Source organism: Terrapene carolina, unplaced genomic scaffold, assembly GCF_002925995.2.
Source record: "Terrapene carolina triunguis isolate 2854851 unplaced genomic scaffold, T_m_triunguis-2.0 Scaffold247, whole genome shotgun sequence".
NCBI lineage: Eukaryota > Metazoa > Chordata > Testudines > Emydidae > Terrapene > Terrapene triunguis.
This window is the reverse complement of record NW_020664598.1, coordinates 1,405,649-1,477,737: the sequence shown is the minus strand read 5'-3', so window position 1 is coordinate 1,477,737 and position 72,089 is coordinate 1,405,649. Positions and strand designations below refer to the sequence as shown.

Sequence of the window (72,089 nt, the reverse complement as noted above, 5' to 3'; positions counted from 1 at the left end):
CACACTTTGCCAAATTTCAAGTCCCTGATCCAAAGCATGGGAGCACTACAGCTTTCCAAAGAAAAGGTAACCAAGAATTTTTTTAAAAACTTTGAAAAAAACAAAAAATTTTCTCTAGCCTCATTCTCAGAAAATGTTGAACATTCCAAATTCAGCCTGTGGAAGACACCCAGCATGGAAAATTTCAGCCTGGTTTAAATTTGGCAAAGTTACAGCAACTGAAAACAGTGTCTTATAATGGGAAACATTGAGAAACCTTCATAGGCAATGCTACCAGTCCATAAATAATAATGCAAGCCTTAAGGCTAGGATTTTACGTAATAAGCATACATAGTGAGGAGCTGAAGTAGGGAACTGAACCTTGACAATTTGTCCAGGGCCCACTCATAGAAGAGCATCTTAAACTTGAACATCCACAATAAGCAAAGGGAGAGACACTTAGTTTGTCAACGAAAATGCTTTGTTTCCCCTTCTTTTTTGAGAAAGACGAGGGTAGAATGAGAGAAACAGTTCCCTTTCCCCCTTCAGAAAGTCCTGCCCTCCAATACTTAGGAAAAGCACTATTTTGCACCCTAGAAGTTACTCCACACTCAGGCGCCATTACTGGTGTTCACATACCCACACCAAACTAACACAGATAAGTAGTTGCAGGGTGGACTGATTTAAAATCAAAGCGATTTAAACCACCAATTTTAATCAAGATTTAAAATCAGCAAGCAGGAAACTCTGATTTAAATTGTTGATTTTAATGATGTTTTGCATTTGTAATTTTTAATCTACTAAGGAAATGCTGACACTCATTCGTTGGTAACCACTGAAACATTTTATTGGCACTTAATATAGCCTTTAGCAAAAAGAAACTCTAAGTGTATTGTAACCAGGGAAATAAACTATGTCTATACACATTTAGACAAGCAATTATAAAGCCATGATTAACATGACGACTATGACGAAGAAATGCCCGAAATGACCAATTCCCAACTCTGGGCCTGGCTTATTCAGAGAGCCATTTCCATGTATTAACAAGGACTGTTTTAAATAACCACAGGGTTACATACAGTGTCACCTTGATACCTCAAAAAAAGTAGAGAGAAATAAATAGCATGAACCTGGGGAGTGCAGGGAGATGTGTGTGGGGGGAGGAGGGGAGGGAGGTTAAAAAATCATGCTGTCTTCAGTAGAAACAAACAAAACCTGATGTTGAGAGTAAGCTTGATAAAGAAGACAGTGCATGGTAAAGACAGCCTTCACAACTACTTTTAACTGCCCATTTATTTTCCCTTATCACTATTTGACAGTATTTTTTAACCTTGATTTATTCCAAAAGACTAATTTCTGTGCTGTATGGTAATCCCCATCAATACTAGTCCAACATTTCCAGCAAGGTCTGGGCCTCAAGGCAGCATGAGAAATCTTTGGGCAAGGCATAGTCTTTTAGGACATGTAACTGACAATTTCTCTGTTAAATCTATCCAAGGCAGACTGGTTGTTCTTATACCAACATACCATTCCTTTTACTCACACAACTGTGAGGGGACTTAAGCCCACTTGGAATGTGTGTGAAGGACAAATCAGACAGAGCTATGAACTTCCTGCCTTTTGTGTGTGAATGTTACAACATCCTTAGTGTACTTTCCACATTTAAGTATAAAATAAGGCAACAACTATCGCCTGATGACCAAACGCAGGGACTGAGGGCAACCCCCGAAGCTCTACCCACCCTAGAACAAATAAACAAACGTGGGAAGACTGTTTTACAAAGACCATGTCCCCTGTAATATCATGATAGTTTTCAGTGTTAATCCCAATTGCGGTTGGCATACGCAAACTCCACCATTTAAAAACATGTTCACAAGCCACATGCAGACTTGTTAAAGGGGACAGTTTATAGCATGATTGTTCTGAAGAAAATAATATCCATGTTTCAGAGTAGCAGCCGTGTTAGTCTGTATCCGCAAAAAGAACAGGAGTACTTGTGGCACCTTAGAGACTAACAAATTTATTAATATCCATGTTGCATACTAAAACTGTGCTAGCTAAAAGTAGGTTGCAAAGCTTAACAAGGTGTTTGCAAACTATGCTTGACAACCCATTTCTGAATCTGATTGTAACAAATATTGCTCTGATCGGGGGTAGGGAGAACGTTAATACAGGAACATCCACCAGCACCATTCCTTAAATGAAGTTGAACGCTATTCAGGACCTCTACGATATTAACACCTGTAATTTAGAAACTGTGTAAGTGTAGGAACAAATGTGTTATGAGCTCCTTAAAACCATTTAGAGTGCTTGTGCTGCAGCGTCTAACAGAGTCCAGTCTGCACTAGCCAGTGTGGCAAAAATTTAATTCCATGTTTTGTAAACCATTCACTATACTGCACAGTGAAAGCTCTCAGATACCTGAGGCACATGCCTGTTACAAGAATTGTAGTCACCACACTGAAACTCCACACATTCCAACCAGTAGAGTCTTTCCCCCCAGATGCCCCTGGCATTCTGTAGAGTGTAAGCATCCCAAACTCAAACCAAATATATGACAAGCAGCTGCAAATTCTGTCCAAACCTGTAACGGCAGTGTTCTTCTGAATGACATAGCTGAATGCAGAGCCATTCAAACAATGAGAGAAGAAACCAGGACAGCCTCAGACTTATCAGAACACTTTACATGGCCTCAGGGCAGAGAGATGACTTCTAGTGACAAGACTGGTCAGTGGGTAGAGGCCAAGGATAGGGTGAGGTAATCATCCTCACGTGACTGAAATTAAAAGCTAAACAGGGAGTTCACTTAAAAAAGTGACCAACTTGCATGAAATTCTTAAGTCTGATCTCCTGCCTTTAGGGTTGGAAAAGGCACTCAGATACCATGATTATGGGTCCTAAGACATTCAAGATCATCTCACTGTGAGGTTCACAAATACCATTTGTAATTGTAATAAAGTCCAGGGAAATCTAGAGAGGAACCCCTGGTTTGGAAAAAGTGGACGCAAACTGATAGTCTCTTGCATTTCAGTTCTGCAGCAGTAAGAACATAGAATCTGTCACACTAGAACAGACTGACCATGTATTTAGTCCAGGATTCTCTGTTCCCAAGAACAGAGAATGCCAAATGCATCAGCGAAAAGTGTAAACTCGCATTATGCATTTAAATTGTGCAGTACTATACTGTGTGGAGAAGTCTCTTTTTGACCTCAACTAATAATCAATTTATGCCCTGAAGCACATGGACTGTTAGTCCTAGTAATGGTTGTTTAGTGTAACTGCAGATGCGACATTTATTCCTATAAACATCTACTAGTAAAGAGAAGGGAGTCTTTTATAAGGTAAAGGAACACAAAAGGCTTAACCTCTATTAGAAGGCCATTAGACACTAGTAGTTAGCTCAGCTCTGAGTCAGCAGTGCCTGTCTGCAACTGCAAATGGAATACCCTTTAACAAACACAGGCACCTCCAACATTTCTCTGTCATGTTAAGATCTCTCCTCCACACCCTACCCACCTCTCAATATCTTGGGTTTGGTCAGCTGTCACAGAAGCAGTTCCATTGCACAAGGCATTTTTCCCTAGTCAATTTGTTAAAGCTAAGGAATGTTCAGGCAATCAAATGTCAACCCAACTGGCAGAACAGCTGAGATTTTTGGATCAGTGTTTAAAACAAAAGATATGACTGGAAATATAATCACACCTACATAACAAACAACTAACTACAGTGGTCAATATCTATTAAGTTACCCAACTTCTGTCCTCATCAATGTCACTAAGAACTCCATTTTAAATATCTTCTATAAAGACATTTTTAAAGAACAAATTTATTGATCTAAGGTGCATTAATATATTATGTCACAAACAAAATCATTCATTGCAGAGACTCATGAACCATTAAACAGGGTGTCCTTTTACATTGAGACAGTTTGTAGATAGTTGTATTTATGTAACAGCTTTCATCCTACAGTATCTTATAGACAGAATGGGTGTGTGTATGCATTAGTGTTAAATACACACCCAAATCACTTTGCCCACAAATGAAACACAGCAGCTGTTCAGAAGCACCCAGCAACAAACCACAGCTTTAGGAGTGAAGAATACTCTATACATTTGAAATTATAAGAGGAATTTAAATATTTAGTTACCAACTTGGGAATCTGACCTGTCACCAGGACTAACATTTGTAGTTCTTAGGAAAATATTACAAGTTATCTTTAGTGACCATGACCATCTATGGACACTGGACTTTGTCTTGTCTGAAAGATAGCACCCTCCGGCAACATAATTCCCCCTATCATGCTGGATACTGTTTCAGTATCAACCCTACAGAGAACCATGTAATCAATCACTAACACCATTTCCTGCAGTACCCTTAGTTTCCCCTTGAGGAAAGATGTGGGTGGAGAGGTGCTCCCATTCAAGTACTTTCTAGACCCAACCCTGTTTAACTTGTTTGTGCTAAGTACATGACAGCCCACAGTGATATGGCTACAGACTAAATCCTTAAGCACTACTGTAACTCAAGGAGATGTGCCTCAAGAAATAGAACATAACCTCCATTAGAATATATTCAACTGTGGACATTGTAACCACAGCATAAGGGGAAAGGGCTGGGAAGAATAATTCCCATTGCCTTCCTTCCTGTCCCATCTAAGAGATTTACTTTTGTAGCTAGGGAAAACCCCTCTAGGTGATACAGGTAATTGGGTTAGCCTTCAGGGAAAGGCATTCCCAGTTTTCCTGAGTCACAAAAATGGATAAGCCCAAAAAGCAGAGTACATTGACTTAAATCAACAATTTTAATCATGATTTAAATCAGCAAGCAGGAAACCTTGATTTAAATAACTGATTTTAATCACGTTCTGCATTTGTAGATTTTAGTTGTTTTTTTAAAGAAAGACTGATTATAACTGGTTGGTATCCATTAAAACATGTTGATTTGCAACTAAATAAAACCTTTACACTAAAGTTGGTGCTTCTTTTTGCTAACCAGGAAAATCTAGTGTATCTATACACATTTAAGCTATTACATAGCTTAATTTACATTTATTCAGATTCTTAAATTTTACATTTCATTATCTTAGAAAATGGTGAGTGATGCACATTTTCTTTCTTACTAAATGATTAATTTATTACTTGTGATTTGGGCCAAACTGTACTCGCATTAAATTCAATTCAATTTAAAAATGCATAAAAACATCATTTAAATTTTTGTATTAAATAAAACAACTTTAAATGTGATAGATACATAAAAATGTTTATCAAAAAGTTTATTAAAACGTTTTGTATTTAAAACAAACTGATTTATTCAACAAAGGAAGTATTTATAGTTAGAGAATTGTAAACTGTTTCTGGTTTACGATCCTTCAAGATTTTAAAACTAGTAGATCTCATCTTCACACTTAGATTTTTAATTTATAGATTGGAAGAGGAAAACAAGCTTTCCTAGTTTTCAACATCCAATCAATTTCTTAACTTTGGATAAACTAGTCATTGAACTGAACTAGTCCAATAAACTGAAATAAAGAAAATACTCTCTTGGCACCAGCAAAAAAGGCTACTGCGCTCAGAAGTTCATTTAGCAATTCAACAAACTGGTTCCAGGTACTTAGCTAGTAAGTTCTTCATAACTTTGCAGAAAATTGTATTATTTTTTGTATTTCAATTAAATTATTTTAATAGATAAGCAGCTTAGATATTTAAATATAAGGTTGAAAACCTATGTAATTTTAAATATGTTTTTTAAATAAACCTGTATTTAATTTAAACCAAAAAATCCAATTTTTTCTTAAAACAATTTTTTTATCCATCCTGATGAGAAGTCTCCCTGCCCCAAATTAAGCCCCACAGTTAATTAGGAGTCATTTTCCCCAAATGCTGAGCAATGGCCTCCACAGCCATTTCAAGTTTCCCAATTTGAGATTTGTTGGGTTGCAATTATAAACACATGGTGCCGAATGCTCAACCCTCACTGGCATCAACTGTACCTTGCAGGATCAGGCTCTAGGTGATTTGTGTCCTCACATAAAATCAGGGTTAGCTCATCTGCTGTTTCTGAATTCAGGATCCTTCGCAACTTTAATAAATCTAACTGGCCATTTTAGCCAGTCATGGCAAGAAAGATTTCTCACTGACTGAACACAGGCGAACACGACTCATAGAAGAGTCACCAGCTCCAAGAGGATAGCCTAAAGATGAGATAACACTTCCTTTGCTTTTATCTTTTGGTTTTGCACAACTCTTAATCACCACACAGCATGTGATGGTTATTCTGCCAATTACACAGGCCAATAACCCACAAGCATTCATTGTTAGTCCTCTGGGACTTCAAAAGCCAACACGAGTCATCAATCCTTCTCCTTAGAAGTCAATCTTCTTCTGCTCTGCATCAGTTTCCCATAGTTATACCTGCTCTGGATTACAAACTGTTCATATGAATTATGTATTATAAATGTAAGTGGCACTGTATTCAAAGCATGTGCCATGTCAACTTGGTGTATCTGCTGAAGCCCCGTTTCCAGGAACAAGGACATTACAGAGAACTGTGCCACTTACCATTCTTCCTCTCACTTAGCGGAGGGAGATTGGGGTTTCGGCCACGGTGAAGATTCAGGGTCAACTCGGGCTGCAGGGAGAGCTCCTGCAGCTCATTGGCAACAGCTTCGCTCTGGGGACTTGGCGCCGCAGAAAGCGACACCAACACCGGTTCATCATCATTTTCGCCAGCCCCTCCTCCGTCCAGCCCATTTCCAGCAATGGCGGAAGGGGGCAGGCACACCACACCGGAGAAATCCACTTTGGCTTTCGTGATGGCAACCTGCTGAAGGGACAGAAAACACAAGTTTGGTACTTATACAGTGAACTATCCCACCTCCCTTGCTGACGATGGTATCTCTACATTTAAAACCAATGTTATTTCTTGATCTTTGTTAGAATTCATTTTCAACTGAGTTCAATTCAAACCCAACGCTAGTCATTCAAACCTAGTACACCCACTGGATTAAAAACTCACATGGCATTTTCTTCTCCTCAACACAATCATTGACGAGTCTGCTTGCTAGCCATGCTACTGTGCATGGTCACCCTCCTCTTGCTCTCTACCCATCTTCAAGGTCAGCATCCTCAACCTATTGGTAATTCGAATTCCCACATTTCACAAGCTTGATTCTGCTTACCTTTTCTAATCTTCCAGTTAACCACATTTACTCAGCTTCCCTGCTGATCTCTTTTTAAGGGATCTCCTTGTTTTATAGCAATATATGGTCTTAAAAGGTTAATTATCAACTTGAAATCTAGTCAGTTTTTTAAAAACGAGTAAAGTAATTTCAGGGACTACATGCATGCATTCACCTGCCTGGTTTTACACACACATTTTCACACCTAAAAAGTTGCCATCTTCACCGATTATGCAAAAAATCCATGTAAAACAGTGAAAGTTTACTATGGAGAAAACAATCTTAAAGTGTTGTCAACTACACAGAGTAAACAAACTGAGGAGTTTTCCTCTTTAATCTCTGAGCAATAGTAACATAAAGGACAAGATTAAGAGCCTCAATTATCCAAATAATTAACAGAATCAGATTAAATGTGAATATTTAAAACTCACAGCTGTACTTTCATGCAACTCCCTTTCAAATGACGAACATCCAAGACCCAAGTAGTCGTATATCCAGCTCCACAGACTGGAGCACACTGGATAACTGGCTGGCTTCCATATGAGAATCATCAGTAAAATGGTTACTAACATCAATATTTACATGGTAATTGCAATTATGCTGGACCATTCACATGCAGTTGATGGGGATGGCAGTGTCCTGCTCCTTAGCACTGCTTCTAGCCCTGCACTACTTCGGCTGTGCTTCAATCTGAAGGCTTTTCAGAAGCTAAACTTCCATTTTAAAGAGTTGTGAGCTAGCTATGAAGAAAAGGTAAAGTCAGCAGGAAATCCTGATCTAGTCTAGAAAACCCTCCAAACAGAGTAAAAACCTAAATCTGGTGCAGAACTTTCTATTTTTCTTGATTGAACAGTAACTTTTTTAGTTAAAGATTTCCACAGCCTTCCTCCACTCTTGGCACGTATATCGACCCAAATGGCCAGCACAAACTGTTAACCTGAATCAGTTTGAAATTGGTTCAAACTGTTTTCCCATTCCCCTTTTGTAGGCAAGGCTTCAATTACTTTGCTTCCATTTCCCTTTCATCCCCCATCTCAGAGATGATTAATGTTTGCAGAGCACTTGGAAAACACCAAAGTGCTAAGTGGTAGTACTTTTCTCAGAAGAATGCTCAGTAACTTGTCCACCTCGTCTCTCCCCTATCTTTGGACCAACATGGCTACAACACTGCAAATACAGCACATGCCCTAACAAATATTGAGAACTGGTGGCACGCTGCATACTGAGTTATTTCAGATATGTTGTCATAGATTCATCCCTAGGATCCTAGCTCATGGTCTAATCAAGACAAGCAAGGGGAAGGAGGTGGAAGAAGAAAAGACTACGAAGAAGTCAAAGGAAATCAGTGCTTGTTCTGACAAGACTCTAGTGAAATGAAACAAGTCTGCTGCAATATGAAGTATTTGGTTTTACATCACACTTTAGTCAGAATATGCCTACACCTTCCTAAGTACATTTCCTCTTTAACAGAAACATAAGTGTTATTGCTCATATCCGTTTGAAAGTGAGGGCAAATGTATTACTCTAAATCTGCCTGCACTGTATTTAATTCTTATACAGGGTGTCTCCCTTTTGGGGGGTTCTGTTCCACATTGTGGACCACTTTACAAATGGTAACTGCAAAGGAAAAACAGCAGTCTGACACAAATGCAGCAACCCTGACTCAATGCATCGTGAGTGCCCCAGTCACTCTGCCCCTACAAGTCTCAGAGAAAGCAGATATTTTGTGAATACTAGGATGCAAAGACTGCTGAGATTCAACCATCACCTAGGGAAGAAGCAGGGGTGGTGTTTTGTTAAAAGTTAGTTTTGTTTGACAGAATTTGGTATGGTGCTTCAAATGCTGTATGCGAAAGATGCTGAATCTTGACTTCTGTAGTCAGAAGCTTGATCTTTTCAGTAGGCTTCCGATATTGCAATCTGTCATGCCACATGCACAAGAATGACATTTTAGAGTGAGCTGTAAGTTACACACATTAATATTTAGAAGATAATTAAATATTTAAAATGTTTGTTGTGTTGTCACTCTTTTTAAAAAAAATTAAGAGTATTTTGCACAGAGACAAATATACTATATCACGAAGAAGTGAATTCAGCCAGAAGATTGATGGAGAATCCTTACTTAAAAATAAGGAGCCAATAAGAGTTTTGGGGAATGAGGGTCTTCTGAGATTTTAACCTAATTTCCCTGTCAGTCAAGACTTAGGTCACAACAACTCTCTCTGGAATCAGTCAATGAAGACTGGAGTGTCGGTCATGCGGTTAGCAAAAGAACTGAGAAATAAGAACAGGAGTACTTGTGGTACCTTAAGATAAATTTATTTGATCATAAGCTTTTGTGGGCTAAAACTCACTTCATCGGATGCATGCAGTGGAAAACACAGTAGGAAATATTATATTATATTATATTATATACACACACACACACAGAACATGAAACAATGGGTGTTACCATACACACTATAACGAGAATGATCAGTTAAGGTGAGCTATTACCAGCAGGAGAGGAAAAAAAACTTTTTGTAGTGGTAATCAAAATGGCCCATTTCCAGCAGTCAAAAAAGTTCTCTCTCTCTCCTGCTGGTAATAGCTCACCTTAACTGATCACTCTCGTTATAATGTGTATGATAACACCCATTGTTTCATGTTCTCTGTGTGTGTGTGTGTGTGTATGTGTGTGTGTGTGTATCTTCCTACTGTATTTTCCACTGCATGCATCCGATGAAGTGGGTTTTAGTCCACGAAAGCTTATGCTCAAATAAATTTGTCTCTCTAAGGCCTGGTCTACACTAGGACTTTAATTCGGATTTAGCTGCCTTAATCCGAATTAACCCTTCACCCGTCCACACTACAGAGCCAGTTAATTCGAATTAAAGGGCCCTTTAAATCGATTTCTGTACTCCACCTCGACGAACGGAGTAGAGCCTAAATCGATTTTGTTAATTCGAATTAGGGTTAGTGTGGACGCACACCACCGAATTACTGTGTTTAAGTTAATGGGGTAGTGTGGCCGCACACCACCGAATTAATGTGGTTTAAAACCGAATTAAGGTGCTTAGTGTGGCCGCGCACAATCGAATTTATACAACCTGTTTCCCAAATTCGAATTATGTAAATTCGGATTAATCCTGTAGTGTAGACATACCCTAAGGTGCCACAAGTTCTCCTGACTAACAGCTGCTACTCTGAAACCTGAGAAATAAGACACTCCTCTCCCACCAAGGGTTAATTATGCCCCATTTTCTCCTGGGTTTTGAATGCATCAGACCACTCTAAATTCAAGAGAGACTTAGCCTCTACTATAGGCTACACAAACAAATTTCAAGATTTAGGATCGTTACATAGATATCAATAATATTTTTTGATAAACTTGCTGGAGACTAACATACTGCCAGAGAGAAGTCGACTACTTGCCAGGGAGGTGGGAGAGAGATCAAGTGTTCCTACAGTCTCTCTAGTCAAATACATACACACATTCATTAGAGTCCCAGTGCTGTAGATGCTCAATGCATGTACCTTCCACGGGTTTCAGTGAGAGTTTCACATAGTAGGGAAGGAATTCAGCCCTTAACACTGAATATTTTAATTAATCAAAAAACAGCAATAGCTTCCCCAATACGAAATGCCAGTAAATACTAACAGAAACCCTCCAGGACAAACCAGATTTAAAAATGGGGGGAGGGGAAAAGAGAAAGAAAGAGAAAAACCCACCACATGTTTTCCCAGTCAGTGACAACACTGCTATGAACAGCGTTTCCCATTCTTCTCTCCTTGAAATCTGTTTGCATTTGCAGTGTTGCCAGGGTAATAGCAATTTCAACCAATTTAAGAATTGCTAAGCAACCTGGAGCAGCTAACAGCAACAGCATGCATCTGCAGCTGGGCTATTTTAGGAAGAAGTAGTCACTTTTTAAAAAAAACTTAAGAACACCCTTCTGTTAAATGATTGTGCCAGCTGTGATCAGCCAGCCAAAAGAAGAGGTAATCTTGGAGCAGAGTGGCTTTAAGTGGATCAGGCTTTGAGATGAATGAACAGAGAAGGAAGAGACAGAGTCATGTTGTGCCCAGAGGCATCAGTGCCTCCAGGTCATCACAACTCAGCAGAATAATCCAGGAGAAGGGAAATCTGAAGCAGATGGCAGCATCAGCAATATGTTAAATTGAGATGCTACTAAATACAATCTCGTGTGTGTTCTGCTTATTATCCACAAATATCAGTGTCTAATCATAGTAAATGTACTGGCCTATGGTTACTCAGCTGCTGCACTACAGAGTTCTGAAATGTCCATGTCCCCTTCCCCATTAAAAAAATTGTACTTACATTGATAATTAACTGGCTAATGGCTGTCAAAGCCACAAAGGAGCAAAGAAACTGGTGAAGCTGAAGGCTGCTGGTGCAGAGGAAAGGGTGGACTGAGCCAGAGTCTAAAAGGTTTTGGAAAGATTATACAAATTCCAAAAGCAACTGCCATTCAATATCTGATCACTTAGATTTCTCTAACTACACAGTCTTGTGCCAGATTGTTCAGGACTTCAGATAGTCCTAGTTACAAAGTAAAATGCCAGGAAGTAGTTATAAAACAAAGATCATGTGTGCACTCTATAAGGAAGCACAGGCTTGTTCAGACACCATTGGAATCCCAGCCACAGAAAAACATGATGTTTACACAAAAACACAGAGCAAGAGTATATTATAGGAATTTAACCCGATCAGATTTTCTCCTCAATTCCAAAAATGAGAGACAGAGAAGTAAGGAAATCCTCTTTGGTTAGGAAAGTTGGGTGGGAAGCAACATTTCTGTTCCCACTTGCCTCCCCAATGTGTACTATACACAAATGTCTTCAGTGGAGAGTTTTTCTAAAGACATACTGTGGTATCTTTCAGAGCTAACTGTCCCAGTTCCTGACTGCTTTTTGGTAAAAATACCCTCCCTTGCCCTGAAGCTGCTTGAAGACAGATATATGCATATTCATTTGAGTGAAACCAAATCCTGGTTTCCAAGATTTCTGTTAGCCCTGAAACACTGCTTTCTCCTTCAGATCATTAAACAATTAAATATACAAATTGTCTCCAAGAAAATCCCCTGATGGGACTTTTTGTGGCGGACAACAAATTCCAAATTTTGAACTCAGACATAGCATCCCTTAAGCCAGTGGTCACTAACTGGTCGATCGCAATCGACTGGTCGATCCTAGAGGATCTCCCAGTCGATCGCGATCTCCGGCGGCGCAGCAGGGCTGCCGCTAAGACAGGCTCCCTGCCTGCCCCGGCCCCACACCGCTCCCGGAAGCGGCCAGTGCGCCCTGCGGCAGGGGGGACAAGGGTCTCCCTCCACGCACTGCTCCTGCCCTCAAGCACCGCCCCCGCAGCTCCCATTGGCTCCCTGTGGCCAATAGGAGTTGTGGGGGTGGTGCTTGCAGAGAGGGGCAACGCAAGGAACCCGCACCCCCTCCCGAACCCCAAGCCCCCACCCCAGCTCGGTGAAAGTGAGTGAGGGTGGGGGAGAGCGAGTGACTGAGAAAGGGGGGGAATGGAGTGAGTGGGGCGGGGCTTTGGGGAAGGGGTGGGGTAGATCCTGGGTTGCCCTTAAATTCAAAAAGTGATCTTGGGTGTAAAAAGGTTGGAGACCCTTAAACAAATCAGATACAAGACTATCGTAGAGGGATTGGATAATGCTAATTTGCTAGCTTACCCACTTCTTTCAATACGCCTCCTTCCACTTCACTCCATACTAGCCATACTAAGTCAATGTCAATCCATGGCTTGCCCAGTAAGAGGTTCTCCAGGAATGAAGCATTTCTCAGTCTTTCCTTTTATCTTTGGATATGAAGGAAGCTACCGCCACAAGGGTCTCCAAAAGGATATATTAAGGAAAGTATTCACTATACTCCCACTTAGGTTGCAAGTAGGCAACACATGGAGGCAGGACTATTTTTCCAGTAAATTTAGATCCTGGCTGATTGGCCTGAAGACTGACACCATAGCTGTCTATACTATAGCACAGGCAGTAGTAGTGCAAGCTCCTCACAAACTCTGCATCTTGACAGTGTGCATCAGCTCTGACCTGGGGGAAATCACCTTAAGGTAAATGAGTTCAGCTGTTCCTGCTGAGAATGCCCATGACATGATCCATTAATTAGTGCAATTTTTTTTTTTATTATTATATGTAAATATAAAATTCAAACACTGGTCCTCTGGGAACTGGACTGTGATCAACTCATTTCACAAAAGCAAATGAACCATTTTCAGTTACTATCAATCACAGGCTGGATTAGAACCAGTGACTCCAAGGTGAAAGGTTGTGTTTATCCCATTCCTGATTCCTTGAGTCACCATCCTCCAGGCCTTCATTTAAAAAATCAAAAAAGAACATTCTTGCAACACATGCAGACAGAAAACAGAAAAGTTAAAGGGACAGATGGGTGTGGTGCCACAACTGTATCCTGCCCCAATTACCTTAACGAGTAGGGGACAGGCCATCTTTGAAGATCACCTGAAATCTTTTCACTGTTGCCTTGAGCAAATCTGCCAATATAAGATCCAAAACAAAACATGTTGGGGCCAGCAAGGAAATAGCAAGAAATCTTATCAGACTAAAGGTCTGAACAGCTGTTTGTTAGGGCTTAGAAGAAGGAGCAAGAATGAGCATGTCTGTGTAATTACATCAAAAACAGCATCATCTGTACAATGGCTGATAAATCCATGTAGATAAAGGCAATTCCCCCATTAGCCTTAAAAAACCCACTCTCATCCAGGACCATATTTCTAATGCTCTATAGAAATTTTCCTCAAAAAAAATTCACATTCATTTTACTCAGTCCAGCAGTGATAAAGGTTTAAACAAAAGCTCATAAAAATCATTGTCAATTAACCATTTCTTTCTTGAATTCAGGAATAGCAGGTTCAGAAATACAGACCAGAATCCCAAATATTTTCAAATACATTTCATAATCCAGTGCTTATAAGAGGCTTTCAAACTCTTTGAACATTGGAACGGAAGTCTGGGTGTGCATAAAAACAAAAAAAGACAAAGGACTGGGGTATCAGAAGTGTCACTCGTCACAGTTTTAGGAAACTCATGGTGTGGTATTTACTAAACTAATCCTGCTCAAAAACATGAAAATAACCTCCTTTTCCCATCAAAGTCTGTACTAAAGCCCTGCAGTGGGTGTGGGGGGAAGAATTCCTTCCAATTTCAAGAGCAGCAATCTATTAAGCCTTGAACTGGTAAAGGTCACCAAATGAGCATCTAATCCCATTTATACCCTCCCCAAATATTGTTTGTGTACAATTTACTGTCCACTTTGTGCAATATTCCTTTAAAGGTTTCACCCACAGTATAAAATAATTTCCTCTGGCATTCTAGAGCAACCACTACCATCCAAGAGCAGAGCAAAGGGCCAGTTTTATTTTATTCACATAGGCTAGTGAAGTTGATCCAGCAGTTCAAAAGCCATTAGAGAGTTATTAATACAAGACCTTTATTGTGGAAAGCAGAGGATTTGGAGGAAAACTAATTTACAGGTACTGAAGAGGTATATTCCCTGAAGTGTTTTTTTTTCCCCCCCTCTTATCTGACTAACCCATCTGTGTGGGTCATGAGCAGAGACTGCCTGAAGTTTTCTAGGCCCATTAACCCTCTCCAATCATGAGAATCTCACATGCTCTGAATCCCCAGAAGTTACACCAATCTGAGTTTAACTTCCCTACCTTCCCCCTCAATGGTCCCCAATTTGGAATCCCAGTTTCTTCAATAGGGTTTTCAGCTCTCTGAATACTAACATGACATCCATTTCAATGTCAAGGCCAGCAGATGATACCAAATTATCCAAGATCTTTTACTCCCTTTATTTTCATTGTGACACCTGCCTACATCAACCTATGGATTTCCAGCTGTTGCAAATATCTAGGCAGTTTCATCTGCAGCAATGATCCTGGTATACTTTAGAACAGTGGTGGGCAATCTGTGGCCTGTCAGGGTAATCCGCTGGCGGGCACAGCTGCCCGCATCTCCCAGTGGCCACGGCTCACCGTTCCCAGCCAACAGGAGCTGCGGGACGTGCAGGCCGCCGCTTCCCGCAGCTCCCATTGGCCGGGAACGGCAAACCGCGGCCACTGGGAGCTGTGGGCGGATTACCCTGATGGGCTGTGTGCGTCCCATGGGCTGCCCACCACTGCTTTAGAACATATTAACATTCCACCCAAGATGATTGGTTTGTTAGCCAAAAGTATTAAGGACAGAATAGGCAGGGAAATTTATTCTTCTCATCCCTAAACATGGCCCTATCACTTGAGACCTAAGGCACACTGGTGGAGAATAAACGGGTAATAAATAATGTGGGAGAAGTTTGCACTGGTGTTGCCCATGCTTTACCAGTTCTGCGGTAAAGGATTCAGCCTCCACTACAGTCAAATAGGCCGTCTCTTTTCCCCCCTCCAAAAAAAAAGGAGTAATACTTAACAGAACCAGTACATTGGAGAAATCTAAAACAAACCTTAAGCCTGGCTTTACAGCCTGTCAGTGCTACTAGAATTGAACTAATGCTTTTCTGTCTCTTTGGACTCCATTACAGTAAACTTTTAACAAGTTAGTAACCAAGCTGTAGTCACCTGCATCTGTTACATTTAGCCTATGGCCAAAAATGATTGTTTAACACATAGCTCCTGATACTGAGGTCTACCCTGTATCATCAATTCTTTTGGGCAGGTTTATATCACAATTGCCAGGCCGTAATTGAGTTCTAATATGGCAATTCTTCTGTGTAGACAGCATCGCCTGTTTGTGTATAACAGAACGAGCCAGCCTACCTACCATAAAAGCATTCAGATACAAGCATGGTATAAGAACTTATACAGAACAGTTTCAGTACAGGAAAACATCCCATATGAACATACTGTATTTAACACACTTCTCTGTACTGAGACCAGCAGCTGAGGCAGTATGGGTAGAAACAAGGTTGTTTCTACAATATAATACAAACTGGGCTCTTCAGCAAGATACAAGCCAACTCTGACTTTCTTATGACTAGAAAAATGCTGCTACATGGATGTGTTGGATGTAACTACAACAGCATGTCAACGTCTGTTTACACTTGCAATAGTACTAGTATAGATGTGTCCTATGTTTTTCTCTCTTCTGGGAAGCTGTCAGGTCTCATGTCTATAGGGGTTTCCAAAATTCCATCTTCAGTGGAGTAGGGCAATGACAGTGATAGTGCCAACAAGGCATCGGTAAATTTAAAGATATAGTACAAAAGAGCAAATAGGTTTGAAAACAAAGGTATGAGACTGCCCTCTCCAGAGGGGAAATATGTTTATACATACCTTGCTTACAGTTCCCACAAACAAACACAGTTTGGTTCCATGCCAGCAGCTCCTTCTGATCACTGAAAAGGGGAAAAAAAAACACAAATTCAAGGCTCTTCATACACAAAACAGCCCACATTCTGTTTCAGCATGAGACAGAGTTCCTCCCAGAGGGTTTTTTGTCACTACCTTTAAGTATTTTGGTACACACATTGACAAAAGTAGGATTGAAACAGGTAAATACCACCTACCATTTTGGCACTTGCACCCTTAGCACTGCCAAGGTAGCACTTCTAGTTCAGTTTTGTTGATCTTTCAGTTCCAAGGACCACACTGTCTTGAGACCTCGAGTGCCAACAATATTCAGTACATAAACTGCCCCTCCTCCAACCAGCCCAGCCCTAAACATAGAATGAGGAATCTGGGAGAACATTATGACTAGTTTATTTCTTATGTTACCCATCCAAACAAAAGAGAGGACAAGAAAAGGCAGCATACATGCCATGACTTTGCCAAGATTGCAACAGGAATCTTATATTTCTGCAGACTTTTTCTTGAAACCTTACGTGAGATGTTGAGTTAAACACGTAAGCATTAAAAAACCCCTATTTGTGCTTGGTGCCATAGCCTGAATATGAACATAGGCCAGAAGCACTAACTAAGGTGGACCAGAAACTAAAGATAGTCATTATTTCAGATCCTCCTTACAGCCTGCTATCTTAATGAGAAGACAGTAAGGATGGAAACAGGTTTCCAACCACTAACTGTGGGCTCTCCTCACTCACATCCATCCTCCATACAGATAACTTCCTTAATAAAATGATGAGTAGCCATATGAAGGACTCAGGCTACATCTACACTACAGCCGGGATTGACGCTCTGAGATTGATCCACCAGCGGTCGATTTAGCGGGTCTAATGAAGACCCACCAAATCGACAGCAGATCGCTCTCCAGTCGACCCCTGTACTCTACCCCCGACGAGAAGAGTAAGGTAAGTCAACAGGAGAGTTTCTCCCATCGACCCCCGTGGTGTAGACCCCGCGGTAACTTGACCTAAGGTAAGTCGACTCCAGTTACGTTATTCACGTCACTGGAGTTGCATACCATAGGTCGATTTACCGCGGTAGTGTAGACATAGCCTCAGATACAAAACTTTATTCTGCTTTCTACTCCAAATACATTTCTGTTTATAGTAAGGGCTACAAAAACATCATCGGCACCTCTCTAAAGAGGTGGAGGAAATCACTGCAGTCAGTGGCAGATTATCACATCATCTCTGGAAAAAAACAGCCTCTGCTTCCCACTGTATAGGCTTCAGCCCTGACAGTCCTGGAGCCATTATGAAGTAACAAAGCAACGCTGAAAAATGTAGGGGATGTGCAACAGAAAATATTATGAGCATCAGAAGGGAGGGTAGGGTCAAGAGGACTGAAGAAACACGTGACCCACACTTAGGTGCTTGGACAGTTACGAAACAGGCCCAAACTTAAAAAAACTCACTCCACTGCCTAAAAGCTGAGAAGGGAAAGACATATCCAAGGCAACTGCAAAAATATAAATTTGTTAGAAAGAATTCCACTTCTACCTGGGCAACCATTGTTCTGGAGGCAGCACACTGCAAGGTGGTTAAACTATTACCACACTAATCTAAACTGATGCAAATATTAAACTTGAAGATCTTGCCATTTTAAGATCTTCTGACAGAATTTGAACTGTCACTGTGAAAAACATATTTCTAACCTTCTTCATTTGAACTCAGTATGCTGCAGCACTGTCCAGCCTTGCCAGTCTCCAGCCAAATCAACCAAGATGGCCCCCACTCCTTACTAAATTCAGCTCAGTGAGTTATTAACTTCTAGACCTACTTCTGACCATTTAAATGTCAACACAAAATGCCTGCTTATGAAAATGGACACAGCAGAAGTCAAAACATCTTTTCAGAAAGATTTTGCCAAATTCATGGGATTGTACTTACAACCCGACAAAGGAGGGGGTGGATGTACATGCTTGTCTCACATCCACACTGCACCTCCACCATTGCTAGCACTGGTGAGGCTACGCTGACAAACAGATCTTAATTTTCCTAGGCTAGGCAAGGCTAAAAAATTTATTCTTGAAGACTCAAAACACCTTGGAATGTCTCCTACACACAAAGGTAGAGAATGATGAAAGGTAAAAGTTTAGTCTCTCACTTTGCTGCATAAAAAGCCTTGTTATCTATTGATTTGCTAAAATGATTCTGCTAGACTTCCTTATATTATTTATGGAGATTGTGCCCTAAAAATTGGGTAATGGAAAGCTCTGAAGAACATTCGTGTGTGTGCATTTCCTGAGATTATTTTCGTTTCCAACATATTGTATTGATAACTCTTATTTACTTTAATTTATAACTCCCTACTCTGTTTGCAACCTCCCTTTTTCTTTTACCAGTAGATTGTAAGTCACCTCTAGAGCAACTCCACTCACATGAAAATTGAGAGGAGCTGATGAAGCCTTTCAGCTAAATAACTCCTGCTGGCCTGTCAGTTTTTGGTCACTGGGTAACACTTAACAGAATTATATGGCATGTCCATTTTTGATTTTAAGAGCCTAAAGAGAGGAAGCAATGGAAAGAGATTTTCAATGTCTCAGTCACGGAGCAAAGATTAATCTGATAACTGTTAATTATTGATGGAAAATATTTTAAATTACATTGCCTTTATTGCCTGTCTCTACCAGGACATGATCAAAAAGTAAGTACTTTTCCACTCCTTTTTGCCTTTAACTATAAGAAATCACTGCAGGGAAAATTCTACCACCTAAGTTTTCCTGAAGAAAAAAGTAGTGTTATCATCGCTAAGAAATGCAGAAGTCTCATCTTGCTAATAAACTTCTTCATCCAATGGAAATGTTTATACACCACTGTTTACATGTTCAGGCCAAACTGCTGCTATTCCAGTGATTACAATGGGTTATTTGCCTTCGCTGGTGACTTGGAACTTGGGAGTGGCTGAACAGCATGGAAATTTACCAACTGGCACAAGTCTCTGATCTGAATGTGGCAACTGAGGTTCTGTGCCCAAATTGTTCCTGCAGCCAAACTGCCTTTCAGATTGAACCTATATCTTTTAAAAGCCTTTAAGTGAATTGTACTGGTGATCAGTACCAGATGGACAGTCATAAAACAGTTTCTCTATTTCTCCCCTGAAAAGGTAGAACACAAGGACTCAGTACATACTCCTCCTCCTCTACTTCCAGCCACAAAAGTGCAGGAACCCCAATTTAGGTATGTTTTCACTGCAGAGTTAACTTGAGTTATCTAAACTCAAGTTATTCCTCTTGAATTAGTCCAGTTCAAGTGAGAGCAGACACCTCAAAATAACACTCAAGCTGCTGTGCTCACACTGGCACTGATGTGTGTGGAACAGACTTCTGGGGGCATAGCCCAGGGTTCCATGTACCTGCAGTAAGCTTAGCCACTTTATAAATTCTTTCCCATTGAACTGTGGGAGAATTTGCCAATCCTTTCCGAGCACATAGTGGGGGGAATTGTGGAAAGGCACTGTAGGATTAGTGCCACTTGAGTGGAGCTAGCCTGCATCCACATTTCAGAGCCATCATGTTAGCAACTGACCGATTCTGCTAATTTGAGTTTTAGCCTATACCCCCCCGATTGGTCAGCCAACTGGAGTTGAAAGCACAACTACACTCAGGGTAAGGGTTGTATGTGGATGGGACTCAAGTCAACTTTGCAGTAAAGACAAACACTTAAATGGACCAGCACAGAATTCATTCTTCATCTATCAGTTCTTGAAAAAAGAACAGGAGTACTTGTGGCACCTTAGAGGCTAACAAATTTATTAGAGCATAAGCTTTCGTGGGCTACAGCATCCGAAGAAGTGGGCTGTAGCCCACGAAAGCTTATGCTCTAATAAATTTGTTAGTCTCTAAGGTGCCACAAGTACTCCTGTGCTTTTTGCGGATACAGATTAACACGGCTGCTACTCTGAAACCTATCAGTTCTTGGTCACTCAGACTGTCAACCAGGATGAAAAAAATAATTAAATGAGATTATAGCAATTTGTGATGTGGACTCTTGTCCCACCATGAAACGAACAAAAAAGTAAACCTCATATCACAAAGTATCATGCACAAAACCAAGACTAGCTTTCCAATTTTGATTTCTTCCTCCCCTAAACTAGAAAGTGGTGATGTGGAGCCAGCACATTCAACTTCCTTCTTAGATTGTGAGGAAACGGAGGTCTTTGCATCTCTCCACACCAATCTTTACTGGCAACTGATATTTCAGTTGCATAGCTGCCCCTCCTCACAGCTGCTGTCTTCCCTGCAGCTGTGCAATCCCTACTTTATGAGCAGCCCCAGGCTTGCTGCCCAATTGAACTGTATCTCAGCCCACTAACACTGTAAATTATCACAGCTCAATTCATAAATGAGATAAATTCCCAGCTAATAAACTAGTAAAATCAGCCACAGAGGGTGTGCCACAGAGGTCCATTGGTACTAGTTGGGAAAGGGTTCACTACTCTACGTCACCAACTCACTACAGATAGGGTGACCAGACAGCAAGTGTGAAAAATCGGGATGTGGGTGGGGGGGTAATAGGAGCCTATATAAGAAAAAGACCCAAAAATTGGGACTGTCCCTATAAAATCGGGACATCTGGTCACCCTAACAAAACACTGCTTTCTCAGTAATTACCCAAAAAGTGGCTTGTAAGATATTAAACGAAAGCCAATGACACACTGGCCATTAATATCACTGTGAAATGTACCTACTGACACTATATAAGGAAGTGTATATATACACTGAAATTATGTTTTAAAGTCTATAACAAGGCAGAGTGAACAAACAGGTCTTCTGCCAGACATAAGCATAGCTATTCACCTATCCGTGTCTTTGATGTAAATTAAGCATGGTATAGCCAACACAATGGAGGTCCAATTTGCTCAGGGAGGCAATGGGAAAAATGATTGACGGGAGTATGTGAAACCAACAGGGGGGAGAAGCACACTGAACAAGCAACATAGGAGAAGAGTCTTATCTGGGGGTGCACTTCAACAGGGACATTTCAACGGTTTACTGGACCATATGAGGAAAGAGAAAGGACCCCTTTCTTATCCTTCAATGAGGAAGCCAAAAGGACAGTGCTTTTTGCATTCATGAAAGTTGGATCCTGGTCACGTGGGCTAGTCAGGCTGGGAGGTTGCTTTAGGTGAGAGATTGCTTTAGACAAAGATTTTAGCCTGTCAGAATTAAGTTTAAACTCTAAGAAACGTGTTATTCCTTTTGTTTTACTTGTAATCTGTTGTTCTTACTCTCGATCTCTTAAAAATCTTAATCTTTATACATAAACATATGTGTTTTCATTATAAGTATATCCCAATGCTGTGTTATCATAAAGGACCTAGTCCTGAGTTGTGCCAGTCAAGCTGTGTGTGTGTGTACACTGTCTCTTTGGAGACAGCTTCCCAGATTATTTCTGTGAGTGTCTAGTGATGGGCTGGATACTACAGAAGGGGATGCTTTCAGAGGAGCACGGAGGTCTGCAGAGATCTGGAAGTCAGTGCTTGTCTGTGGCCAGAGGCTGTTAGTTTCAGGGTGCTGAGATACAGCAGGTAAAACTGCTTTGCGTTAAGGGTAGGTGGTGGTGAAGTACCTCAAAACCCTAAGTACCTCTGGGGAGCATCACAGAGAGTAGAGTGTCACTCCCTAACATTCTCTCAGATTTTATGGGTTAAACCAATCATGGGAACTTCTAAATCCTTCTATATCATTTGTCACCCTACACTTGGATGCTATCCCCCACATATTGCCCACTGTTTATTTTTTGAGAACATGGGCTCTCATGCAAATCTAATCCTTACTTGCTGCTTTTATAAACTAAATTAGAAAATGGAGCTGCTGGAGATTGCAAGATTTTAAAAGTGGTGCCACTGAAGAGATTACAATCTGTTACACATCTGTGTAGGCATGAGATTTTATCCCAACATTTCTAAAGAAAACAAACCCTCCTGGTTTGCATTTATATAAAATGGGTTAGAAAAATTAAGGCTATCAATCCGAAGCAAGTCAGCAAATGGTGCAACTAAACCAACCTGAATTCTGGCAGACTGCCAGAATTAGAGTCTTCACCCTCTAATACAGCTACTATTCTCGGTCATATTCTAACATACATAATATACACAGACTATCTTTGGGCCAATGCACTAATAGGGCACAAGGCAAATAGTTATACTCACGCTCACACTGGCTCCTGCTATGGGAAATCTCTCCACTAATACTACATCCTTGGAATTTATTTATTCTTAACAGATTAGGAACTGTTCCTAATATATGACAGAAAATTGACTCCCCTTTGGATTGTGCACAGCAGAGGAAGAAAACACGGGAGACCAAGAGTCATGACAGAAAAGAAACACTTCGTCAATAAGAAAAAGAGTGAACTGTTTATTTGGTGGCCAAAACCATACTAGTATTAGGCCTCAGTCCATAATAATAAAATATTAATACTTTCATAGTGATTTTCATCTTTCAGGCACTTTACAAGCATTAATCTTTAACAGACAATAGGAGAGAAAGAATTCTCCATTTAAGGAAACTGAGAATTAGAGGTTAAATAATTTGCCCAATTCCATAAAGGTGGTTAGTGACAGAGCCAGGAGCAGAAGTCTGGAGCACCTGGCTCCCAGTCCTATGTTCAATTCACACCTATATTCACCTTATCAAAAATTCACAAAATCACCACATTGGTGGTTTACTTAAGTCTGGTTTGCCAACAGAGCTGACTTTGGGCTACCAAATACATGCTACACATCCAGATTACAAAGTGATGCATTCCTTATCCTGCTCTTTGCCTGGCCAAGAAGAGAAGCCAAATGCATGCGACTTCTATATGCAGTTCAAAACAATCCCCTCATATGTTTTGTTTCCTCCCTCTGATTAATTAATTGTGCACCTGAGGTCCCCTGCCAAAAGGGTTTTCATGGACCACAATTATTTGAATGATATGGGACTGGAATCTACATGCCTTTCCTATTAAGAAAGGAGGACCAAACTGAAAGAGAAGGCTTGCCTACGAACAAGACTAAACGAAACAAGACTAGAATTCCACCCGAGAGGCAGCACATAACAGTACTTTACAAACAGACCAAAAAGAAACCCCCCAATTAGCAACTCATAATTCAGTTTCTAAGCTTTAAAGAGCATATTAATTTTTAATAAATTAATTCCATTCTTAATTTTTAAAAGATTTATATAAAAAATTAACAAATTAATCTGACAATGCCTGAAACTACAGAGGTGGTGTAATGATAGATGAAACACAGAAGAGAGCCAGACAGAAAAGAGCATTATACAGATTATATCCATTACTTCTGATTTCTTAAATATAAAACTGAACCTAGGATACAAAATAGAAGATAACGTTTCCAAAGACAAACTAAGTGATCAAAACATAAGTTTGTCTCAAAACAGAAATTGATATGGATCAATAATGGGGCTGAAGAGGATGAACTACTGTTACTGCCATTTGTTTCTCACTGCCAAAAACATGACATCATGGCAGAAGGAAGGCTCCCCTATAAAGAATGCATGTCATTTATTTCCTTCAAGGACACACTGCTAATCCAACCTGCACTTAAAAATCTCAAGAGCATCAACAGACCAGCACCTCAGCCAGGAGGCTGAAAATTAAAACTATTCTCATCCCACTCCCAATCATTTTCCCTAAAGGAGCTGCACTCCAAAGGGGGAGGGGAATGGGGGACGGGGGAAGGGGACAGGCAATGTACATATGTAATTAACCATATGTTCTCTTCCTGAAGTGCAGAATGGTACTAGCTGAAGGTAGCCAGAAAAGAAAATTCACCAAAGTGGCTGGCTGAGCAGACAATCATCCATTTCATATGCCAGTTTTAGTTTACAGTTTCAGATCAGATATACTCATCAATGCACTTCAGCAGTGAGTTCAGCATGAAACGATTACATTTCACTTGCCTGGAGCAAGGATTTGGTAGTTCCAGACTGATGAACAAATTAATTTTCCTATCATATAGCATTACCTCCTCTTCAATCTCCCATGAAAAGAGCTGAATGTCACCCCAACTCTGCTAAAAAAAATCCTATGTATTACACAGTATTCTTCCTTTAAAGACTTACTAAACACTAGATCTAGTTACAAGTAAATCGCCAAAAACAATGAGGAGCCCTTGTGGCTCCTTAGAGACTAAAATGTATTTGGGCATAAGCTTTCGTGGGCTAAAACCCACTTCATCAGATGCATGGAGTGAAAAATACAGTAAGCAGAATATATATTCTAGAACATGAAAAGATGGGAGTTGCCTTACCAAGTGGGGAGTCAGTGCTAATGAGCCAATTCAATTAAGGTGGAAGTGACCTATTCTCAATAGTTGTCAAGAAGGGGTGAACACCAAGGGGGGGGGGGGGATTACTTTTGTAGTGCTAATGAGGCCAATGCAATCAAGGTGGCCCAAGTAAATCACCAGTATGTTTCATAAGGCATCTTACACATAATAGTGAATTATTAGGAATGGAGCAGCTTGACAGCATGAGAGGCAGAAGACTCATCAAAGTTGTTATACCTTGTATTTGGGTATATTTGGGTAGAAAGCCTATATGAAACCACTTCAAACACATCAGATTCACTAAAGTAAACTAGAGATACATTTTTAACAGGTATAATGAAACCTTCTTATAGTGAAGCAATTTCTCCCCTTCTCTCCCTCACCCCAGAATTTCAATTTAAGGAGCATGGAATTCCTCTCCAGAAAGAGATGGGGCAGCAGAGTGGATATCCAGGCTATGAGCTGCCTCTCATTCTGGTCCCCCTGGCCAGGAGAGAGTGTGCTGGCCCGTAAATTACAGGGCTTTGCTGATGCTTAAAGCCAGCCCCGGCGAAGGGTCACTGCAACTCTAACTGCAACTTGTATAATTTTTCAAAACACTGAACAATGTGGAAATGTTGTTTTCCTATATTCACATACTTTAAAGGCCAGACAGGACGATTATGATTGTCTACTCTGACATCTCGCACAACACAGGCCACAGAATTTCAACCAGTTTTGCGTCACTATAGATTTACTAGATACAATTTAATTTTAAGCAGGTTCCACTGTATTTCTAAAAACATTTTAGGCATTTGTTTAATATAGTGAAACTTGTCTGAATCAACCACTCAAGGGACTGATAAATCCTTAACTTATTGGAGGTAATTTTCTATTATAGGTGCAGAAGAGTTGTACTCAGGGTACCAGTGAATATTCTGGGGTAGTCTCTTGATTGAATATTCTCATAAAGGTGGTCTCTTGTATAGGTGTTACTACAGAACAATTCTCAAATATTTTCATAGTGTGGACCACTTATTAAGATAGAGCCCCTCTGTTGCACACCTCCTCTCCCAACCACCCAATTCCAAACCGTCCCTGTAAAATTTAGAGACTGATGTAATGAAAACAATGTTAGTATAGTATTAATGAGACAGGATGGAAAAACTCCCTTTAATGAATGGGAACAGTGGCTGAGTTACATTTCCCACCCCCCACTCTATATTTGGGCTGCTTATTTCCTCTATCTGGATGTAGGACTTCACTTTTATTGGGGCCAGTCACCTTTTGTTGGTTACAGCTCCCATGACTCTAATCTCCATAACTGACTGTAATCTGCTTCGGTTTTCCTGTACATCTATTATCCCTGCAATTAAGGGTAATCTGCAATATGATCAGAGATCAATGGTAAGAGAAATCAAGAAGTCATATTTTCCTTGAAAAGCAAGGATACTCTAACTGGTGGAAGATGCAACATTCCTGTTAGGATTTAGGGATACAAGGGTCTGTGCAAAATACAGATTTTTATGGAATGAACACAAGCAAAATGCACTAAGAGCCAAAGCATCCCCCTGCTTTACAATCAAAAGCAAGTACCAATCTTTGAATCCAAGGATCTCCTGTTACTTCATATTTAAGGGGAGAAGCTGCCATATCACTGTTATCATGATACTTTCAGACAACACTCACCCACACACACTTTCTGAATACCATTTCTTTCTGTGTGTCATATTTGACAAACTGTTTATTGTCCTCTAAAAAAAGGTGTTACCAACTTTCCCAGATGATTAAAAAAAAAAAGTGATTGGTCCAAGCTGAACTGATATTAATGCAACTACTGATTCAACCCACTAGAGCAGAGGCAGATTATTTACATATATTTTATTTGCTGCAGGAAAACTGTTGCAAAGGCAGCAATAATTAGCAATTAAAATGTCATTTTTTTCCTGACAATTCAGATGCCATAAATATTATGAAAGGGAATGGAAGGAGGAGGATGGGGCCTTTTCTCAGCAAGTTACTAACGACAGAGATACCAAGTTTTCCTTTTTCTCCCAAGACTATGTGGCATTTATTTTCAAATGTGATCAAGTTTTTCCTCCTCCTTTCAGCAGGAGTGTGTAAAGAACAGAAACAGGAGTTTAGAGTCAACATGCAGTTACACTGCTATTTTCTATCTTCACTTTGGTGTCCTAGACCACAAGTGGTAGCTAATATAATTCCAGACAGTAAGAACCTTAAACTATTCCTTAATCAGCAGGAATGAGATACTATTATTATGGATTCCATTCTGCCACTCCCTCAAGTGCACTGGACCTGAAGCACTCCTACAACATGAATTATAACAATGCTTTAACAAATGGTCCATTTCCCTTATCAATGCTTTAGATACAAGAAAGAAGATACACTTTGGAACTGATGCTGCAGAGTTCATTTATGCATATTTCTGAAGGTCAACACACCTTTCAGAATTACTCAGTTAAGAAACTGCACTTTATAGAAGTTAAAAGATATAATAGCAAGGTAAGCTTATTATAAAGGTGAAATACAAAGGTACAATAAAGGTTGAGTTTATCTCATGTGTAAATCCTGCCAAAAGCCATGCTTGGGGGGAGGGGGAGAAGGAGCTAGCCAAAAATATTTTAATTTAACATTTTTAAGTTCTTTCCTCAGCATCCTCTAATCCTGTCACTTTCTTGTTCACTGAAGACAGTTCTGAAAGCATCATTCTGTGACATCACAGGTACCAGAAATCTTATTGCAATGATGCATTCAGGGACATCTTCACAAACCAAAAGTGACATGCACATTTCAAAGCGAAAACAATTAAGGCTTAGCTAAAATTTATTTCTTAATGTTCCCTTCAGCATGCTTAGTGGAGATAATAAGTACACACATTTGAGTTTAGTTAGCTTTGCAATTTAAATTTTGTGTTATGGTCCTTAGCAAAGTACACAGTAAAAGTCCCCCATGTTCCGCAGGAACTTCCTCATCAAAATCTTATGGTGCACTGAATATCTGTTGGCTCACATAAAGACAAAATGCTTTGTAAAAGATCTATATAATAGTTTTAAACGGAAGCACTTTGCAACCCTTCAAAACACATTTCTTGTTGAGCACAGGCTGAGATGCAAATGCAAATGCCCTGCTACTTAAGCTATACAAGCATGATGAAGGAAAGGAAAGGCTGTAAACACAAGCAAATCCAAAACCACTAGCCCAGCCCACTCAAGGTTTAGCATAGATAGAAACAGGTGGGGAAGGATAGCTCAGTCGTTTGAGCATTGGCCTGCTAAACCCAGGGTTGTGAGCTCAATCCTTGAGGGGACTATTTAGGGATCTGGGGCAAAAATCTGTCTGGGGATTGGTCCTGCTTTGAGCAGGGGGTTGGACTAGATCAGGGGTCCCCAACGCCGTGCCCACGGGCACCATGGTGGGCACTGGATGACTAGCCGCCGAGGAGTGTGGCCACCAGACAAGCAGCTGCCGAAATCAGCAGCATTTCGGCAGCAACACTTCCTGGCGGCACTTCAGCAGCTGCGTGTCCAGCGGCCACGCTCCTCAGCAGCTAGTCGTCCAGCACCCGCCACACGGAAAGGTTGGGGACCACTGGACTAGATGATCTCCTGAGGTCCCTTCCAACCCTGATATTCTATGATTCTATGACCATGTCAGCTAAAAGTTTGCATGGTGCAGTAGGGAACACATACACAGATGTAAGGCACAAAGGTCTTTGCTATATGTTTTGCTCACAAACATGATTTGCAATACTTGTTGCACCACCAGTATACACTAATGCAAAAAATCAGTTTTCACATGTGATCACTCTGCCTACATCAGGACATACAAGTATTGCTCATGCAAGGTTCTAGGGTTACCCAGGTGAAGAACTGGAGTCTCCTAGGTAGCTCCTGATCCACTATGGTGTTCGAGTTATTTTAAATATGCATTACCCACATAGCGAAAATCCAAGGCCTCAGCTAGGGACAGGGTACACATCACTGAGAAAACTAACCCAATGCAGGTGCAGACAGCATGGGGACTTTCTGATGCACACACCATAATATAAACACAGCCCCCAGGACTGTAAATAATATGAGGAAACAATTGCTAAATATTAAGTGGGGGTACATAGGAGGAAAGGGAAAGATACAGCAGGTCATTACAGGAGGGGTTAGGAGCAGTGGGGGAATTCAGCACTTCAGGTGTCTCAGGGAGGGAATTCTGCAGCACGCTGGAAGAGGACTCACCGGGGGTGACGTATTTGACGGATAGACTCATAGGCTGATGAGGTGTTTTATTAGAGCAGAGAGGCAGGAGGAGAAAATGAGGTGTCTCAACTTGGGGGGGGGGGCTCACGAGGATGAGGTAGTGAGAGATGAGATATTACTGGGGGGGCGGAAGAGGCGTCTCACAGATGAAGTGTCTCTCTGGGGGGGGCTCATAAGGGAATGGGGGGTCTCGCTGGGGCCGTGACTGAGGAGGGGAGAACGAGGGGTCTCAACGGGGGGGGGGAGAGGGAGGGCAACAAAGCATGTCACTGGGAGGGCTCCTGGAGGGGCCTCTCGCTGGGGTGGGGGCGGGGTGTCTCCCAGGGGAGCTCGGGGGTGTCTCCCAGGGGCAGTGAGTGCGGAGGGGAAGGCGCCGCAGATAGCGAGCAGGGACCCGGTCCCTGGGGGAGGGGGGCGGGACGCAGAACCATCCGCGGCGCTAACAGGCGGGGAGCGGGCCCCAGTGTCTCCGAGGAGGGCGGATCCCTCCCCCTACATGGAGGGACCCTGCAGCGAAGGGGGGGGGGGTCTCGGTTCTCTCAGAGGCCTGAACCTCACACTCACCTGGTCACGGCTCCATCCCGGCTTCAGCATCGCCTCGTCCCCTTCCGGAGCCGCCCACCCTGCCGCCGCCCCCCGAGAATAAACTTCCCCGAACTGGTGGTAACCCTGCCTCGCCGCCGCCGGCTCCTCAGCCACGGAAACTGTCCCGCCCCACCCGCGCCTTGGCTAGATGATTGACGGCTCGTGTTGCCAATCGGCATGCGCAGAGGTAGTTGAGTGTCACGAACGCCAACCAGTGACTGTCGAGCGGCCTGGGAAGCTAACGGACATGAATGGGAAGGGCAAGAGGGGATGGGGCGGAACTACTTGTGACTGGCTTACAACGCAGCCAATTAGAAGATAGAATTCATGTCCTCGGCAGTAGACGAGGTTAGAGTGTTTAGCCCTCTGAGGAACGGAGATGTCTGGACTCTTAAAGGGATAGTACCCAGTGGGCCTCAAACTTCCCTCGAACTCCCTCAGTGTGTGCATGGGAGGCAGGGCACCTTCCGTGGGCGGCCTTACCAAAGGGAGGGCGGCACGATCAGTGCGGCAATGGAAATCTCGTTTCACCGACACTGTGCCCCACCCCCACACCGCAGGCCCAAAAAAGAGACGTCCCAAAATACTGGGTCAGCAACTTAGTATAAATCTGTGCGGGGAGCCCAGGACTAGGACAGCAAGGGAGCTGCAGGGCAAGAGCGAGGGGCACTGGCAGGGCTGGGCAGGGAGCCCAGGACTAGGACAGCAAGGGAGCTGCAGGGCAAGAGCGAGGGGCACTGGCAGGGCTGGGCAGGGAGCCCAGGACGGGGACAGCAAGGGAGCTGCAGGGCAGGGTGAGGATCCAGCTTTCCACCATTCTGTAGAAAGCATTTTTTCAGCTGTCAAGTTTAGACTTGGCAACATTCAAATTATTTTTAATAATTTCTATTTAAAATATCAATTTTATTTTTAAGCTTTTTTATTTTTATCCATTTAAATTTTCACAGTTGCAGGAATTTACAGGAGGGGGGTCAGACAATAATTATTCAATTACAGTAGAAATTGAGATTCAAAAAGCTAAAGCTTTATAACCTAGCACACAAGTTGTCAACATCATGTCAAAATATACAAAATAAATACAGATGCTGTCCGGGTTACGCAAACCCTACTTACGCAAATCCGCACTTGCAGAAAAAGTTCCGTACGTTCCGTAAACTAGATTTTTTTTATTATTATTTTTATTTATTTATTTTTGCGTAATGGTCGGGTATATGTTCCTGATTTACGCAAAATTTGAGTTACGCAAGGCATTCCGGAACAAAATGCTTGCATAAGTCAGTGAGCGTCTGTAGCCTTAAATCAAACTCTGCTAAGTTCAAAAGCGGTGTTTTTCTTCTTTGCCTATTAGTAAATTACAATCATCATCTGTGGAAATACTGTTTCATTATTTGTTGTGTTTGGTGAAATCGACATTTATCAATAAAAATGGAATCTTTCCAAACCTAACCATATTGTATTGCAGACAGTCTATGACCTCTAGTGGTTAAAATTTACAACTCTGTCTCAGATACAGCTACCAAGAAAAAAGAATGAGGAGTACTTGTGGCACCTTAGAGACTAACAAATTTATTTGAGCATAAGCTTTGTTGCAAGGATAGGTTCCTAGGTTAGTGTTTTTGTTGTGTGGTGTGTGGTTGCTGGTGAGTATTTGCTTCAGGTTGGGGGGCTGTCTGTAAGCGAGGACTGGCATGTCTCCCAAGATCTGTGAGAGTGAGGGATCGTCCTTCAGGATAGGTTGTAGATCCTTGATGATGCGCTGGGGAGGTTTTAGTTGGGGGCTGAAGGTGATGGCTAGTTGCGTTCTGTTACTTTCTTTGTTGGGCCTGTCCTGTAGTAGGTGACTTCTGGGTACTCTTCTGGCTTTGTCAATCTGTTTCTTCACTTCAGTAGGTGGGTATTGTAGTTGTAAGAATCCTTGATAGAGATCTTGTAGGTGTTTGTCTCTGTTTGAGGGGTTGGAGCAAATGCGGTTGTATCTTAGAGCTTGGCTGTAGACAATGGATCGTGTGGTGTGGTCTGGATGAAAGCTGGAGGCATGTAGGTAAGTATAGCGGTCAGTAGGTTTCTGGTATAGGGTGGTGTTTATGTGACCATCGCTTATTAGCACTGTAGTGTCCAGGAAGTGGATCTCTTGTGTGGACTGGTCCAGGCTGAGGTTGATGGTGGGATGGAAATTGATGAAATCATGGTGGAATTCCTCAAGGGCTTCTTTTCCATGGGTCCAGATGATGATGATGTCATCAATGTAGCGCAAGTAGAGTCCCCGCCTACAGACAGCCCCCCAAGCTGAAGCAAATACTCACCAGCAACCACACACCACCCAACAAAAAAACTAACCCAGGAACCTATCCTTGCAACAAAGCCCGTTGCCAACTCTGTCCACATATCTATTTAAGGGACACCATCATAGTACCTAATCACATCAGCCACACTATCAGAGGCTTGTTCACCTGCACATCTACCAATGTGATATATGCTGTCGTGTGCCAGCAATGCCCCTCTGCGATGTACATTGGCCAAACCGAACAGTCGCTACGCAAAAGAATAAATGGACACAAATCAGACGTCAAGAATTATAACATTCAAAAACCAGTTGGAGAGCACGTCAACCTCCCTGGTCACTCGATTACAGACCTCAAAGTCGCAATACTCCAATAAAAAAAATTCAAAAACAGACTCCAACGAGAAACTGCAGAATTGGAATTAATTTGCAAACTGGACACCATTAAATTAGGCTTGAATAAAGACTGGGAGTGGATGGGTCATTACACAAAGTAAAACCTATTTCCCCAGGCTAATTTTTTCCCCTACTGTTACTCACACCTTCTTGTCAACTGTTGGAAACGGGCCATCCTGATTATCACTACAAAAGTTTTTTTTCTCCTGCTGATAGCCTACCTTAACTGATTACTCTCGTTATAGTTAGTATGGCAACACCAATTTTTTCATGTCCTCTGTGTATATATATTTTCCTACTGTATTTTCCACTGCATGCATCCGATTAAGTGGGTTTTAGCCCACGAAAGCTTATGCTCAAATAAATTTGTTAGTCTCTAAGGTGCCACAAGTACTCCTTGTTCTTTTTGCTGATACAGACTAACACGGCTACCACTCTGAAACCAGCTACCAAGAAAGGAGACCTAAAGCATAATGAGTTGCTGAGACAAAGGGTATGTTTGCCCTGTAAACTTCAGATAACAGAACAAGAAGCAATAGTCTCAAGTTGCGGGGGGGGGAGGTCTAGGTTGGATATTAGGAAACACTATTTCACTAGGAGGGTGGTGAAGCACTGGAATGGGTTACCTAGGGAGATTGTGGATCCATCCTTAGAAGTTTTTAAGGCCCGGCTTGACAAAGCCCTGGCTGGGATGATTTAGTTGGTGTTGGTCCTGCTTTGAGCAGGGGATTGGACTAGATGACCTCCTGAGGTCTCTTCCAACCCTAATATTCTATGATTCTAATGCAGAGTAACAGCATTTTACTTTAGTAAGAGTCATTTGAACTACTTATACCTATTACTGGATTCTAAATTAACTAAAGAACCTGGCAGGGGTGAAAGTAACTTACAGGACTTACCGGTACTGCCGGAGTCCTGAGGGGGCGTGGCCTCATCGGGAAGAGGCGTGGCTGGGAGCCCCCGGGGCTCAGGGGCAAATTAAAGGGCCCGGGGCTCCGGGCGCCGCAGAGCTCCGGGCCCTTTAAATCCCCCCTGCAGCTCCGGCAGCTGGGCTGGGGCCAGGATTTAAAGTGCTCAGAGCTCCCCGCTGGCCCCAGCCCAGCCACCAGAGCTGCGGGGGGGATTTAAAGGGCTCTGAGCAGTGGCGGGGAGCTCCGAGCCCTTTAAATCCCGGCCCCAGCCTGGGCGCCAAGCTGCAGGCGGGGTTTAAAGGGCTCTGGGCTCCCCGCCGCGGAAGCCGGTGCAGTCCGGCATGACGTCCTGGCTCAGCTCAAGGAAAACTTCTGCTCCGTGTGAAGTGGTGGTCAAGAAATCAAACAAAATGCTATGATGCATAAAGAATGGGATAGACTATAATACAGGGAATATTATAAAACCATTATACAAATAATTGGGACATCTGGAATACTGTGTTCAGTTTTGGTCATCCTATCTCAAAAAAGATATTGTAGAGGCAGAGTCGGGGTCCAGAAACTAGGAATGCAAATGCTTATTTTCATGGAATATCTTTCATATGATGAGACACTGAAAAGTATTGGGACTGTTTACCTGAGAGATTAAACAAATAAAATGGGCTATGAAGCGGGTATAAAATAATTAATGGTATAAAGAAGGTAAATTGGGCATTCCTATTTACCTTTTCATAATACAGGAGTGAGGGGACACTATACAAATGAAAGGTAACAAATATACAAATAATAGAAGAAAACATTTACACAATGCAAAATTAACCCATGGAGCTCATTGTAATTAATATAATAATAAAAAAGTGGGAGTATTCACAAGAATTGTAGCCTGATGCTACACAAACTTTACCTTACCCGAAGCCCAATCCTGACGCACCCAATTTCTTTGCTGAGGATCCAGTTTAGCTTTAGCTATGCAAATAATCCTGACAAAGTAATTCCAGTCTTGAATCCTGTAACAAGGTTAGCTCCCTCAGTTAATTTAGTGAAAGGAGAAAAGTTTAATGGGTTGAAATATACCCAAGGATGAAAGTATTCTCAGGGAGTTTAAGGTTTAATGACAGGTTAGGAATAATACTTACTTTCCTGTCTTCCCATCTATTCTAAAAATTACACTGGGGCACTCAGAGCAGAGTTTCCAAGAGGAGGGAAGGTGATGATGTCCTGTTTTCCTTCATCTCATCATATAGTGATAATATTCTTTCTGTTCCACTAGTATCTCTGGGGGATGTTAAACAGATGCTATTAAAATTAGATATTTTAAAATCAGCAATTCCCGATAACTTCCATCCAACAGTCTTAAAAGAGCTGGCTGAAGAACTCACTGGATCATTAATGTTGATTTTCAATAAGTCTTGGAGCACTGGGAAAGTTCCAGAAGACTGGAAGAAAATTATGTTGTGCCAATTTTTAAAAAGGGTAAATGGGATGACCCAGGTAATTATAGGCCTGTCAGCCTGACACAGATCCTGGGCAAGATAATGGAGCAGCTGATACGGGACTCAATTAATGAAGAATTAAAGGAAGGTAGGTAATTAATGCAAATCAATAGATCTCAAACTAACTTGATATTTTTTTTTGGTGAATTTACCTTTATCAACCCAAAATTGTAATAGTGTTGACATAATATACTTAAGCTTCTGTAAGGCATTTGACTTGATACCACACAACATTTTGATTACAAAACTAGAACAATATAAAATTAACATGGCACACGTTAAATGTATCCCACAGGGATCAATTCTTGGCCCTATGCTATTAAACATTTTTGTCAATGACCTGGAAAAAAACAAATAATCACTGATGAAACTTACAGATGACACAAAAATTGGGAGAGTAATAAATAGTGAAGAAGACAGGTCACTGATTCAGAGAGATCTGGATCAAGTAGAAAACTGGACAAAGCAAACAATAACATGAACAAAGAATGTAGGCCATATTTACAGGAGGGGTGATTCTATCCTGGGAAGCAGTGACTCTAAAAAAAGATTTGGGGGTCTGTCACAGGGCACAGTGGCCCCGCACTGGTACCGCAGGGGTTAACCCTTCCTTCCTAGCAGAGGAAGCCACGTCCCTGGGGCTCTGCTGGGCATGCTCCAACTGGAGAACAGGTATAAAAGCCTGCAGAGCTGCTCAGTCTGGGCTGACTGCTGGAGGGAAAGGAGGCATACTGCCAGCTCCTCAGGAGGGACAGCCTGCACTCCAGGATCTGGAGGCCAGCCAAGCCGGGATGTGCCCTGATGCCCAGATGGAGTATGTCACAGAAGGGGAACAGACCAGAGGTCAAGACCCCTTAAAATGGAGGACCTGGAGGTTATGGTAGGAAGTGATCCAGGGGAACTTTAGAGGAAAAAGGTGTTAAAGCTGCCCAGAAGCTTGGTGTATTTTGGGTGGATCCCTGCCAAGCTGGTGGCAAGGGGAACTTGCCACTACCAGAGCCCTGGGTCAGGACCAGTGGAGAGGGTGGGCCTGGGTCCCCTTACCCCTGACATGGGAATCATCTGGACTCTGGCAACACTTCCTGGATGTTTGAGGTGAGTTACCTGGACTCTGGCTGCTAGGCTGAACTACCCTGCTTGTGAGGGGGATTGTATGGACTCTGGCCATTGGGCTGCACTGCTCTGATGCTGGGAGTGATTTATATGGACTCTGGCTGTTAGGGCACACTAACCTGACCATGGGGTGATTGTGTGAAGGGAGGCTATTAGGCTGCATCAGACTGCCCACAGAGAAGCGAGCATGTGAACTTGGGAGTGGTGAGGTCCTGACACCCCAGTCCCCCCTGCCCCAAAGGGGTGGTGCGGTGCCAGGCCTGCCACAGGGTCATAGCAGATAATCAGCTGAACATGAGCTCTAAGTGTGATGTTGTGTCCAAAACAACTAATGAGATCCTGGGAAGAATAAACAGGGGAAACTCAAGTAAGAGTAGAGAAGTTATTTTCCTGTATATTTGGTGCTGGTGCAACTGCTGATGGAATACTGTGTCCAGTTCTAGTGTCAACAATTCAAGATAGGATGTTGATTAAACTGGAGCGGTTTCAGAGAAGAGTCACAAGAATAATTAAAAGATTAGAAAACATCCCTTATATAATGATAGCCTCAATCTATTTAGCTTAACAAAGAGATGTATCTACATGAGGAACAAACAGTTAACAATGGGCTCTTCTGTCTAGCCGAGAAAGGTATAATATGATCTAATGACTGGAAGATGAAGCTAGACAAATTCAGACTGGAAATAAGGCATCAAATTTGAATGGTCAGAGTAATTAACCATTGGAACCACTTACCAAGGGTTGTGGTGGATTCTCCTTGACTGACAAATTGCAAATCAAGATTGGATGTTTCTCTAATAGATCTGCTCTCGTAATTATTTTGGGTAAATTCTCTGGCCTGGGTTATACAGGAAGTCAGACTAGATTATCATAATTGTCCCTTCTAGTCTTGGAATCTACAAATCACCAGGGTTTTTAACAACATTTCACCAGTAGGTCTCAAAGCAATTTGCAAAGGAGACTAAATATTGTATCCATTTTATAGATGAGGACAAGGAAAGGCAAATTGACCCTCCCAAGATCACGTGGCACATCAGTGGCAGAGATGGAACTAAAGCCAGATCTTCTAATTACCAGTCCAGTGTCCTGTCCCTTAGGCCACATTACTCCTTGCTTACAGGAACAAGCACTCTTTGAGTGTTGAAGAGAAGGGGATTTTTACCTTTGTTTTTGACCTTTGCTCATGATAGTAAGATGGGAAAACTACCTTATTATGGGTGACTTGGGACAGTGAAGGTTTTTTAACGTTTATGTATGCTGCCAGAGCACTGGATGAACATATTGTATAAAATGAAAACAACATGGTTCTACCACTTCACCCAGTTACTGAGATGCAACATCCCTGTTATTCAAGCTGTGAGCCTTTACTGGGCAGAGATGGCTAATTATATCTCATTGTGGCCCAGATCATCCCCCTTTCTGGTAAAAGCTGTTTAACCAGAAGACGTTTTAATGGAGGATATCTATGAGGATTCCTGCACTGGGATACACCTGCATCATTCCATCAGGAGGACAGGCTCCAAAACTGGTGAATTACAAATGTACTGCAGGAAGTCAAAGCCATCCCCTCAGATTCTCTGTACTTCTCCTACTGAGGCTCTGCTCCCTTGGCAGTGGCTTCCTTAGGGGACAGGTCCTCAAAAAGAATTGTTAGTCTCTGGAACTGACTTAACTTTTCTAGTGAAATTGCACTGGTCTGAAGTGTGTGTGTGTGTGTGTGTGTGTTTTCTACCATGACTCCATTCCTTCCCTGCAGGCCAACCCAAGCCCCCCTTCCATGTGGAGGAGGATAGAGCCACATATGAAGGACTCCATGTATTGATCTGTGGGAGGATGATCTGGCCCTATATGTTTTTGTGATCTGGAGCAGTGACCACCAGGGTGAAGGCTGAGGCCAAATAATTCAGAATGCTTAAGGCAGATTTGAGTCCATCTGGTCAGAGGAGAAATACATTAGTCCCAGATCCACAAAAGTATCAAGGTGCTTACCTCCTATTGAAACCTTATTGGGTATGTCTATACATCATTTTGGAGCAAGCCTCCCAGCCCAGGATGACAGACTTGGTCTAGCAGGGCTTGTGGGAGTGCTCTAAAAATAGTTGTATAGACAGTACATTGAAGTTGCAGCAAGGGCTGGAGCTAGGCAAGCTGCAACTTGTGGTCTCTGTATGGCTATTTTTAGAGCACTAGCAGGAGTCTGTCATCCCCAGCTAAGAAGCTTGCTCCAAAATGCTTGTTAGACATATCCACTGACTAACTAGAAACAGTCATCTGGACAGGTCTGGTTGCCCCTCCAAAACTGTATTTTATATATATATGATATGCACAAAATAAAAAACAAAACAAAGATATCTGCACTGCTGATCCAAAGATTAGACCTTTCACTTGGGTATACCATTTGAATCTGTACTGGATTATTTGTGTCTGATTTAGACTATAAGATATTGTTGTCAGGGATTGTGTTCTTACATGTTTGTACAGTATCAAGCATATTGGGGCTGCTCAGTGAATAACAGTATACATTACTTCACTATTAATAAAAACGAAGTGCAAAAACTGATGTGAAAGTAACATTAAGCCTGAGAAATAAAGAACACAAAAGTCAGGATATTCAAAAGTTAGTGTCTGATGCAATTTTAATTTGACCACACTGCTGATGTTAACTATCATTTCTATACTTCCAGAGAGATAGATATATATATATATATGGCACTTGACAGATATACAAGGGAAAGTGCCTGCCCTGAGGAGCCTAGTCTTCATTAGGTGTAATACAAACAAGAGTGAGGAAGGTGTGACATTACACTCTATATGATTTTATGAAAGGATGCTGATTATGAATATAATGTAACTGGAATATGCTTCATGCAAAAGGTCTCTTGTAAGGTATCCTTACAAAGTTTATATTCTACTGGGTGTGGTCATCCTATTTGTATAAATGTATCATTCTTGTATCTGAAACTAGAAATATAAGTCTGAGGGCCTATTTTAATTATTCAAAGTGTGGGCCATTAATGATGGTTTGGAATCTTGATGGCTCCCATTAACCAGGCCCATTGTCTGTAGATGGCTCTGTTTTACTTGTGAGACTTCCTGTATATGTGTGTGCTGGCAAGTGGGTAATGAAGTCTTACAGTGACATGTGATCACGTCACCTAAACTGGAATCCATCTTTAACCTGGTGCTTTTCTATTGAGAAGGGGAGGGAGGTGGGAAGCCAGAGGGACAAAGGATTCCTGCCTTATGCAAAAGATTATATATATATATATATATATAAAGTGGGTGGAACAGAGAAAAGGGGGAGCCATCATGAGAAATCCCCTAGCTACCACCTGAGCTGGAACAAGGGCTGTACCAGGGGAAAGGATTGTGTCCAGACTAGAAGGTGTCCAGTCTGTGAAAGAAACTTATTGAAACATCTCTGAGGGTGAGATTTTCTCTGTATTCAGTTTTATTACTGTATTAGGCTTAGATTTGCATGTTTTATTTTATTTTACTTGGTAATTCACTTTGTTCTGTCTGTTACTACTTGGAACCACTTAAATCCTACTTTCTGTATTTAATCAAATCACTTTTTACTTACTAATTAATCCAGAGTATGCATTAATACCGGGGGGGGGGAAGGGGGACAAACAGCTGTGCATATCTCTCTATCAGTGTTATAGAGGGCGAACAATTTATGAGTTTACCCTGTATACGCTTTATACAGGGTAGAACGGATTTATTTGGGGTTTAGACCCCATTGGGAATTGGGCATCTGAGTGTTAAAGACAGGAACACTTCTGTAAGCTGCTTTCAGTTAAGTCTGCAGCTTTGGGGCACGTGGTTCAAACCTTTGGGTCTGTGTTGGAGCAGACTGGTGTATTTGGCTCAACAAGACAGGGTACTGGATTCCCAGGCTGGCAGAGGGAAAGCAAGGGCAGAAGTAGTCTTGGCACATCAGTTGGCAGTTCCCAAGGGGGTTTCTGTGATCCAACCCGTCACAGAAGGGATGATACATACAAATCATATGGGGTGGGGGGTGCATATGCATATATATGAATGTACAGTCTGACTTACCAGGAGATATCACAAGTGAGTGTGGCCAAACTATAGGAGATAAGAGAGGTGGTTAATGCATTTACAGATACTGGTATGTACACATCTTAGTCCCAAATTATGTTAAAGCTTTTTCCTCTGACCTAGCCATCATTAGCTGGCTGATTTCCTGTAGTCAAAGCAGAAGTATGTCTTGAGGAGGAGAGGGTCGTGACCTAATGAACTAGTTCAAAGGAGAATGTTCCAAGCATAAGGGGCAACTGGTTTTCTTTGCTCACTGAGGACTTTAGAGCTAAAGCCAAGTTTGGAGTTTCTGGCTTCAGCTGTTAGGTGAACACCAATGTTTCAGTTAATGTAAGCTTTTCTGGGCAGGCACCATGTTTTCCTGTGTGTTTGAACAGACGACAGCATAGTAGGGTCCTGAGCTTGAAGCTTCTGGGTGCTACTACAACACAAATAGGAAAAATGGGTTGTTTTGTTCACTTGCTTTTAACATTGACATAACTCAAGCAGCTCAAATCAATTCAGCTCAAACCTTCAAAAAATCACCTTTGGGCAGAGACCAAGCCTGGGGAATTTGTTTTAGAAAGCTGAGTGCCTGAAAAAGCATGGTTCATCCGTAAAGTACAGCATAGGCTTACTCACTACAGTTTTTACTACCAGTAAACATATAAGCTATTTAAGAAATACTGTGGTTAGTGAATTTTTTACTCCTGCCCCTAGATGGCGCCAAACTCATATAGTCTAGTTGTGTGGGCTTCCTGATGCCTGAACAAAGGCCTAGTGAATTCTAGACTGAGGAAAACAGGATTTTTCTTTTGCTGTAATATCTGGCTTTCAGGAAATATTTCCTTCTCATTAGTCCAATACCCTAATGTTGTCTCTTGGCTTCTTATTCTGCTCTCTCTATCCAATGGCAATAGGGAGGGCAAGGGGATGGTCCCATTCTGTTACTGACGTCCCCCCACAAGCTTGAGGAGAAGTTTTTCGGATGATATAAAGATTGCCTGCCTTGATAAACATGTGTTAAATCTAACCCTTGTTGCCACTATATCTTGCAACTCAGTAGTATGGTTCCAGTGGATAGGGCACTAGACTAGGACTTGAGAGCTGAGTTCTAGTCTTCTCTCTGCCACTTACCATAGTGTGGCAAGTTTTTACATCTAAGAGATATAAGAATACTTATCTTCCTTTGCTTTGAGATCTCTCTTTGTTCTGTGTTTGTACAGCACCTAGCACAATGGGGTCCTGGTCCGGCTCCCAGGCGCTATGCTAATACAAATAACTAAATAAATAATAATGTGCTGAACTGTTACCATTCTTGCAGGATTTCTGAAACTCCTATGTGCTGTTAAGAGCTAGGAGTTACATTTTTCAGGCTTAAGAGAGCAAAAGGGAAGGATCCCTCCCCTTCTCTTTGAGCACCTTCTGCCCATGAAACCATGCACACAAAACTGGTAACCCTAGGCATGGGATAGGGTGTGGGCTCCAGGAGGGATTTTGGATGCGAGAGGGGGCTCAGGGCTGGGGGAGGGGGTTGGGGTGCAGGAGGGGGTGAAGGGGGTGGGCTCTGGGCAATACTCACCTCGGGCAGCTCCCCGCAAGCAGCGACATGTCCCTTAGCGCACAGCCACCTATCCATGCCTCCACCTAGGAGCCATGGATAGGTGGCTCTGCGTGCTGCCTCTGCCCACAGGCACCACCCCCGCAGCTCCCATTGGCCACAGTTCCTGGCCAATGGGAGCTGCAGAGCTGGCTCTCAGGGTGGGGCAGGGGCAGCGCATAGAGCCTCCATGGCTGCCCCTACACCTAAGAGCTGGAGGGACATACCAGCCACTTCCTGGGAGCTGTGCAGAGCCGGATAGGGATCCTGCCAGCCCTGTACCAACCAGACTTTTAATGGCCTGGTCAGCAGTGCTGACCAGAGCCACCAGGGTCCCTTTTTTTGACCAGGCGTTCTGGTCAAAAACCAGACACCTGGCAACGCTACCTGTGAATACATTCCAGAATAACATTTGCCTTCTGCACAAGTGTCATATTGTTCACTCCTATTCAATTTGTGATCCACTATGGTATAACCTCTAGATGCTTTTCTGCAGTACTGCTGCTTAGCCAGTTATTCCCCTCTTTTTATTTGTGCATTTAATTTTTTCGTCCTAAGTGCTTACTTTACACTTGTTTTTATTCAAGTTAACCTTATTGATTTCAGGCCAATTCTCCAATTTAACAAGATCATTGACAGTGATCACACTGCACTTGCCACCTATATATTTCCTATTGCAGTTCACGTTGATGGTCATTAACTTTAGAGCTTACATCCTTTATGGCAGTTAAAATTGTTGAAGCTGCAACTGAACACTTCAGCCTAGATTCTGCTCTCAGTTTACATTGGTGTAAATCTGTCAGGGGAACAACTCCCATTTACACCAGTATGACAGAGCAGACTCTAGTCCTCCATGTTTAGGGGCAGAGCCAGGGGCAACTCTATGTATTTTGCCACCCCAAGCATGGCAGTGAGGCGGCTTTCGGCGGCGTGCCTGCGGGAGGTCTGCTGGTAACGCGGATTTGGCAGCATGCCTGCGGGAGGTCCACTGGTCCCGTGCCTTCGGCGTAACCGCCGCCAAATTGCTGCCGAAACCGTGGGACCGGTGGACCTCCCGCAGGCATGCTGCCGAAGGCAGCCTGACTGCCGCCCTCACCGCGACCGGCAGGCCGCCCCCCGCTTGGAGCGCTGGTGCCTGGAGCTGCCCCTGGGCAGAGCTCTCTCAATTGAGGGAGCCCATCTTTGAATCCCCTCCCATTAGCAATCTGACAGAGCCTGAGTCTAGCAACCTTCAGAGCAGCCTGAGAGACATTTATTTTTCTTCAGCACTTGGCTGACTGTTCTGGTTTTTCAATCCATTTTTTTTATTCTTTGTAGTTGCAACCCCACGCTGCTATGGCAATGCACACTCTAAAAATTAGTAAGTAAATACTTTTCCTTTGTAGAACCCAGTGTTGCAGTGAGTAAAAAGCTGTTGTCAGAAACTGTTCAGCTAAAGAGACCGAGTCCCAAACACCTGGTGAACCTTTCTCTGAAGGTAGGCAGGTGAAGGTTAGCTTCTCTGGCTGGCCAGCACCTCCACAGATGAAGCAATACTAGCAAATGCAAGTTGCAGTCTTGGTATATCTGACAGGCAGGGAAAAGGTTAATTTATATCTCCTGCATTTTACTGTATCTAGGTGATGCCCGTGGAAACTGATGGAGAAGGAGGGAGAGAAAGTAGTTTGTACCAAATGTGAGCAGTGAAGCAGCAAGGCTGGGAGAGACGCCCTCCTTTGGAATCAGAGGCTGTGTTACAAGAAACTGCTAGCACAGAGCCTGCAGTAATCTGCATGAGACCACAGGAGTGATCAGCTGGGGAAGAGTGAGATGTAGCCATGGATCTGCTGCCTCTAGAACTGAATATCTGCAACAGCTCTGAACCTGGAGTCCCTCTGACTTCCACCAGTGAGTATAGCTTTCTACCCTAGGGAGGCAGGGGTGTGGTGAGGGGTTGAATGGGTGATTTAAATTCACCTTTTAACCAAACTGCTTGAAAAACCTGAAGGAGAGCTCTCTAAGCTCTAAAGCTTGTGTCTCTAACCAACAGAAGTTGGTCCAATAAAAGATATTACCTCACCCACCTTGTCTCTCTAAAACTTATGTAGGTTACTAGAGGTACAGAAGCCAAATGAACTGAAACCTGCCAGTAACCAGCTCAAGGGAGGGTGAAGGGTAAAATGGGATGAATATTAGGAAACAAGTGTTTTGAAGCAATAAATAGATATTAGAAATCTGGGAACAAAAATCTGAGGATGTGTAGAAGGTGCACAACGGCCCACAATGCCACCCAGTGGTCAGACAGGTCATCTCCCCATTGAAAACACCTGCCCTTCAGCACTCCCGCCCCAAGGGTGTCCAGCCTTCCCCTTCAGTACAGGGATTTGGGGGGCTGGGCCCTTGAGCACTGAAGGTCTATTCCAGCAGGCCTCTTACCTTAGGTGAAAGCTCTGGTGTTGTAATATCCTCTGGGCCTGCCCCGTCTGCAAGGCTCCAGTTCAGGACCCAATGGTGGACAGCTACACTTGACACTTAGGGTTCTAAGCCACTGTCCCCCAGACCACCTCCTACCCATCTCCTTTACCTTCCCAGAATAACGCTATGGCTACATTAGGGTTGCCAACTATCTAATCGCACAAACTCAAGCACCCTTGCCCTGCCTCCTACCCCACCTATTCCCCAAGGTCACACCCCTGCCCTGCCCCTTCTCACTCCATCCGTCCTCCCTCTATCACTCGCTTTCCCCCCACCCTCACTCACTTTCACCGGGTTGGGGCAGAGGGTTGGGGTGCAGGCTCTGGGCTGGGGCCAACAGGTTCAAAGTGTGGGAGGGGGCTCTGGGCTGAGCCTGGGGCAGGAGGTTGGGGTGCAGGCTCTGCAAGGGAGTTTGGGTGTGGGAGGGGGCTCATGGCTGGGGCCAGGGGGTGGGGTGCAGGCTGCAGGCTCTGGCCAGTCAGTGCTTACCTCAGGTGCCTCCCGGAAGCAGCCGGCATGTCCTTGCGGCTCCTAGGCTCAGGGGCAGCCAGGTGGTTCTGCATGCTTTTCTGTTGCTGTAGGAATACCACCTCCCCAAGCAATGCTAGCTAAGAGGTAGGTTTGGCATAACTATGCCACTTAGGATGTGGATTTTCACACCTGAGCACAGTAGCTATCTCACCCTAAATCTTAAGTGTAGAGTTGGCCTTAGACACAGAAATGCTCCACCCACAAAATAATAAACCCACCTGCTACCAGGGGCAGCTCTGTTTTTTGCCGCCCCAAGCACAGCAGTCAGGTGGCCTTCAGCGGTACGCCTGCGGGCAGTCCGCTGGTCACGCGGATTCGGCGGCATGTCTGCGGGTGATCTGCTGGTGCCTTTGGCGTGCCCGCCGCCGAATTGCCGCCGAAGCCACGGGACCAGCGGACCTCCCGCAGGCATGCCGCTGAAGGCTGCCTGACTGCCGCCCTCACAGCAACTGGCAGGCCACCCCAGGCACGCGCTTGCTGCGCTGGGGCCTGGAGCCGCCCCTGCCTGCTACCATCCTGGGGAAGAGAGGAAAGAATGAAGAAGCAGGAACAAGATTAATCTTTAAATAATATAGCCCTAACAGGAGAGAGCCTGCAGACAGCACCCAAGAAATCAATTATTTCCCACTGTTTCTGTTCCACCAATTGTGAGAGTACTAGTTTGGTAGGCTCCTGTCATTTTAACCACCATGTCATCTACCCTGTTTGGAACAGGCCTAGATGAGAGGTTTTGCAATGCTAGTAGCAGCTGGTACCTTGTCTACACAAGAACTTCCACTATCACTGCTACTGATGGAGCTGCACCAGTGTTACAACTGTGGGGAATTTAAAGAAAAATACCCTGTTTCTGGTATGTTGGAGCTGATTTGCACTGTCCATTGCTACAAAGCAGTACTAAACTGAGCATATCAAGCCAGTTGAAGATTTCCCAAGAGTAAAGGAATTCTTGGGTGACAGAGTTCCTACAGAGCTGCCTAAGGTATTCTTCTCCCCCCCCCACACTCCGCCCCCCAGCTATTGGTGTCAGGGGCATTGCTGGGGGAAACGGAGTGTAGCCAAGCTCCTTTATACTTTCTGATCTCCAGCTGCCATTGGTAGCCAATTTATCAGAGAACAGCCTGTGGGCTTTTAACATATACCAGGGACCAGACAGAGATGACCCCTAAGCCATTGTTGCAACTCCCTTCAGTGCTTGCAGGGAGGGCTCCTTAGCATATCATAGGATCAGGGCTAAAAGTACAATGTAAAACAAAAAAACCCGTAAGTTCTGTATCAAGCTGTTTTCTCAAGAAAGGAGTAAAATACACCCTCACCTAGCATATTGGTGTATAGTTCCTGCATTTCAGGGTCAGAAGATCTGCTCTTGGCAGCATTGGGGACTCAGCATCTACGTGGATCTATCACTCAGGCATCCTGGCTTGCAGAGGGGCAACTAAATATGCAATAGCTCAGGCCTCCTGGGTGTGGACTGGGCCAATAAACAGGCTGAGGCCTCTTGGCCTAGGGATTAGCACTCATCTAACCCTAAATGCAGGGCCAAGGCCAGGGGGTCCCAGCCCAGGGCCCTTTAAGCAACAGGTGATCCCATCACTGGGCTGGCAGGGAAACACGAAGTCACTGCCTTGCCTCCAAGCAACACAAGACCAATGTCTCATTTCCCTGGATTGCCTCCTATCAGCATCTGGTTGGATTGCTCCGCAGCTGCTGGGGCCTGATTCCCAGTCTCCCTGACGAGCAGCTCACTCTCCACTTTCTCTGTGGGTTTCTCAGCCTGCCTGGTCAGTGGCTTGCCTTTGGAGCCCTGCACAGATACAAACTTATACCCATGGATGCAGATATAAATCGGTATCCACGGAACCGCAGGGCTCTCCCAGGAACCGGAGCAGAACGTGGGGCCGCCTCTCCCAAGAGCCAGCACCCCACACCAGCAGCTCCTCTGGCACAGCTGTATCACCCCCAGCCCTGCCCACTAGGGCACACACCAGGCTGACCAGCAGCTGTCCTAGTCATGCTCTTGTGTTCAAGCAGCATGCACGCCCCCAGACAGGAGACACAGCTGTGTGGAAGGGACAGGGGTGGGGCTGGAGGCAGAACAGCCATACCAGAGGAGCTGCTGGCACAGGCCACTGACTCCTGGGAGCAGCGGCCCCATGTTCTGCTCCTTTCACTGCTGCAGTTCCCAGGAGAGCCCTGCAGTTCCACAGATACAAATTTATATCCACGGATATAAATTTGTATCTGCACAGGGCTCTACTTGCCTTGTCTCCAGGCTTGTTCAGGAGAGACATTGCCTGCCACAGCCGGTCATGGGCTCCACGGGTGGTTCAGCTCCCTGGGAAGGACATCTGGCTCTTTCCCTGGTCTCCCCTCAACTGAGGGGCAGGTTCCTGCCCTTATATTTCCTGCCCCGCCCCTGCACTTCCTGCCAGGGGGAAAGGGCAGGGTTAGCTGAGCCCAACAGGGTGAGTTAACACCCACTGTGCAAGAATGAAGTTGAGTCTGGTCACTGAATCTCAAAGATACTGCAGAAATGGAGAGGGTCCAGAGATGGGTTGTAAAAACAATAAAGGCACGGAGAGATTTCCATGTTGAAACTGAAAAGACTAGAACTGTTTTAGAGAAGAGATTAATAAAAGAGAAAATAATAAAGGTACAGAAAATAAGATAGAGTACAGAGTGGGTAAATTGGATGCTGCTTATTACTCCCTCTTCAACACAACAACAAAAGGGGCATTTACACAACTAAAAAGAGATGTTTTTATACAATACACTGTTATGTTGTGGCAATGAGTTTCACAAGTTATCACTGAGGCCAAGAGCTTATTGTGATTTGAAATAGGATTAGACTTCGTTTAAAACAGATAAGGAGAACATCTGCAGTTATATTAACTAGGATAATAAAGTATAAGGGATAAAATCCTACACGCTTCAGGGTATAAGTTAATCATAAAATGTCTGGATTCAGAAACCCTTTCTTGAAGGGTAAATTATTCCATAATTGTGCATTATGGGTTTTCTTTAATCTTCCCTTGAAGAATCTCTTATTGCTCTCTATTAGAGATAGGATACTAGACTCCAGGGACTACTGGCTTGATCTGGTTTGGCAATTCCTGTGTTCCTGTTGAGGTGTATTGGTAGAGCTGTGTGGCCCAGAACTGGAATAACAAAGGCTGCTGCAAGTCTCACCCATTGGCAGAGTTTGTGTGGAACAGCAGAGAGTGTGATAGGGCTAGTCTGGAGGTGCATTGGCAGAGCCATTTTTCCAGCATCAAATTCTGTCACAAAGGTAAATGACAAGTCCACCTGTTAATGTTTCCTTTGTTTTCAGAGTGGCCACGACTGCAGAGCATTTCTTATACCAGCATCATCATGCCCTCTGTGTTTGGCATCATCTATCTCTTTGGCATTGCTGGCAACTCTATGGTCATCTTTACAGTGGTGAAAAAATCCAAGTTCCATTGGTGCCACAATGTCCCAGACATCTTCATCATCAATCTCTCGGTAGTGGACCTCCTTTTCCTCTTGGGCATGCCATTCATGATCCACCAACTCAGGGGGAATGGAATCTGGCACTTTGGTGAGACCATATGCGCACTCATCACTGCCATGGATGCCAACAGCCAGTTCACCAGCACTTATATTCTTACTGCTATGTCCATAGACCGATATTTGGCCACGGTTCACCCCATTTCCTCTTCAAGCTTCAGGAAGCCCTTTGTCACTACCTTGGTGATCTGCCTCCTCTGGGGATTCTCATTCATCAGCATTACTCCAGTATGGCTCTATGCCAGGCTCATCCCATTCCCTGGTGGTACTGTGGGCTGCGGCATCCGCCTCCCCAATCCAGAGACTGACCTGTACTGGTTCACTTTGTACCAATTCTTCCTGGCTTTCGCTCTTCCCTTTGTAGTTATTGTTGCCGCATATGCACAGATACTTCGACACATGAAGTCTTCTGTAGCCCCAGCTAGCCAACGCAGTGTCCAGTTGAGAAGAGTGACACGGATTGCCATTGCTATATGCCTGGTCTTCTTTATCTGTTGGTCACCATATCACTTGCTACAGTTGATACAGCTGTCTATCAGTCACCCAAGTCTTATCTTCTATTACACATATACTGCAGCCATCAGCCTAGGCTACGCGAACAGTTGCCTCAACCCCTTTGTGTACATTGCGAAAAGTTTCACACAGCACAAACACCTGGTTCTCTCTGTCAAGCCAATGGCACAGGAGTAGCACAAGTTCATTCCGCCATTACCAGATAGCTGATACCTGACCTAAAAGGGATAGAGAATATGGGGATGGGCACCTCAAGTCCAGAAAGACTTTGAACAGCTAGAGAATATTCCAAGAACACCAACAACAAAAAGATGAAGAGCTTGATGCACAAGAAAAGATTAAAATAATTTAATATAAAACTTGACTGAACAACAACTACAGAGGGGAAGAGGATGACTACCTAGAAAATTGAAGGATGTAAACACCATGGAAGAAGGATTGATTGAAATAGTATTAGGGATATAACTCGGAGTAACTGAGTGAATCTAAGGCCTGGTCTACACTAGGCTTTTATGTCGAATTTAGCGCCGTTATATCGAATTAACCCTGCACCCGTCCACACCACGAAGCTATTTAGTTCGACATAGAGCTCTCTTTAAATCGATTTCTGTAAACCTCCCCAACGAGAGGAGTAGCGCTAAATTTGACATGGCCATGTCGAATTAGGCTAGGTGTGGATGGAATTCGACGGTAATAGCTCCGGGAGCTATCCCACAGTGCACCACTCTGACGCTCTGGACAGCAGTCCGAGCTCGGATGCTCTGACCAGCCACACCCCGGGAAAATTTGAATTCCTTTTCCTGTCTGGGCAGTTTGAATCGCAGTTTCTGTTTTGACACCGTGGCGAGCTCAGCAGCAGTGGCAACGATGCAGAGCTCTCCAGCAGAGATGGCCGTGCAATCTCAGACTAGAAAGAGGGCCCCAGCATGGACTGATCGGGAAGTCTTGGATCTCATCGCTGTGTGGGGAGATGAGTCCGTGCTTTCCGAGCTGCGCTCCAAAAGACGGAATGCAAAGACCTATGAGAAGATCTCTAAAGCCATGGCAGAGAGAGGATACAGCCGGGATGCAACGCAGTGCCGCGTGAAAATCAAGGAGCTGAGACAAGGCTACCAGAAGACCAAAGAGGCAAATGGACGCTCCGGATCCCAGCCCCACACATCCCGTTTCTACGAGGCACTGCATTCCATCCTAGGTGCGGCCGCCACCACTACCCCACCCCTGACCGTGGACTCTGAGGATGGGATATTGTCCGCGGCCGGTTCCTCAGCGGACGGGGAAGAGGAGGAAGGAGATGAGGAGGACGAGGCAGTCGACAGCGCTGATTTGCCCGACAGCCAGGAGCTCTTCATCACCCTCACAGAGATCCCCTACCAACCCTCCCCAGCCGTTATCCCAGACACAGATTCAGGGGAAGGATCAAGCAGTAAGTGTTTTAAATATCTAAACATTTATTTATAACATAACTGGCATATTTAAAATATTAACAATAGGTAAAGTGCTTTAAAACATGTAAACAGGAAAGTCCAACAAAACGGGAATCTGTGCAAAGTGTATCATGATTAGTCTGTCTTTGGGCGCTTCAATATATAGTCTATTTTCAAAAAATTTCACAATGTCCGCTTCATGATTATAATGCCCAAAACGCTGCACTCTTCTGTCCCTCCAAGGGCACCTAACCCAAAAACTGGTCAATGTATCCGGGGATAGAGGCGACATCCTCCGGGGAGAACTCCTCATAGGTCTCCTGCAGGTGTTTTTCAAGCCTCATGAGCAGGTTCCTGGGCAGGGAGAGCTTGTTAGGCCCCCCGTGGTATGAGACGTTTCCCTGCCACAACGCCAGCAGGTACTCGGGGATCATGGCCTTGCAGAGCATTGCAGCAAATGGCCCCGGTTTCTGCAGGCTGTCACGAAGCATCCGCTCCTTCTGGCTCTCAGACCTTCAGGAGGGTGATGTCTGGCATGACTCCCTGCTGTGAATTAGGTAGGGGAAAGTTAGTATTGGGACTGCTTGCCTGTCCCTTTACAGAACTGCAACCGCCGGTTTACAGCCACGCGGTTTACAGCCGCGAGGGGGTGGGACAGGGCCAGAGTTCATGCTTGCAGGATTGCTGCCAGCAGAGACTCGCATTGCTTTCTATGCGAAAGGAGGCCAGTGCCACTCTTAAAGTTTTAAGCAGCCACAAGTCTACGGCTTACCATGTTTGACAGCTAGACAAAGTCCGGTGTCCTGCCCTGCTCCTCAGCTCGCCACAGCAAGACCGCAGGCACTGTAGGCGAGGGCCGAAAATTCGACCTTGTCCTCAGTGCGCGTGTGATAGGTGCTCTGCATGGTCTTGTTGAAAGACTATGTTCTCTGTTCACAGATACATTGATCTGTCTCAGGAATTCACTCCCTTTTTCCAATTCCCACAGCCACATCTGCCCAGAGGCTAGCGCACATTAGGAGGAGGAAGAAGAGGACACGGGAAGACATGTTTGCTGAACTAATGGCATGCTCCCGAGCACAGGCAGCCCAGCAGACACAGTGGAGGGAGAACTTGTCCCAAATGCACCGGGCAAACATGGAACGGGAGGAGAGGTGGCGACAGGAGGACAGGCAGGATACTCAAACGCTGCTTGGACTAATGAGGGAGCAAACGGACACGCTCCGCCGCCTTGTGGATGTTCTGCAGGACTGGAGGCAGGAGGAGAGAGCCCCGCTGCAGTCTCTCTCTAACTGCCCTGCCCCGCCACCAAGTCCCATACCCCCCTCACCCAAAGTCCAAACACGGAGGGGCGGAAGGGGCCGTGAAAAATTTCACTCCACCCCTGCGGACTGCTCTACCACTAGAAGGCTCTCATTCCCCAAAATTTGAAAAGTCCTTTCCTACCCGCCTCACACAAGACCCCGTCCAAGTTTCACCCCCCCGTTCCATGTGCGGTTGTTAATAAAAAATACGTTTTTGTTCATTATTGTTTCCATCCTCTTCTTTTAGATGAGAGTCTGTCTGAAGGGGGGGGAAGGGGCTTGGTAATTGGACAGGACAGTCACCTTTAGCAGGGGGCAGGTCCAGCAGCAGGGCACATGTGCAGTGACTAGTTATCCTGGTCAATCTGGGAGGTGGCTTTCATGTTCTGTGTGGTGGGGGGGGGTGGTGTTGCTCTGTGACTTGGTGGCGGGGGAGGGCAGTTACAGATCTTATGCAGCGGTCCTTACCCTGGATCACAGAGCCGCGCAGCAGGGGATCTGTAACCCTCCTCCCCCTGCAAGACAGTCACATAGCCGACTGTGACGTTATTGACATAAACTGGGACCATATAGATCATTGGTGCAACCAAGGTCCTGTAGTGGCACCCAAATCTTGTATAAAGGGGGTCAAATGGGGTGTCTAAGACAAGGTTATGGTTTAATGGTTATGATTATGCTGTCTATATGTGTGTATCAGTTTTGTAGTTGAAGTTATGAATATTGGCTATATACTGTCTGTATGGCAAACTTATGCTATGCTTCTGGGTGACATCCCAGACAGGCTGGGATTAGCTCTGCCTAGCCTGCTTGATGGCCCATTAAGGACCATCAGCTATACAATGGACCCATTGAGAGAAGGCCAATATGCCTTCAGACTCAGCAAAGTATGCAGGGACTGGCCCATGTGACTCCAAGCTCCATTTTGCTGTAATTTTCCACAGTAAGAACAAAGAGGTGTTCTTACACCTGGAAAAGACTATATAAGGCTGATGCCTCATCTCCATTTGGTCTTCAATCCTGCTTCTTACCTCTGGAGAAACTTTGCTACAAGCTGAAGCTTTGAACAAAGGACTGAGGACCCATCCCAGCGGGGGATGTATTCCAGAGACTTGATTTGAACCTGCAGTTTATTCTATCGCTGCTGCAAGCCTGAACCAAGAACTTTGCCATTACTGTATGTAATTGATTCCATTTAACCAATTCCAACTCTCATCTCTATCTTTTTCCCTTTATGAATAAACCTTTAGATTTTAGATTCTAAAGGATTGGCAACAGCGTGATTTGTGGGAAAGATCTGAGTTGTATATTGACCTGGGTCTGGGGCTTGGTCCTTTGGGATTGAGAGAACCTTTTTTGTATATATTGGGATATTGGTTTTCATAACCATTTGTCCCCATAACGAGTGGCACTGGTGGTGATACTGGGAAACTGGAGTGTCTAGGAGATTGCTTGTGAGACTTGCGGTTAGCCAGTGGGGTGAGACCGAAGTCCTCTTAGTCTGGCTGGTTTGGTTTGCCTTAGAGGTGGAAAAACCCCAGCCTAGGGCTGTAACTGCCCTGTTTGAGCAATTTGTCCTGAGTTGGCACTCTCAGTTGGGTTCCGCCAGAACCACATCGTCACACCGACACATACACGCAGTCCCCCCCAGGAGGGCTGGCAGGCTCCGTTGAAACAACCAGTCCACCACCGCGGAGCCTGTCATTCCTGGAGTTTAGAAGCATCATTTGCATCACAACACTAAACCCGCCCCCCGCCACAGTCTGCGTCCCAGGTTTAAAACATTCCCGCGAAAACAGTAATAAAGACAACGGTGTCCATTAACAAAACAGAACAGATTTTATTTTTTGGGAAGGGGGTGAAGGGGGTATGTAACTGGAGAGGATAGTCGACGGCAACTGGGTAAAGAAACGGGGGCAAGTTCAGCTTCTGTGTCCACAAACTTAAAAGTCACTGGGTACCCTGCTCAGCCTTGAAACTGGCTTTCAAAGCCTCCTGTATGCACAGCGCGTCCCGCTGGGCTCTTCTAATCGCCCGGCTGTCTGGCTGGGCGTAATCAGCAGCCAGGCTATTTGCCTCAACCTCCCACCCCAACATAAAGGTCTCCCCCTTGCTCTCACAGAGATTGTGGAGCACACAGCAAGCTGCAATAACGATGGGGATATTGGTTTCGCTGAGATCACAGCGAGTCAGTAAGCTTCTCCATCTCCCCTTGAGACGGCCAAAAGCACACTCCACCACCATTCTGCACTTGCTCAGCCGGTAGTTGAAGAGTTCTTGTGCAGTGTCCAGGGCCCCAGTATAGGGCTTCATGAGCCAGGGCATTAGCGGGTAGGCTGGGTCCCCAAGGATCACTGTAGGCATCTCCACATCCCCAACAGTTATCTTGTGGTCCGGGAAGTAAATACCTTCCTGCAGCCGTCTAAACAGACCAGAGTTCCTGAACACGCGAGCGTCATGAACCTTGCCCGGCCATCCGACGTAGATGTTTGTAAACCGTCCCCGATGGTCCACCAGTGCTTGCAGCACCATTGAAAAGTAGCCCTTTCTATTGATGTACTGGCTGGCCTGGTGGCCCGGTCCCAGGATAGGGATGTGAGTCCCATCTATAGCCCCACCGCAGTTTGGGAATCCCATCGCAGCGAAGCCATCTATGATGGCCTGCGCGTTTCCCAGGGTCACTACCTTTGACAGCAGTACCTTGACGATTGCCTTGGCTACTTGCAGGACAACAACCCCCACGGTAGATTTGCCCACGCCAAAGTGGTTTGCGACTGACCGGTAGCTGTCCGGCGTTGCAAGCTTCCAGAGGGCTATGGCCACTCGCTTCTGGACAGTCAGGGCTGCTCGCATGCGGGTGTCCTTGCGCTTCAGGGCAGGGGACAGCAACTCACAAAGTTCGAGGAAAGTCCCCTTCCGCATGCGAAAGTTTCGCAGCCACTGGGATTCATCCCAGACCTGAAGCACTATGCGGTCCCACCAGTCCGTGCTTGTTTCCCGGGCCCAGAATCGCCGTTCAACAAAATCCACATGCCCCATTGCCACAGTGATGTCCTGGGCGCTGGGGCTCGTGGTTTCTGACAGCTCTGTGCTACTCTCCGACTTCAGGCCCTCACGGCGGTGCCGTAGCCTCGTCGCCTGATTTCTCTGCATCTGCCTCAGGGAAAGGTGTATGATAAGCTGCGAGGTGTTGAGAATGGCCACAACTGCAGCGATGGTCGCAGCGGGATCCATGATCGCAGTGCTGTGGCGTCCGCGCTGTCACTGATCAAAAAGTGCGCGAACTGATTTCCCGCCGGCGCTTTCAGGGAGGGAGGGAGGGAGGGCGGTAGTGACTGACGGATGACGACAGTTACCCAAAAGCACCCTCGCCACATTTTTTTACCCAGAAGGCATTGGCGGATCGACCCAGAATTCCAATGGGCGGCGGGGACTGCGGGAACTGTGGGATAGCTGCCCACAGTGCACTGCTTCCAATGTCGACGCTTTCCCTGGTAGTGTGGACTGACAAAGTCGAATTACTGTCCTTAGTGTAGACACATACGTTCAACTTTCTAATATCGATTGCACATATTCGATTTAACTAAAATTGAACTACTCTCGTAGTGTAGACATACCCTGAGTAAAGGAAAATTTTAGCTGGATATAGGAAACAAATATAACTTTAACCCTCCCCCCCCCAACCACTCTCCCACCCCCCCCAAAACCCAGAAACACATTGTGACGTTGTGCAGTCTATATGGTTTTATAAAAATATGATAATTTAGTGAATATAATGTAACTGGGATATGCTTCATGCAAAAGGTCTCTTGTAAGGTATCATTACAAAGCTTATAATCTACTGAGTGTGATCATCCTATTTGTATAAATGTACCACTCTTATATCTGAAACGAGGAATATGAAATATAACTCTGAGGGCCTATTGTAATTATGCAAAGTGTGGGCCATTAATGATGGTTTGGAATTTTGATGACTCCAATTAACCAGGACCATTGTCTGCAGATGGCTGTGTTTTACCTGTGAGTCTTCCTATATACCTATGTGCTGGCAAGTGGGTAATGAAGTCTTGCAGTGACATGTGATCATGTCACCTGAACTGGAATCCATCTTTAACCTGGTACTTTTCCAGTGGGGGTGTGTGGAAACCCAGAGGGACAAAGGGTTCCCGCCTTATGCAAAAGATATAGATAGATATACACATACAGGGGTGGAACAGAACAAAGGGGAGACAGGAGCCATCATGAAGAATCCCCTAGCTACCACCTGAGCTGGAACAAGAGCTGTACCAGGGGAAAGAATTGTGCCCAGTCTGAGAAAAAAACTTACTGAAGCATCTCTGAGGGTGAGATTATCTGTATTCAGTTTGATTAGACATAGATTTGCGCATTTTATTTTATTTTGCTTGGTGACTTTGTTCTGTCTGTTACTACTTGGAACCACTTAAATCCTACTTTCTGTATTTAATAAAATCACTTTTTACTTATTAATTAACTCAGAGGATGTATTAATACCTGGTGGAGCAAACAACTGTGCATATCTCTCTATCAGTGTTATAGAGGGCGAACAAATTGAGTTTACCCTGCATAAGCTTTATACAGGGTAAAACGGATTTATTTGGGTTTAGACCCCACTGGGAGTTGGGCATCTGAGTGCTAAAGACAAGCACACTTCTGTGAGTTGTTTTCAGGTAAATGTGCAGCTTTGGGGCAAGTAATTCAGACCCTCGGTCTTTGTTGGAGCAGATGGGAGTGTCTCGCTCAGCAAGACAGGGTGCTGGAGTCCTGAGCTGGCAGGGAAAACAGCAGCAGAGGTAGTCTTGGCACATCAGGTGGCAGCTCCCAGGGGGTTTCTGTGATCCAACCCGTCACACGCATCAAACTAAAAAAAGGTAAATGAACCCCATACCCCAACTAAAATTTTTGCCCCAAAGAGGGAGAAGGGGCAGTTACTCCATTAAGTCCAGTAGGGACTTCATTATTGCTATCAATTTTATTTGAAAGGTACTCAGATACCACTGTGGGTGGCAGTATTACATTTAAAATAGATCTCCTGTCAGTGATCGCCATTTGACTGGAATAATCTCCCAAGGGGACCTCGATGGGGCATAGGCGCCAATTCTGTGGGTGCTTTCCATGGAAAAAAAATAGTGGGTGATTAGCACCCACCAGCAGCCAACTCCTCCCCTCCCCCCACAGCGCCTCCCATCTGCCAGTGGCCCTGTTGATCAGTACCTCCCCCTCCTTCCCAGCGTCTCCCACCCACCGCGATAAACTGTTTTGTGGTGTGCAGGAGGCTCTGGGGGGGAATGGGGAGGAGAAGGGATGGGGCATACCTGGGGGAGGGAGTGGAACTGGGTGGGAAGAGCTGGGGCAGAACGGGGGTGGGAAGGGGCAGGGGTGGGGGCTTGGGGAACGAGGTTGGGGGGCAGGTCCAGGAGAAGAGCTGGGCGTTGAGCACCCCAGGGCCCGGAGGAAACCAGTGTCTGTGCAATGGAGCATACAAACTGCACACTTGCCAGGAATGAGCTGCTGTGGTCTCAATCAGCCCCACCCCAGCATACCTGCAGTAGGTGGCAGGTTTCGAGGGAGAGGTTAAAAGGGGAGAGCACAGCTCAGTAGAGGGCTGACTCACAAGTAAAGCAGACCTTCAGCTCTCACTATGTGAGACAGATCTGGCTGGGAGGGAGGGGCTGTTTAAGAGACGGGTGCCTGTCACCATAGTATGCCTGAGGGAAAGCAAGCCTGATGCAGGACTATAGTTGTGATGTCCTAGCTATGATGTGCTTGAGGGTCTACAGCCAGTCAGAACATCTCTGAAGGGAAGGTAGGCCTGACATGTGAATGTCATACAAGCTTGCTACCAATGACTTCCCTGTGGCTGCAAAGGCAGGCAGTAATAGATGGTGCCCTGCCTAACGGGGTGATAGCCAAATAAAACCCCTCTGGTTTCTTTACTCTTGAATGGCGACTTGGTAGTGATTTGGCCTGAGCCCAGGAGTGGCCTGAGTCAGTGTGCAATAGAAGCCCCACAGGAACTAAACAACACACTGGAGTATATACTGTACTGAGTAATCTTTCACTGGTCAGCAAGCATGGAGGATGAACTACATCATGTTTTTTTCATTTCTAACGTCTGTTATTATGTAACAGGTACTTCTGCCAATTCTGGAGATAATTAATTTTGGCACCAGTGAATTGTTTTCTCCTGCTCCAGAATTGATTAGCTCTTTCTGTCCTCCTTCCCCAGAGGAACATGGCTTGAAGAGACAATTGTCAGCCCCTTTAATCACAGAGAAAAAGCTGGCAGGCAGAGGACAGTATGGCATGGAAGAAAAGTCTGAACTGGAGACTACTGTAGTAGTTTCTTAACAAGCAATTGCCTCCTACTCAGAAGTTGGGTATACTTTCTCCACTGGGATGTGTGATGGCATCCCCGGGATGCAGCCTGGGACTGTGGGACCGCTGTGCCCCCTGAACTCTCTCCAGTCTGGGCTGTCTCTCACAATGCCTTGCTAGTGACCAGCAGCAAACCCCTCCAGGTGCTGTTATCACTCAGCACAACCGCATGTGGAGCCCCACGCCCAGCTAGATTGCATGAATGCTCCCAGAGCCACTCATATATCACACAGAGAAAGCCACCAGAGCCAAATCCCACCAGCTCCCAGCACTGTACCTCAGGAATATATCATCTTGCACTACTCAAGATGAGCAATACAGATTTATTAATTGGTTCACCACTTCATCAATGGAAAATGAATATACATCAGCCTTTGCAAAACCTGAGCAGATTTGCCACACACTTCATACAAACTCACCGGTAAAGATAAACAGTAAAATAAATTTATTGACTACAAAAGATAGATTTTAAGTGATAGGCAAAAAGTCAAAGTTAGTTACCAAAAGAAATAAAATATAAGCACACACAGTCTAAACTCTCAACCCTATTAGACTGGGCAACATCTAGATTAAGCAGTTTTTCTCACCCCACTGGATATTGCAGTTCATAGTGTTACACCCCAAAGCCCTCTCCCTCAGGGAGTTCCCTGGGAAGGCAAATTAGCATTGTATATTGCTAACGCTGTTGCTAGCATTGCAAAGCATTTTGGGGAGGGTCAAAGGTGTGTGAGTGGGGAGTGGAAGATTCCTTTGCAGGTTGTGAGAGGCCAAGAGGGGGAAAGAGGAAGAGAGCAGAGAACGGGTTAACTTGGTACCTTAGCTAGCTCTGTGTGAGAATAAGACGCTTGCCCCGGCCCAAGGTCCTGGGGTCAAAAAATTAGCAGCTGCCCAGCCATGAGAAGAGAAGAACTAAGTTGAGCAGAGTTGCAGAAATAACAGCAAGAACAGTAAGAGCAAATGAGACATAGAGCTGCAGAACTGCAATATCCAGTGGGGTGAGAAAAACTGCTTAATGTAGATGCTGCCCAGTCTAATAGGGTTGAGAGTTTAGACTCTGAAGTTTGATCTATGTTTATAGTATGCTAATCTGTGTTTTCTCTAAGCTGTGCGGCCGCATGGCTGCCCAAGAGTCAATCAAGTGCCGTGAACTTGATTAGCAGAGCCATGCACATCTAGCGACGTGTGTTCAGATGTCCCTCCCACCCGTTGCTCTGCAGCCGTGTTGCTCCTACCCTCTGCCTTGGAGCCCCTGACCAGCTGCTCCTGGGACCCTCCTGCTTGCTGTGCAGAGCAGAGGGAGATGGGGGGGCACTGATTTCAGGGTGTCCCCTCCACCCATGTACCCCAGGGATCAGGGGTTTGGGGTCCAGGCTGCCTCAGGGCTACGGAAGGGAGAGAGGACTCCTCCCAGCTCTCTCTCCCCGCAGCAGTACCTGGGCTCGCGGGGGGGAGAGGTGCCTCTCCCCACCATGGCTGCTCTGGGGCTAGGGCCGTGGGATAGGTGCCTCTCCCCCGTACACGGCAGGTCTGGGCCAGACTGGGTTGGGGCCGGGGGAGGGGTGCCTCTCTCCCAGCCGCAGTAGGTCTGGGCTGGGGCTGGATGCCATCTGCTGTCTTATTATATTACTGCAGCTTAACTGTACTGGTTCTTGCCTATGTAGACAGAAACATGTTAGACTTTGTCTATGATAGGCAAACATTTCTCACCTTTGCTAACATCAGCACAGCTCTACTGGTGATATTAATGGAAAAGTGCTAGCGTCAGCAAGAGTCCTATGTGTTTAGATCTATTTATGTCATCCAGACTCACTCTGAGCAGGGCTGGATGATACAGTGGTAAAAATACCAGGCCACTGTCTACACTGGAACTTCCACTGCTGGTGGGACTGCAGCTGTGGGAAATTGTAAGAAAAGCTCAATGTAGGTAAGCCTGAGAGGAATAAGGGCACATACATAAGCCATGTTTAAGGTGAGTAGTAGTTCAGCTGATTGTGACTGGATGGATTACATTGTCTGTAGTTAGATAACAAAGAAACCCTGAATGTTATCAGAATTCCCAGAAAATAGTGCTAGAAAAATAAATCCTGGGCCTCTGCTTGATGGTGTTTATTTTTGTGTCTACATAGAAGTTCTCTGCACATGTAGGAGGCATCTGAGAGGTTCATGCAAGCAGTAACTTACTTAGCTCTGCCTGGGGGTGTTTTCTGTGTTTCCATGTGACCTCCGTCAGAAAAAAAAAAAAAAGAGAGAGAATTTTGTGCTCATTTTTTCATCTCGATGATAAATAAAAATGACCTGAAAAGGGTCCTTTTCCCCGCCCATGGGATTTTTTTTTCCTGCATGTCCTTTTACAGCAGAAATTCAGGCCTTATCAAGCTTGTTTTTCTTGGAAGATTCTTCAAACAAATGGAGAAATAGTAGGCTCACAGATAGCTACAAATGAAACCCGATGGAGAAGGGAACTGACTTTTATTCAGATCACTTGAAACTCTTCTAATTTGTTTGCTTTTGATACAATTGTTTCATTCAAAACATTAGAAACATTTGGGAGAAACAAACTGATGGTTTAAAAAAATGTCCTGAAGGAAGGAATTTATTGTATGAGATTTTACTAATAGGCCCACTTTGTTCTCTAATACAGAAACTCCTAAAAATTGATGCCAGCCTTATTATGAGCTAAACCAAGGGCTTCTTTTAACTGAAAGTCATAGTTCCCTGTGCCAATTACAGCCCTACCAATTTTACAGAGCTTCAGTACTTCCCATCATACTCTTACTTGACCACTAATTTTTATTCCCCTGCAGTTTAAACTCTACTTGGTTATTCAGAGAGCTAGATTGGTTGTACGTGTTTAAAAAGAAGCTTATATCCTGTGTGTGCTGCTTAAACAAGAGCACTTCAGTGGCTGTCTATTGTTAGTAAATACTAATTTTTGTATATGTTTAGCATGTAAAAGAATTATAAGTTTACCAAAATCCTTTTTATGTTATGTATCCATATATTTAGTGCCCTATATCAATGGAAACTAAAAAGTTCTTTGTCCATCAATTGAATCTAATGGATGAAAGGAAAATGAACTCAATGGAATGTGTGTAATCTTTTACTCCTGCCTTTGACCTTAATTTTACTAATATAGTCCAGGTGTCCAGGGAAGAGACCTCTGACCAATGAAAAATGTCTGCACAAGTATGTTATAAACAAAACTGGGTGATGGATCAGTGATACTTGTTGTAGATAGGTTCTGTAATAGATGAAATAATGGCCCACTAAAAGATGTTTTTAACTCATTAAGAACTGTCAGTTGTCACAGCTGTTAGTAATAATGACTGGATTAGAGAATCCCATTTGCTTGTCAATCAGGTAAATTGAGGACCATAAGAGATTCCATTAGTAATTAGGAAAACAGAACACATGCTAAAACTAATCATGGGAAAGTATTTTCCATCCAAAAAGGAGTTTTCTTTGTTTCATACCTATAAAATGATAGAGGGTTTGGAAGAGACAAAGTGGGTGAGATAATATCATTTTTTGGGACCAACTTCTGTTGGTGAGACAAATAAGCTTTCGAGCCACACAGAGCTCTTCTTCAGGACTGGGCAAGGTACTCCTAGCATTACAGCTAAATACAAGATGAAACAGTTTGTTTAGCATAAGTAGTTACCACGCTGGTGTTGTTCGTCCGTCGAGTTTGAAGATGACCATGACATCACTGGTTGGTTTGGTTTCTGTGAACACATGAGTGGCTGATCAGGCCAATTTGAGCTTTGAATGGTCTGTGGCACACAGAACAAGAGATGCCGCTATGGGTTACTTGATTAACAGCAGACATGTTGCTGTTGTGAGATTTACGCTGCTGGTGCTCTGCTCTGCCTCAGCAGTTCTCCTCTGCTCATAGACTGTAGCTCCAGTATGGATGAGGCTTTGCCAGGTAGAATGATCATGAGCGAGGTCTTCTCAAAACTCTGGGTCAATGTTGAAATGCCACAAGTATAACTTGAGGGACTCCTTGAAACGTTTCTTCTGGTCTCCCTGAGAACGCCTTCCCACCGTTAGCTCGCAGTAAAAGATTTTTGGCAGTCGCTCATCTGACATTCTGGTGACATGGCCTGCCCATCTCGCTATGAATTCATCAGAGTATGGATGCTTGGAATATCTGCCCGTATGAGAACCTCAGTACCCGGAACCTTGTCTTGCCATCATATCCTCACCAGTTTCCTCAGGCAGCCCCTATGAAAGTGATTCCGCTTCACAGCATGGTGTCTGTACACCATCCAGGTTTCACATGCATACATCAAAGTTGGCAACATGATGGCTTTGTAGACCTTCAGTTTTGTTTGTTGACTAATGCCTCTACCCTCCCACACATTTGCACAAAGTCTGCTAAAGGCCATACTTGCTTTAGCAATTCTGGCTTTGGTTCACCCATGCATGATGAAACAGATTGTTTAGCATAAGCAGGGCCGCCGAGAGTGGGTTCGGGCCCCGGTGAAAAATTTTTTTCGGACTCCCCCCAGCAAGGGCGGACCGGCTAAACAGGGCTGACGAGGGGGCGGGAAGCCGGGCCCTGGGCCCCCTTCCGGACCGCCGGGCCCTGGTAATTTGTACTGGCTTCCTCCTGCTCTCGTTGGCCCTGAGCATAAGTAGTTAGCACATATTGTAAGGGACCATTCAAAGTAGACAGGTTTCAGAGGGGTAGCCATGTTAGTCTGTATCATTCTCTAAGGTGCCACAAGGACTCCTCCTTGTTTTTATTCAAAGTAGAGTGGACAATTAACACCTATGCAGTCACAGGACAAAAAGAGGGGGTTAGCGGGTTACAGATTGTTGTAATAAACTATAAATCCAGTGTTTAGAAGTTATTGTGGGGAATGCAGGCTGAGAGAGGTCATCTCTTTACCTTACATTCACACCTTTGGTGTATCTATTCTTTTGTATTCTATATAGTGCTGTATTAATCAAAGATTAATAATCTTTGTCAAGTAACAGGCTCAAATGGAATTATTTAATCTCAAATTGTTATTAAATTCAAACACACAACAGTATGCACAAACATTTGCTGAATACCATGCAAAATTGATGCTAAATATCAAACAATAGGGAAAACTCCTACAATAGAGATGGAAGTAAGTGGCACAGTAGAAACAAACGTACAAACTTCAGTGATGGAAAGGAACAGTAAATTGAGCCTTAAGCACAATATGTTCCTCTTAAAGTTAATTTAGTGCTCAAGAAAAATGCTGTATTGACAACCCCTGGAGGCTGTCGCATTTTATCCACAGAATACAGCATTTGAAACAGTGCCTTTAGTTTACCTCCTGCATACATGCTTTGTTTTGTGTGGGACCATCTCTATGGGGTACAAATGGAGTTCAGTCTCCATTACACTAACAATCTTTGGCTTCTCTATCGAGATTGCCAACTTGGGTGTCAAGTACTGCCAAGTGTGGGGGTGGCTTTTATTATGTGGACACTTGTCTCTTAGGAACTGAAATGCAGTACCTTTCCTCTCCCCTACAACTAATTTCACATCAGGCCACCAAACAGCCTTCAAATTGTAATGACTTGGTCGCTCCTGACCTGGGATTACATTTGAGTTTCTGCATTTTTAACTAGATCAGTACAGCTCTGGAAAAAACATTTGTTAGTTGGCTGACTTTTTGATGCAATAACTTTTGAATGTGGCATCCAATCAATTCCAAAATCTCAGGGAATGTTCTAGGCATCAGTGGCCAAAACCTTATTGATTATTGGGGACATTTGGAACATTGGAAGGGGAAAGGGGAACACATGCTGCCATCTGTTCAGTGGTACTCATTAACATCTTGCAACATAACAATAGCCCAGCTTATCCTCCCAACAGAGTTCAACATGAGAAATAATTGCTCTCTGCTGGGAGTTGTGAGGTAGATACAGTGCCAGCAGAGGTGATATGTGGGGGGGCATGCAGGGTCAAGTGCCCCCCCACCCCGATTAGAGGGAGTAACCAGAGGAAGAGGGGAAAGAAGGAGGTTTCATTCATCCCTTCCTAATATCCTACCTCCTCAAAGCCTGCTCCAGGTGAGGGAGGGAGTTCAAGGAGGCATTGCCAGAAGATGGGTGAGTGTAGCAGGGGTTACCATTGGTTGTGGACAGATATGGGGAGGAAAGTGAGAAGTCATATTTGAGGAGCATAGGGAATGCATGGGCTAGTGAACAGAAAGAGATGAAATTAAGAATGGAGGCAAGTAGGGTAACATGTCATGATGCTGACATTGTCTCCTCATGAGTCACAAAATACCGACTCAGCCCCTCTTTTTGGGAGATCCTTTCACTTTCTCTCTCATGCATACACACAGTGTTGAGTTTCTGATTTAACATGAATTTGCCAACCCAGGGGAAGCCATGGGAAATGCAGTTGCTATGCCAACCATCTGCCTTCTGAATTACCTTGTTGAAATGGTTTCAAATTGTATTCTATGCAGTGTCAAAGCAGCATGATTCCCTCCAGCTCATCTTTAGGGGGGCAATAAAGGAGCTGAAAGACTGTCAGATCCTTGGTATCTGAATCTCTGTCCAAGGAAACAAAGAAGGAAGATTTCAGAGAGAATCTGTTACTCAGCACCACAAGTGGAGTCTCCAGATGATACCAACACTAGGTTCACAGGGACAATCACTTTTACGGACAGGGTTCTGGTAATGTGTCAACCCACACAGAGGTTCTTGATCATAGTGATCTCATATTTGTATAGTGTGGGCCTTGTGATGCAGTGGGTTACTATGTTCACCTTTGACCTCCTGCCACACGAGTTACCCAGCACATACATGGAAAGGAGTAAGAGTTGGATGGGGAAATAGTCTCTCAGTTCAATCTCCCATTTGCACACTTCACAGAATCAATATACAATTGCCAATCTCTGTTCAGCTTAGTCCCAGGACTGGAATAGGCAGCAACAGAATTGGATGAGTTTGAATTAGTTGATAGAAGATGTTGACAGGTCAGGGGGCATTGAATCAGGCAGTGTTCAAGTGTTTGCCTACACTCTTCACATACATGTGGGGTCATTCCTCAGCTTCCACTTGGTCACATTGTCACCAGTCTTTGCCATCCCAGCTCTCGTTCGATTTAGAGTATGCCAGTGTTTGTCCATGTGCGGGGTGGTTACCTGCTCCTGCCCTGAGGGGTTTAAAACAGCCCTGGAGGAGGGCTGTGGGAGGAGAAAAGCAGCGAGGCTGATTGGGGGAAACAGCCTAAGCTGGAGGACATGCCCCAAACAGACTCAGCTGGCCCTATAAAGGTCAGGGCAGCCAGGAGTTCAGAAGGCTCTCTCTGGTCTGAGAGGGAGCAGGGCCTAGCTGCCTAGCAGAAAGGATACGAGGAGTGAAACAGGGCAGGGGAAAGGCAGGGGAGCTCCTGGCTAGCAACTCCCCAGGCTGCAAGGCCTGGTTTAAGGCCTAAAAAGGTACTGGGTGGTAGAGGAAGGCAGCAGGTCCGAACCCCCTTGCCTGTGATGAGTGGCTTATACTGCAGTCTGCCCCAGGGAGTGGGGCTAGATGGTGACTGGCAGTAGCCCAGACTGAGGCGAGCTGGGGTTAGTGGGTGGGGGTTCCCCAGGGTGGGAGACCCAGAACCTGAGAGTGTGGGGGTACTGCCAGGGGGGCAGTAACCCAGAGAAAGGTGCACCGGGGTCTGTGAGGGGCACGGGGGCCAGCAGCGAGCAGGACACTGGCCTGCAGAGGGCGCTCCAGGCTGGAAGAGAGCTAATTCCCAGGACACCAGCAGGAGGCGCCACAGGGGTGAGTCCCGCACGGCTACAGTCCACTACACCCAGGTGTAGCGAAGTGTAGAAAGTAGACTAGACAGGCCACAACCAGAAACTAGGAAGATTATTTGTACTGCTGGGACAGTTACACCAGTGATCTCCACCAGTGGAGACCTGGAAATGGAGACTTCTCAGTAGATAGCCTGGCTTGAAACAAGTGTAATCCAAATGACGGTTGCAACATCTGTGCATCATTGGGAACACTTGTATGAGGACAGATGGTGTGTTATAGGTGTCCTAGGGGGCTCCCATAGTGATTAACGTTGCGTTTTGTTTTTTTTTAACCCTAGACAAGCCTGGATCAGCTTTATCCCATCAAAGAAGATAGACAAGAAAACTTTCTTGAAACAGAAACTTGTACTTGAATACGAACAGCCCATTAGCAGCTTTACAAGTCACCCTGAGGGAAACTATGAAAGCTTCTTTCAGAGGAAGAAAAACAGCATTTACATGCAATGAAACAAAAAAACAAACAAACCCCCAAATCCCCCAGCAACTTAATTTTGACAGATTTCCCAATTAAATGGAAAGAATTAAATAGTTGTCCCCATTCCTGGAAAGCTTGTGAAACTAGATATTAAGTATAGCACCCAGGCGGAATTAACTGCATTTAGGCTTCAGCAATCCTATTAAGCATCCAAGGAAAGGCAAAGAAACTTGTAACACATTGATTTAACAGAAAACAAGGAGAGCCATAATTACTACAGTCCAAGAATCCTATGACACATTTCACACTTCACAGCAAGGATAAGAACCCAGGGCCAGATCCTCAGCTAGTATAAACTGTCAACAGGGGTGAAAGTAAGTTAGGCCATTTACCGGGCCGGGGGTGGTCTCTGGCCCCTGGAAGGGGTGGGGCCTTGGGCGGAAGGGGTGGGGCTGGGGGGATCAGCATCCCCAACCAGCCCTTTCAGGCCACCTGGCCCGTGCCGCCCAGGGCTCCCGTGTTGATTTAAATAGCCCGGGGCTTCGGACGCCGCTGCTGCGTTAGTGGCAGCAGCGTCTGGAACCCCGGGCCCTTTTAAATTGCCGGCCCCAGGGCAACTGCTCCCTTTGCGCCCCCCCGCCCGTCGGAGGCTGCGGGGGAGGGGGGACCAATGGGGCAGACATTAAAGCGCTGCCGCGGCAAAGGACCGTCCTTAAAGCGCTGCTGCGGCAGTGCTTTAATGTCCCTGCCCCTTTCGCCTCCCCTGTCGGCGGCCCTGCCGGTACGGACCCTACCGGCAGGGCTGCCGACAGGGGGGAAGGGGCAGTGCTTTAAGGACAGTCCTTTGCCGTGGCAGCGCTTTGAGGATCCTTAAAGCGCCACTGCAGCAAAGGACCGTCCTTAAAGTGCTGCCGCCGCAGCACTTTAACGTCGCTGCCCATCACTCCCCCGCCCCCCCGTCGGCGGCCCTGCTGGTACAGACCCTACTGGCAGGGCTGCCGACAGGGGAGGCAAAAGGGGCAGGGACATTAAATCGCTGCCGCAGCAGCGCTTTAATGTGGGCTGGGTATGGGCCGGTGCAGGTTCTTACCGGTATGGAGTACCGGCTCACTTTTACCCCTGACTGTCATAGCACTACTGATGTCAATGGAGCTAGGCCAGGTTACATGAGATAAGGATCTGGCCCTCAACAGACTTTTGTACGGCATTATACCCAATTGATCCATTCCCCTCAAATGAGGACCTTGATAATGTTGTGGATATACTACCATGCTGTAAATTAGCCAAAGACTAAATGGATTTCTCTGAAGCCCCCACTGAATTGTAGGGAATAAAGAGGGCTTCTATTTTTCAGGGTTTATTTTTTAGCAATTTTTGAGTTTTATGAAGATGCCCCAAAATCAGAAGGTTTGGGGGCTCTCCTTATACATATTGTAATGAGTAGTGCATATTATACACATTGCTCATTACAGTAGTATGAACTGTGATAAGTAATCTCATTGTAATGTTCACTAGCGCACTTTAATGTAATACTGTTTCAAACAGCACTGTGGTAAAGTGACTAGAGCAGAGGTTCTCAAACTGTGGTCCGTGGTCTGCGAGCTCCATTTAGGTGGTCCGTGGATAGTTCCCTCTAAGATGCGCACCTGGGCAGCTGCACATGAGAGACTGAAGGGCTACCCGTCTAATTAGTGGAGCTGCGCAGGCGTTGCTCCACTAATTATGTGCCTGGACCCTGGAGAAGACACACATGTAAGATGAGGTGGTGACCTTGGGGGGAAATAGGGGGTCGGTGTGAGGGGGCAGTGGGGTGAGAAGAGGGGGTGGGGGGAATTTGGGATGTGCAGGGCTGCGGTGGCCAGAGAAAGAGGCGACTTTCCCCAGCTCCAGGGATGCGGCTGCCGGGGAGAGACCCCCCTCCTTCCCAACCTCAGCTCTGTGGCTGGGGAGAGACCCCCCCCTCCTTCCCAACCTCAGCTCTGTGGCTGCCGTGGCTGGGGAGAGACCCCCCTCCTTCCCAACCTCAGCTCAGGGGCTGCCGCGGCAGGGGAGAGAGGGCATATCCATTGCATTAGAAAGGTAAGATTACTGATATTAAAATGAGTTGTGTGCTTTTATTTGTAGAACTAAAAATGTTTATATAGTGTTTTTATCCAAAGTGCTTTAGAATACAGTAACTCCTCACTTAAAGTTGTCCCGGTTAACAGTGTTTCATTATTAGGTTGCTGATCTATTAGAGAACATAGTCGTTTAAAGTCGCGCAATGTTCCGTTATAAGGTTGTTTGGCTCGCCCTGCTCCGTCCGCCCAGTGCTCCTGCCGCCTGCCCGGCATTCTATCTGGGGAGTGGGGTCAGGGTTCGGGGGCTTACCCCCCTCCGCCCACCTGGCATTCCAGCCGGGGAGCGGGCAAGGTCCTGACCCCGCTCCCCAGCAGGAACGCAAGGTGGGTGGAGCCGGGCAAGTCACTACGCCCCTGCCTCAACCAAGTTTCACAATCATCATTGGTGAGTACAGTATTAAATTGTTTGCTTAAAATTATTTAAAACTTATACTGTATATGTATCTAATGTCTTCTATCTGGCGAAAAAAATTCCTTGGAACCTAACTCCCCCATTTACATTAATTCTTATGGGGAAATTGGATTTGCTTAACATCATTTCACTTAAAGTAGCATTTTTCAGGAACACAACTACAATGTTAAGCGAGGAGTTACTGTAGTTAGCTAACAGTACAAACAACATTTGGAAAGATCATTAAGTGGTCCACCGAAACCCTCAGCAATTTTCAAGTGGTTCGGGAAAATAAAAGTTTGAGAACTACTGCTCTAGAGAACCTTTAGTGCACACCTGCAGGGTCTACACAGACCAATTAATGCACAACATGTTAGTGTGCTTTAGAAGTGACATCCCTGTAGTCCGCATTACTGCGCTGTGTTGAGTTAAATATAAGTAACCATTTCCAGTGCTTATTGGATAAGCACTGATTTATTTATTGCTGTATTGCATGTATTTTATTGGTTAAAACCTAAAATCAGAAGCTCTAGGAATAAAGGATGACATTAAAAAATATGGAGGCAGGGAAGACCCTGGGATCTGATACAATTCTGTAGGAGAACTATCAGTCTCTTTAACATCAGCTAGGCATGATGATTCTTGACATGCCAATTAGGCCAAAGCTACAGAAGAGTGCCCCCTACAGTACAGACAGCTCTCAGATCAGTTCTATTCAAACTCAACAAGCCTATGGATAACTCTGTCTGTAACACTCCCATAGCATTGATTAATTCAAACTGCAAAAATTTGTCTAAGTCATTAAAAGGTTGAAAGTTTTTCTACACTGTATCATCCCATCCTAATCAAGTAGGCTTTATTGGGAGAAAGTATGAGGTGGGTGATCTGTGCCAGTTTATTGGTATTCTGGCATTAACACAAGAGGTTGTTGACCCCTGCGCTATCATTTTTCTCCATACTGAAAAGGCATCTGATAGGGCAGGCATGGATTCTTCACTCCCTCCCCCATCCCTTCTTCCCCCCAATACTTTAGAAAACAATTGGATTTGGTTTTAGATGCCGAATAAAATGACTACAGAAAGGTGCTGTGACTTCACTTAGTGTAGTGTGTTCAATGAGTGTTGCACTGCTCTGTGCATCGATGCAAGTACAGCTAGTGAGCACACACTCCACTGACACAATGAGCATGGACACGCATGACCGACTTAATTACTGCAGCAGCTGGATGTCAACTTACATTGTCAACTTAACTCTGTAGTGTAGACATGCTCTCAGTTCGGCCCCCTTCCATGAGTGTAACACAGTTCCAGATACTGCCCCTTTCCTGGGCTTGTTTAAACTCCTTTTCTCAGGGCATAGCTACTTTCACAATGGCTCTTGGGAGAGGTCGGGCCTACCCCCTACTCAACCCAGGGACCCTCTAAGTAGCAGCCACATTTCATGTCCCTTTAACTAACTATGTTGCCCTGGGCCACTTCCCCACGGCCTGCCCTCATCTTCTTTGAGGCCAAGCAGCCAGCCAAGATTCAGAGCACCTTCATTGCTCCCCCACTCCCTGCCAGCAGACTGAACTCACTCTGGCCCTGCAGCTCCTTTTATACAAGCCTGATGGGCCCTGATTGGCTGCTTTCCTGCAGCATCTTTCTGATGGGCTGCATCCCACACAGCCCCTCTAGGCAGCTTGGAGGACCCACCTCCACTGTTCTTTTTGGGATGGGGAGTGGTAGGCCTGTGAGGCCTCCTGCAGGGGGCCTCTGAGACTCATACACCCCCTCACAAGGCCCTTTTACTTTACTTTTCAGTATTATAATGTAGGTTTTTTGGAGAGGGTGGGCATTGCAAGAAGAGGGGGGAATGTATGACCTCATTGATTCTATCTTCTTGTCTTCAATTGTATTATTTTATGTTTGTATTAATTTCAAGATAGTAATACAAATATTTAATTACACTTGAAGAAACAGCCAGTTACCCTTGAACTGAACTGTAGTTGGTAAATGCCATCCAGTGAAGTGACAGAATATACATTTAAAGGAGCAAGACTATCTTTGATAGCTAGAATTTAATCATTCATTTTGTATAAATATCCTAGGTTGGGGACAATATATTATAGACCTTTAAAAAAATTAAGTTGAATACGGTTTAGAAATCTGTACATGTACTTAATAATGGACATAGTGCATTTTAAGTAGGGATATTTTGGCTAAAAGCAAAGGGTAATTTTATGGGGAAATAAATCTGAATATTATTTAGTGTTAATCTCATGAATGGTGTCTTGGTTCAGAAACCAGTATTATTAAAGAAACCCAACCACCTATGCTGCTGCCTAACTGCTGAGTCACATCTGCCACTCTTCCCAGTGTTTGACAATGGAAGAGATCACCACAAGAAAGAAAAGCTGGTTTATCCTGGCAGTTGGTATATGGGAAAAGAATTATAAAAGTGTCATGATTAAAGAATGAACCCGGAGAGAAGGCACATAGCTACTATTAAAGGAGAATGATCTTTGGCTACCTTGAGAAACAATGCTCAGCACATCAAACAATGAGATTGGAATCTTCCTTTTCCTATCTTTCTATTCTAAGCGTGAACTGGTGCAGTTAATTTCTATGGGTTGGGTGTGTACCACCACAAAAATTTCAATCTCTTTATGTGAGACACGAGGAATGTCACCCCAAATATCCAAAACACTGTTCAGATTTACAACGCCCTCTACCCAAAAGTCCCATAAGTAAAGAGTAGGTGATTCTCACACATCTCTCACAAGCTGGCTACAGAGAGTAGAGGGCTTGTTGAAGACAGAACTCCAGAATCCACAAAGGATACCCTCAGGACATTCCTTGTAAACCATCTTCAGAGAAATACATGGTTTCTTATCATCCACTGTAAAAAATGCCAAAGGGAGACAGGGATTTTGGTCTGTTTTTCTGAACAAATGTTCACTTCCCTTAGGTTACAGTCATTTCAAAATCAATGCACATTCAAAATACTTCAAAGGCAGATCACAACAAAGCTGGCAATTCAAGTGCCAAAATTTTTAAAGACAACCTCACATGATTCTAAATTCATGGTATATGGGGAGGGTGAGTGAGAGAAATGTGGAGTTTTACTGTTAGTTCTACATCCACCTCTTGATCAAAGTATTGCTTGCTTGAGATCTATGCTTTATTACAGGAGGAATTAAACTTGGCAGGGGTCGGGCATCCATTCCTCTCCTCCAATATCAGCAAAGTGCCAGCAGCTTTATCTGCTTTAACACCTCTGTGACCGAGATCCTAGTGGAGAGCCAGCTGTGGTCACTCAATTAGAGTGAACTGCAAAGAATGGGGGGCAGACAATCCCCCAAAAGCTAGTGGATCTTCCAATACTTAGATTTACCAAGCCAGCATAAAACAGCTTCTTTATTACCTTACAGGTTACTCAGAAGTCCAAACACAGTTCCCTTAAAGTGATCCAGCCTGAGGCCTCCATCTAGGTACCTAAGTCACATATGATGACTTCTGAAAATCTTATTTCATCATATAAAAGAAGAGTTTCTACCAATCCCAAAGGATTGGACACATTACCTACCAGGTGATTGAATATTCCAGATCTTACCCAAACACGCTACAGCCAATTCTTATTAACTAAACTAAAATTTATTAAAAAAACAAGAGAGAGAGAGTATGGTTAAAAGATCAATATACATAC

General features: G+C 44.4%; 2 protein-coding genes across 3 annotated transcripts in view; one reads left to right on the top strand and one right to left on the bottom strand.

Moving 5' to 3' along the window:
- Positions 1 to 29,739, bottom strand: part of MRTFA (myocardin related transcription factor A) — a 159,426-nt gene extending 129,687 nt beyond the window's left edge. For both annotated transcript variants that reach the window (XM_026657453.2, XM_026657454.2), the window contains exons 1-4: positions 29,642 to 29,739; positions 16,482 to 16,543; positions 13,614 to 13,682; positions 6,537 to 6,801 (exon numbers count right to left, since the gene is read on the bottom strand). In XM_026657453.2, the coding sequence (XP_026513238.1) occupies positions 6,537 to 6,801; positions 13,614 to 13,637 (289 nt within the window). In that variant the 5' untranslated portion in view covers positions 13,638 to 13,682; positions 16,482 to 16,543; positions 29,642 to 29,739. The remainder of the gene's footprint in view (positions 1 to 6,536; positions 6,802 to 13,613; positions 13,683 to 16,481; positions 16,544 to 29,641) is intronic.
- A 13,575-nt stretch (positions 29,740 to 43,314) lies between these two features.
- MCHR1 (melanin concentrating hormone receptor 1) lies at positions 43,315 to 48,718 on the top strand. Its single transcript, XM_024200465.2, has 2 exons — positions 43,315 to 43,384; positions 47,811 to 48,718. Exons 1-2 carry the CDS (start codon positions 43,315 to 43,317, stop codon positions 48,716 to 48,718), a joined length of 978 nt encoding a protein of 325 aa, XP_024056233.2.
- Positions 48,719 to 72,089: the final 23,371 nt, after the last annotated feature.

What these genes read in the sequence shown, in the direction of transcription:
- MCHR1 (XM_024200465.2), top strand. Translation starts at nt 43,315, where the DNA reads ATGGATCTGCTGCCTCTAGAACTGAATATCTGCAACAGCTCTGAACCT. An exon ending in AGTCCCTCTGACTTCCACCA is followed by an intron (nt 43,385 to 47,810) that starts GTGAGTATAGCT and finishes CTTTGTTTTCAG; the next exon opens with AGTGGCCACGACTGCAGAGC.